The sequence below is a fragment of the Eulemur rufifrons genome, chromosome 4, assembly GCF_041146395.1.
Source record: "Eulemur rufifrons isolate Redbay chromosome 4, OSU_ERuf_1, whole genome shotgun sequence".
Classification (NCBI taxonomy): Eukaryota; Metazoa; Chordata; class Mammalia; order Primates; family Lemuridae; genus Eulemur; species Eulemur rufifrons.
Genome location: NC_090986.1, coordinates 11,648,051 through 11,720,139, shown reverse-complemented (window position 1 = coordinate 11,720,139; position 72,089 = coordinate 11,648,051). Strand labels below are relative to the sequence as shown.

The 72,089-nt window shown below is 42.3% G+C and overlaps 2 protein-coding genes across 2 annotated transcripts; both read right to left on the bottom strand.

Annotated features, from left to right (window-relative positions):
* Nucleotides 1–22,848: 22,848 nt before the first annotated feature.
* Nucleotides 22,849–44,105, bottom strand: LOC138382939 (ankyrin repeat domain-containing protein 10-like). The gene is made up of 4 exons (XM_069467572.1): nucleotides 44,019–44,105; nucleotides 37,182–37,417; nucleotides 28,288–28,383; nucleotides 22,849–24,327 (listed from the first exon to the last, which is right to left on the bottom strand). Exons 3-4 carry the CDS (start codon nucleotides 28,361–28,363, stop codon nucleotides 23,852–23,854), a joined length of 552 nt encoding a protein of 183 aa, XP_069323673.1. The 5' UTR covers nucleotides 28,364–28,383; nucleotides 37,182–37,417; nucleotides 44,019–44,105; the 3' UTR covers nucleotides 22,849–23,851.
* On the bottom strand, nucleotides 38,282–56,755 carry LOC138382938 (ankyrin repeat domain-containing protein 10-like). The gene is made up of 4 exons (XM_069467571.1): nucleotides 56,446–56,755; nucleotides 52,544–52,696; nucleotides 49,283–49,374; nucleotides 38,282–38,384 (listed from the first exon to the last, which is right to left on the bottom strand). The coding sequence occupies exons 1-4, from the start codon at nucleotides 56,653–56,655 to the stop codon at nucleotides 38,282–38,284; spliced, it is 558 nt and encodes a 185-aa protein (XP_069323672.1). The 5' UTR covers nucleotides 56,656–56,755.
* Between the last annotated feature and the right edge of the window lie 15,334 nt (nucleotides 56,756–72,089).

Sequence of the window (72,089 nt, the reverse complement as noted above, 5' to 3'; positions counted from 1 at the left end):
ACAGTTAAATTATTTTGACTCTTCTGGGTCTCTTGCATTTCCACACGAATTTTAGGTTCAGCTTATCAATTTGTGCAGAAAAGACAGTTGGGATTTTGATAGAGATTGTATTGAATCTGTAGATTAATTTGGAAAATATTGCCATGTTAACAATATTAAATTGTCTACTGCATGAGTATGTCATATCTATACATTTATTTAGGTCTTCTTTAATTTCTTTCACTGATGTTTTATAGTTTTCAGTGTACAAGTCTTGCAACTCTGTGGTTAAATTTATTCCAAAATATTGTATTCTTTTTGATGCTCTTGTGAATGGAATTGTTTTATTAATTTCATTTTCTAGGGTATAAAATAAAATTAAATTTTCTTAGCTTGATCTTCTATCCTGCAATCTCCCTAAACTTGTTTATTAGCTGTGATAGATATTTGGGGATTCATTAGGATTTTCTATACACAAAACCATGTGGTCAGCACATAGAGAGAGTTTTACTGTCTCCTTACAATCCAGATTGGACTTACTTTTTTTTTTTTTTTCCGCCTAACTGCCCCTAGCTAGCAAGGTCAACAAATTACTGAATAGAAGCAGCAAAAATGTTAGGTAAAAAACTGTTTTCTGGTGCTTTGTTTTTTTTTTTTTTTTTTGCAGATGCCTTTTCAGATTGAGGAATTTCCCTTCCAAATCAGTTTCCCAGGGTTGCCATAACAAAGACTCACAAAATGCATGACTTGAAACAACCAATATTTATTCTTTCATATTCTGGAGGCTATAAGTTCAAAATCAAGTTGTCTGCAGGGCCATGCCCCCTCTGAAGCTTCTGGGGGAGGATTCTTTCTTACCTCTTCAGCTTCTGGTGGCCCCAGACATTCCTTGGGATATCTAATTCCCCAGCTTTTCATTTTACACATTTTTTTGTTAGCTTATTGTTTGCCTGAGGCAGGCAGCTGCAAAGTTAAACAATTGTCTCTAATTCTTTCAACAAATTCCCCCAGAAAAAAGGCTTTTCACACTGGATGAGTTCTGAGACAGGTCAAATAAAGACCACTTTGCAAGTGAGGACTTCCAGGCAACCACTAAACAGATCAAATAATGATGATTCTTTGAGAATGAGGCTTTGAGTGTGTGCCAGTCCTGTTCTGCCGTCTCTGATGATGGCCAGACTGCTGTTTTCAACACAGCTGTGGGCTGTAGGTTTAAATGCTATGGCAGAATTGGAAAGTGGGAGATGGGAACAGGGAAAGTTAAAGCACCACGAAGATCACTGTTCTTACCGAGATTCAACTATTTTCTTGAAATATCCCCTCAATTGCTGCAATCATTTAGTTAATTTCCAGAGCTCTGAAAAAGTTGATTCTTACTATTTTGCCAGTTATTTTATTTCTTTTTATGAAAGAAATAATTTTCACATGTTCTTACTCCACCATGTTTTGCTGATGTCATCCCTCACTTCTATTCTTTTAAAAAAATTCTAGTAAAAAGTAGATAATATGAAATTTATCATTTTAGCCATTTTTAAGGTGTACAGTTCCATGACATTAAGCACATTCACATTGTTGTACAATCATCACCACCATCTATCTCCAGAACTTTTTCATCTTCCCCAACTGAAATTCTACTTACTTATTAAATACCAACTTCCCATTCTCCTCTCCCCCAGACTCTGGTAACCTATCTACTTTCTGTTCCTATGAATTTGATTATTCTTGGTACCACATATAAGTGGAATCATATGGTATTTATTTTTTTGTGACTGGCTTATTTCCCTCAGCATGATGTCTTCAAGATTCACCCATGTTGTGTCCTGTGTCAGAATTTTCTTCCTTTTGTAAAATATATTATCCCCATTATCATTAATGGGCCTTTTCACTGGATGTAAAATTTCAGGTTGGCGTTTAATTTTGAAAACATCCTTTCATTGTCTTCTGGCTTTCATTGCTTCTCTTGATGAGTCAGCTGTAATTCTAACTATTGATCTTTGAAAGTCATTAGTATTTTTTCTTTGATTGTTTGCTTGATTTTAAGTTATTCTCTTTGTGTTTAGCTTATTGCAGTTTTACTATTCTGTGTTTGACCCAAATTACTTGTTTTTCTTCCTGCTTGCAATTGTTTGGATGTCTTGAATCTGTGGATTTTAGAGTTTTGGAAAAATCTCAGCCCTATCTTTAAATATTTCTTTTTTCCCAATCTCTCTTTTCTTTTTCTGGGGCTCTAGTTATATTTTTTCTGCTGTATTCTCCATGGTTTTTATTCTCTTACCTGTTTATTTTTCCCCTAAACTTTTGTCCTTCATGCTTCATTTTGAATATTTTTCTTTTGATGTGTCCTCCACTTTGTTAATTCCTCTTTCTGCTGTGTTCAAACCACTTAAACCCAACTAACGGGATTTAAAATTTCATTTTGTTTATAAATTCTAGAATTTCTATTGTTTTTTTTCCAAATATACTATTTCATGTTTTATAAATTCTGGTTTTGTGATTATAATTTCAATCTTGCCTTTTGTCATCTTGAATATAGGAAGTTTATTTATCTTAATCTCTGTATTTAAGAAATCCATACTCTAGAGTCTCTGTGGGTTTTGTCTATTGTCTGTCATTTTTGTTATTGTTTGCTGTTTTTGTTCATCAAAAGGTGTTAATTCACTATTACTACAGCCAGACTTGTGTTTTAGAAAGAACTCTGCCCATGGTGTGGAAGTTGGATAGAAGTGTTCAAACTAAGGAGATAATTACAGTCCAAGAAATAATAAAAACCTGAATGAAGGCAGCATTAGTGGGGAAGGAATGGAGAAGAGATCCCAGAAACACTGAAAAGTTATAATCAGCATGATGTGGTGACTGGCTCTTAGCGGTGAGGAAGAGGGAGGAGTCAAGGACCACACGTGTCCTTCAGCTTGGCACTGGGTGGATGGGGTCACCATTGGCCAGGATAGAGAATATAGCAGAATTATTGGGTTTGAGGATGAAAATCCAAGTAGAGCCTTGTAGACAGCAGATGAATATTCAGAGTTGAGGCTCAGGAAGAGGGTTCAGGCTGGTTAACAGATTTCAGAATCCTAAGCATATAAGTATATTCACAGATGTGGGTAAAGGGGGTTAGAGGAAGGTGTCAGCTGAGATCCAATTTGTTACCTCTTCCCTCACCCAGCTGGCTGAGGAGTGAGCAACCACTGCAGAGAAGGAAAAGGTGACCTACTGTGAAGTCTGCAAGGGATGCCACCAGCATGTGAGGCTTTGGCTCTGAAAGCCAGTGGGGGTGCTCCTGATACATGGTGGTGTGGGCATCCTGCCTTTCCATTTAGAGAAGGGGCAGAGGCTTACATGCCCTGTGGGCTGACGGGAAGCACATGGGGTACAGTATGGTGATTACTGGATGCCTAGGAAGAGAGAATTTTTCTCCCACAGGAAGGCTGGGTGGCTCACCTCAAGATGCACAACCACGGGTACTCTCTCCTTACCTACACTGGCTCCTCTGCTCCTGGTTCATGCCCTTCCCCACACAGGCCCATTATAGTCTATCAGGCCGACATCTGCATCCCTCCCTTCAGGAAACTCCACCTTCCACAGCACTGGCACCTTCCTCGGCTCCTCCCTTGATTGGCCCAGCCACTTCGAGGAGCCCTCAAACTTCCCTTGGATGCCCCTTCATGTCCAGAATTCAATACATAGGAAAAGTGGCATTTTAAGAGTGTGACTAAAGAAGCCATTCAATAAATATTTGGGGGGCAATGCCTTTATATTTAGAATAAAATAAATTTAATGATTTTTTCATACCACATGCAAAAATAAATTGTAAAGGGATCAGGAACTAAGTACAAAAACAAGATCATAAATGAATAAAAGCATATGAAGCAGAATATTTTTGAAATCCTGTGGTTGGGAAAGCAATTTTATACAAGAAATTAAATTCAGAAACCATCAAAGAAGAGGACACATTGGACTACTTGAAGACAAATACCAGTAAGTTAAAGACACTAGAACAAAGTTAAAAAACAAGGACCAGAGAGGTGAGAATACATATAAGCAAGGATTGATAGCGTACAAAAGCTTCTGCAGACCAACAACAAAGATAATCTGGTAGAAATTGGACAGAGCACATAAGCAGGTCACAGAAAAACAATGTAGACGACCAATGATCATATAAAAAGATGGCATATGGAACTTTCCTATATGGAAACTGGCTTCAAATTATGTTCAGGCCCTTGTTTAAATTCTGTTGAAAATGTCTCTCTGTGTTACCTAATCTTTTAATTCTGATCAAGTCTGACAGCTTGTGTGGTTTTTCTAAATTTGCAAATCTTTATTCATAATGCAGAGTGGTCAGTTGAGTTGCCTTATCACTTTAAACACTTTCCTGATTTAGGCGGAAATACATTCTGTCACATGTCATGAATAAAATAAGTTTTAGGAAAACGTTTCTGCTCTTTAACACAGAAATTAAAAACTGGGTAACAGGACAGTAGCTGGTGATTTATTAATACTATGGGACAGCGCAGGCCACGTCAAGAAACCCAGTGGTGTGACTTAAACTGCATTTTAAATTCTCTTAACTTCTCTCTATGAGCTGCCTCTTTCAAGGTGAAGTGAATTACTCCCTCTGTGGCTTCAAAAATAGCCACTAATACTTACATATCACCATTCCAACTTTAAAAAGCCACACACATTCAATGAACCAACTTAATTAAAGTCGGCTTCCAGGATTGATATATATCTGAACTAATTTAAATAAAATAATGAAATTAAGGCTGGACTGGACTGTGGTGGGCATTTCAGGCAAGTCAGAGAGACCGTGGTTTCCCCGAGGCTTTCCGGGGAGCATCGTTGATCACGAGAGCGACACCCCTGCTAGCGGGTCTCGTCCTTGACTCTGTCCTCCTGGAACAAAATTACTCGTGGCTCCCACCTGGTCCCAGACTTCCTATGACATGCTAATTTTTCTGTCACCTTGTTCCCCGCTCTCTGTGTCAGTTTTTACCATCTCTTAAACGAGATTTCTTTTACGACTTAGCCAAATAGGTACCTTTTTATTACACAGATAAATGCTTCTGTGTTTGGGAGGAACTCGCAACCTCATTTTAGGACTTAAATATTTGCAATATGCACATTAGCTGCATCGCTCAATTTTCAATGACAAACACCAACCAGGCACATGGATATGTGTGCTGTTAGTACCTGAGGAAGGAAGAATTAGTTATCGCCCTTTCAGAGGGCTTACAAGCACAAAACTAGCTTTTACTTATCACAGCCTTCTACAGCCTCCACCCAAATTACTTCCCCTACATCTCTGCTCCCAACCCCTTCCCTGACATAAGCATTTCTTTAAAAAAAAAAAAAAAAAAAAAAAAGAGTGTGCCAGAATTCAAATGTCATCTTCCCTTTGGAGATTAAATCAGTCGTATATGTCAAGGGCCTTGGGACTATTCCTGCACTACGACCCAATCGTTTCACTTCTGGGTTCTATCTTAAGGAGCAGATACCAAATATGGAAAAAGCCATGCATTCAAAGATACAAATTATCGCATTACTTATGCGCTAAGATGGGATTATCTGCCCTCCCTTGCCTTCCCAGGCAGAGCACATATCCATCCCTCTGCTAGGGAGCTGGGTCATACCCAAATGTGCAATAAAACGGGGCCTTTTGTGAAAGAGAGAAAACAGCAGAGACAGCTAGCAAAGCAGCGCCCCAGGGATGGCTGAGTTTCACTGTTTCCTCAGACATCTCACTCTGGACGGGAAGAACGTTTTCCTCTGCCCCTTCCTACACGAGCTCTTGGAGAACTTGAAGTCCTCTTTCTCCAAGAAAGGAAACCGTTGGCCGAGTCTCAGTCCGAGAAGAACCACAGGGAAGACCTTGGGAGAGGGCAAGAAAGGAAAAACATCCAAGGGCATTGAGGGGCAGAGGTGCAGACCAGACGCCCCCTGGGGAAAGCAGCACACAGGTCTCCACCATCCTTTCTGCTCTTGGCAGTGCTCAGTGCTTGAGCAGAAACGCTTTCCTGGGGTGCTGAGCCTCTTACTTGGGTTCTCTGGAAAACTGAGGCAAAGAGTAAGGTGGTCACGCTGTGATGGGAGGCACAAACCCCCGGCAGCGAGGCTGAGGCTGAGGGGTTGCGCCCTGGGGAGCGATGCCCCAGCGCAGGGCTGCTTCACGCGGGGACAGAGAACCTCAGCAGGTCACATCCCCAGTGCACCGATTCGGTGCGGGGCTGCCAGGAGAAATCACCAAAAAGAGCGGGGAGAGGAGGAAGGTGTCCGCCAGCCTCCCCATGGTCTGTTTCCCACTGGCTGGTGTTTGCCCTGCCAGGCTGTGTCATTGCTGTGCTAGGAGGGTGCTCACACTGAGGGCCAGTTTCCCGCGGAGGAGGTGGCTGCTCCAGCCCCAGGACAGAGGAGGGTGGAGAGGTGGCAGTCTTAGCCTCTTTGTCACGAAGTGGCTGTTTGGAACTCAGGCCACGACCTGAGTGTGGTGTTGGTTCCCATTGAGCAGGGCGGGAAGAATGAAAAATGGAGTGTGGCAGGGCTCTCAGGCCACGAGAGGGAGCACAGCATCCCGGTGGCAGGAGTTGGGGGGGTCCCTGGGGACAGAGCAGTCTGGGTGGGCAGCTCAGAGGGAAAACTAGGAGGTGCAGACAACTTGGTCTGGTGTAGGCAAAATTGCACCAGCCTTTCAAAGGAAAACTGTAGGAAACGTATTATTTACAGTTATAAAAGCAAAAACTTGAAACTACCTATACGACTAAGAGTAGGGGAATGGTAAGCAAACAGTGCATCTACTGGATAAGAACATTATTCGGAAGGGATGGGTGTATACCTACTTGATGAGTGCGATGCGCACTGCCTGGGGAATGGACATGCTTGAAGTTCAGACTCGGGGGGATGGGGGGGCATGGGCAATATATATAACCTGAACTTTTGTACCCCCATAATGAGCTGAAATAAAAAAAGAGAGAACATTATTCAGTTATTAAAATAATTCTATGAAGGTTACACTATAACATGAGAAAATGTTTATAAAATAAGTTTTAAAAAATCAATCCATATTCAAAGTTGCTGGTATATGGTGATTACAGCTATCTTAAAGTTATCCATAAAATAAAAGTTGGGAGATCCACTTTCAAAATGACGGAATGAGGGTCAACAGATTCTTTCTCCAAAAAGCAACTATAAAACTGGACAAACTGTCAAAAACAACCCTTTCAATGCTCTGGGAACCATCAAAAGTCACACAATAAATCGTATAAAAAATGAAAGTACAACATATCAAAATTTGTGGGCGTAGCAGTGCTGAGAGAGAAATTTATATCACTAAATGTACATCTTAGGAAAGAGGGAAAGTCTTAACACAATAATCTAAGCTAAGCCTTCAAGAACCTAGACAAAGGAGAGCAAAATAAACTCAAAGCAAGTAGAAAGAAGAAAATAACGAAGAGAAGAGAAATCAATGAAATTGAAAACAGAAAAACAATAAATACAATCAACAAAAGAAAGAGCTTGTTCTTTGAAAAGATCAAAATAATTAATAAAATTCTAGCAAGACTGAAACAGGAAAAAAGAGAGAAGACACAAATGGCTGATATTGTGAATAAAACAGACAGCACTGCAGACGACGTGGGCTCCTGGAGGGGACCGGGGGATACGTCATCAGAGCTACACACGGAACCTGGACGGCTTGGAAGAGATGGTTCAATTCCTCAAAAGATACACACTATCACACTCACATCATATGAAATTTATATTTTGAACAGCCCCATAAATATTAAGAAGATTGAATTTTTAATTTATTCCTCCTCTACTCCCAACGCCAACCTCAGAGAAGCTTCCAGGCACAGATGGTTTCTCTGGGTAACTCTACCAAATCAACACGAATTCTACACAATCTCTTCCAGGAAATGGAAGGCGAGGGAACTTGTCCCAACTCATTTTGTGAGGCTAGTACCATCCTGATACCAAACCAGACAAAAATAGGCAAGAAAAGAAAACTATAGACTAAAATCCCTCCTAAACATAAATACAAAAATCCTTAACAAAATGTTAGCAAACTGAATCCAGAAAACATATAAAGAGGATTAACATGATCTAATGTGATTTATTCCAAGAATACAAGGTTGAATTAACATTCAAAAAATTAATTCTCCTTGTAAACCATATTAATAGAATAAAGCACAAACCACATTATCATCTCAATAGGTAGAGAAAAAGCATTTTTGAACAAAATCAAAAACTATTCATGATTAAACAAACAAACAAAAAAAAAAACCCTCTCAACAAACCAGGAGTAAAGGGAGCATCCTTAACCAAATAAACAGTTAAGGGACAGCTATGAAAAGCCGGCAGCTACCATCATCCTCAGCGGGTGAGGACTGAATGCTTCTCCCCAAGACCAGGAACAGGAGGGACATTTGCTCCTCACACCCCTCTTTAGCACTGCGTTGGAGACTCTCCCCAGGACAATGAGGCTGGGTAAAGAGGTAAATTCTACCCACATTGCAAGAGAAGAAGCAAAGTTATCCGTATTTTCAGATGACTCTATTCAATATGTAGAAAATTCCAAGAAATCCATGAAAAGCTAATAGAACTTGTGAGGTTAGCAAGATTGCAAAATACAAGATAAATATGCAAAACTCAGCTGTCTTTCTATAGAAACAAATAGGCAATGAACAATCTGAATATGAAAGTAAGAAAACAATATCATTCAGAAAGCACGCAATTCTTACAGTAGTGTGATCACACCAGTGACCAGGCTCTATTTAAGGGTAGCCATGGGGTAGCCTAGAGAAGGGATCCATGAGCCAGAGTCACAGCGGTGATGGGAGAAGATGGTAAGAAAAGAAGTCTTGTCTGATGTCCTGTCGCTGACGTGTGTGTGTGTGTGTGTGTGTGTGTGAGAGAGAGAGAGAGAGAGAGACAGGAGTGTGAGGCAGGGTGTCCCTGGGACTCAGCAGACCCAGCTGACTCCTAGAGAGGGCACTGGGACTGGGGAAACTGAGTTTACACCAGGCAGTGCACCAAGTGGGCTTGACAAATGGCAGCTAAAGAGCAAAGCACCCAAGAAGGCATCCGGGGTGTGCTTGTTTCCTGCGGCTGCTGTAGAATGTCACCACCAATTTAGTGGCTTAAAGAACCCAGATTTACTGCTTTACAGTTCTGGAGGTCAGAAGTCTAAGCTGGGTCCGCAGGTTTCTGTAGGCCCTAAGAGACAGCCTGTTCACCCCTTTCTCATTTCCCTGGAGACCACTGTAGCTCTCGTTCACAGCATCAGTCACTCTGTCCGAGGTACAAACACTCCCCTTGGGCCTGTCCGACCCTCCCTCCTGCCTCCACTGCCAGTGTGATCTCACAGAGGCCACACATCTTCCAGAACACCCCACCCCAAGATTCTCAGCTCACTTCTGTCTGCAGAGTCCTTTTTGCCGGGTCAGGTTCTGGAGATTGGAATGTGGACACCGGGGAGCATGACTCTGGCTACCACAGCACGGAAACTCAGAGAGAGGAACGGGAGGGTGAGTCGGCTGGCCTCAGATCCGTGGAGCCAGCCGCAGCAAGCAGAAGGTGGGCTTTGTAAAACATGCTCTTACTTACATTGTATTTCCATTTGCATTTGTTTTTATTATCGGAAGTAACCTCAGCTCTTGGTCCAAAATCAAATATAGAAAGCCGCTCTGTAAAAACGGAAAGTCCCTGCCCAGCCACCTGTTCCTCATCAGAGGTAATGCATGCTAAACCGTTGAGTGTGTGCTACACGTTTAAAAAATAATTTCTATACTTTGCCAAATATTCTTACGTGCTTGCTGTTCAAATGAGATGGGAAGGTTTGTGAAGTGCCTGCACGATGAACAAACTTTTCCATGAAATCCTTTTGTGCATCAGGTTGGTTGTGGTATAATTTACATATATTAAAATTCACCCTTTTAATGTGCAGTTCTGTGAGTACAGTGCTGACAAACACATCGAGTCGTGAAGCCCCAATTACAGTCGAGAGGGGAGAGTGCCAGCTCCCGGCCCTTCCCTCCCCACCCCTGGCTCCAGCTGGCCTGCTTCCAGCCCCTGTATTTTGCTTTTCCAGAATGTCATATAAAGGAAATCATGTGTATGCAGCCTTTTTATTTGGCTTCTTTCACATAGCATGATCTCTGTGTATTTTTAGTAGGAATCTCAGTCTATTATCTCTTTTGTGTCAGAAGTATTTTGGGAGATTTTCTATAAATTTGCTTCACTTTGACTCTGCCCTTGATCTCATCAGGTGGGAGAAAAATGCAGCGTCTGCCATTCCTAGGTTGTCCCCTACCCCTGTCACCCCCAACTGGAGGGTGTCACCGTCTCTGGGTCTCTCTTGGGTCCACACGGGGCACTGCTGAGATGCCCACAGCACACTGGCCCTGGGGGCCCTTCCGGTCTCCTCTGCTGCCCACCGGGCTCAGCGACCTCTGGCGAGCCGGAGACCATAGTCCAGATTCCCGCCTCCCTGGGCGCCTCCGCCTCGGGGACACAGGGGCACGCCTCTCTCCCCTACCCCGGCCCCTCCGGGAGCTCAGGCGATTGAAAACCAAAGCTTGGGGGTCTTGCCAGCATGTGCTTGAAGCGGGGAGGCCCTGAGCAGGCCACCCTGAACGGGGGAGAGAGAAAGGAGACTACGGGAAGGAAACGAGGTTAGCGTCTCGCGGAACCATGCCAACCCAGACATTCGCTGGCTGAACGGTTCGCTAACTGCACATCCGCAGCAGGGGCGCCGCTCCGCAAGGACACGCGACAACTGGGTTTCAAGGCCGTCAGGCTGGGCGAAGGTCACATGCCGTACGATTCCATTCACACGACATTCTTGAAATGACAAAATGGCAGGGATGGAGGGTAGACCAGTCGTTATGAGGGGGTCGGGTGCGGGTGGGGGTTGTGCTGTGCGGGAACGGGAGCCCCTGGTGACAGAACAGTGCTGTGCTCCAGTGCGGTGGGGGGGGGGGGGGTCACACAAAGCTACTTAAGGGATAAAACTTAGTAGAAATGTGCACACGAGTGCACACACTAGCGCACTTAACACTGTGAGTGTTAACCCGATGGGCTCCGAGGTGTGAACCAACGCCCAGTTCTTGGTTGCGATCCTGTACTCTGGTTATGCCAGATGCCGCCACTGGGGTTGGCCACGTGACGGCCAGCCTCCCGGCACGTTTGCTCTGCACCTTCCTGTGGATCTGTACTTATCTCAAACTAAAGAGTTAAAACATGTGTCCTGGCCTGGCATGGTGGCTCACGCCTGTAATCCTAGCACTCCGGGAGGCCGAGGAGGGTGGATCGTTTGAGCTCAGGAGTTTGAGACCAGTATGAGCAAAAGCGTAGACCCCGTCTCTACTAAAAATAGAAAGAAATTAGCTGAACAACTAAAAATATATAGAAAAAATTAGCCGGGCATGGTGGCGCATGCCTGCAGTCCCAGCTACTTGGGAGGCTGAGGCAGGAGGATTGCTTGAGCCCAGGAGTTTGAGGTTGCTGTGAGCAAGGCTGACGCCCCAGCACTCTAGCCAGGGCAACAGAGTGAGACTCTGTCTCAAAACAAACAAACAAACAAACAAACATACATGTGTCCTGTCACACATAGGCACATGTTTGTAGTTTTATTTTTACAAAATGGAATTATAATATCGATGTTATTCTTCTATTTTGGGGAAGTGACGATTTTTCACATATAGATTTACCCTTTCATTTAACAGCTGCGTATTTCTCACTCTAGGGATGTACCATAATTTATTCATCCAACATCCCTTGGGTGAAATGTTGTCCCCCCGTGAGGATTTCTGCTGTCACGGTTAGTGCCACACAGACTGCCTTCCACACGTGGTTTTGTGCAGTTGTGTGTGTGGCCTTCCGTTCGTTCCTTTTAGTCCACAGACGTTTACCGAGTGCCAAGTGCTATTTTAGGCACCGGAAACATAGTGGGGAACAAAAGCCTTTGCCCTTCGAGAGCTGACACTCTGGTGGGAATCGTGTCGTATAACGTAACATAAAATAACATATTGAAAGGCGTGGCATGAGCAGAATCGCTGGGGCCACAGTACGTGCCTGTCGAATTTCGAGGGCCATCTGGCCATCTTTTCAATGACGTGATGAAGTCACTGTGGACAAGTGGGCAAGAGCAGAGATCAAAAAGGAAAATTTATAACCATTCCCAAGTCGTTAGTAGATAAAGAGTTTTATATTCCTCATAAAACATTCCAAGAGGGACATCGGTAACTTAAGGAGAGACCAGAAATACAATTTTAGGTTCCATGAAGGCTGACAGAGGAAACACTTTGTAAAAGTAGCCGAAGGTAATTTATTCAGCCGATATTTGCAGGTCAGAGTGGAGCACCCTCGCTACCTGGATGCGTCCAGCAGGCTGCGTCAACACCCCCTTCCCCAAAGTCTGGGCGCTGTGGGGAATCCCAGGACACCCCTTTCTACTCTGAACACTGATTTGCCTCATAATTTGCGCCCTAAAGGGACCAAAGGATGCTACCTTCCTCTCTTCTCAAGGGAAGGGGAAAACCAAAATCAGTATGTAAATACATGATGGAAAGTCCCAACTTGCCCCAGCTATGACTCCACCCTTTGCCTTGCAAAGGGTCCGGCCGTGGGCAGGAGCTCCACGGTGAGTGGCTGGCATGTTCCACCAGGGAAGTCTGACTCCTTCAGGCCTGAGTGGATGGCACGATTGGCCAACAGCCCAATCCCTGGCCTCGCGGTGAGCAGAGCCACCGGCTCGGCCCTGGGGAAGCTGGGGCCTTCCTGCTGGCTCTGTAGAGACCCCCAGGTGCCCAGATCGCCCCTTGAGGCCTCTTGTCTCCCCTCATCACAGGTTCTCTCTCTGGAGTGGTCACCTCCCAGCGGTGCCTTCTGAGGAACCCAACTGTGTCGTGTCCTCCCACCTCCCAAAAATTCCCCTGGGAATTTCTTTTCTGTCATTCTCTCTTGTCTCTCCCCTTGCCCCTCATCTATTTAAAGTCCTATTTGGGAGGTTTTAAGAACTTCTCTTCAGTTATAGGTCTTGCCTGATAGGAAATAAATTCCCCGCAAGCACATCCATTTTCCAGCACGACTTCCTTTTGTGTCACTTTTTCTCTCAGCACTAACTCCATTTCCAATCTCCTTTCTCTCCATGACTGTGGGTCAAGGACTGGGGCACCACCCAGCTGTCTCTTACGCTGAGAGCGCGGGTTCACACGGTGGTGTTCATCACCCCCTAGCCCTCAGCCTGTGTCTGCACCCCGCACGGCGTGAGGAGAGCCGACGGACGTCGGGGGCCTCCCTGCCTCACTCCTCTCTCTGTTCTGGCAGCTCTTGCACTCAGCTGTGGAAAGAACGGGCAGGTCTGACTTTCAGGAGGTGTCTCCTGGAACAGGCTCCCAGGTCGTGATGACTGCACCATAGCCACGAGGACAATAATAAGGGCACCTTTGAGCCCGTGCATCTACGTGGCAATGCTCCAGGACACGTTTTAGCTCTTACATTTAGGTCTTTGATTAATATTGAGTAGCATTTATATATGGTGTAAGGTAAGATCCAACTTCATTCTTGTGTTTGTGGATATCCAGTTTTCCCAACACCACTTGGTGATAAGACTGTCTTTCCTCCATTGAGTGGTCTTGGTTCCCCTGTGAAAATCATTTGACTACATATGCAAGGGTTTATTTCTGGGCTGTCTGTTCTGTTCCATTGGTGTATATGTCTGGCTTTATGCCGGTACCGTACTGTTTTAATTGCTATAGACTTGTCATAAGTTTTGAAGTCAGGAAGCATGAGACCTCCAACTTTGATTTTTTTCAAGATTCCTGTGGCTATTCAAGGTCCCTTGAAATTCTATATGAATTTTAGGATGAATTTCTCTATTTCTGAAAAAATGCCATTTGGATTTTGGTAGGGTTTAGAAAGCCTACTCATTTTAAAGTATTCTCTCTATGTTGAAGGATATTAGCCCTTTGTCTGGCTTGTGACGTCTTTTTGTTCTTTTTTGGAGACAGAGTTTTGATCTGTCACCCAGGCTAGAGTGCCGTGACATCACCATAGCCACAGCCTCACACTGCTGGGCTCAAGCGATCCTCCTGCCTCAGCCTCCCAAGTAGCTGGGACTACAGGTGCATACCACCACACGTGGCAAATTTTTCTATTTTTTGTAGACATGGGGTCCTGCTGTGTTGCTCAGGCTGGTCTTGAACTCCTGAGCTCAAGCAATCCTCCCACCTCAGGCCTCCCAAAGTGCTAGGATTACAGGTGTGAGCCACTGTGCCCAGGCTGACATCATGTTTTTACTCCATGTGGCATAGACTTTGGGGTATGGTGTGAGGTGATGATTTAAATGACCTTTTAAAAACTTATTTTCCCCAATGCTAAGTCATGATATTTCATCTCTTCCCCACTGACTTTTTTTTTTTTTTTTTTTTTTTTTTGAGACAGAGTCTCACTCTGTTGCCTGGGCTACAGTGCCATGTTGTCAGTCTAGCTCACAGCAACCTCAAACTCCTGGGCTCAAGCAATCCTCCTGCCTCAGCCTCCCGAGTAGCTGGGACTATAGGCATGTGCCACCATGCCTGGCTAATTTCATATATATATATATATATATATATATTTTTTTTTTTTTTAGTTGTCCAGCTAATTTCTTTCTATTTTTAGTAGAGACGGGGTCTTGCCCTTGCTCAGGCTGGTTTCGAACTCCTGAGTTCAAACGAATCCACCCACCTAGGCCTCCCAGAGTGCTAGGATTACAGGCATGAGCCACCGAGTGGGCCCCCACTGACTTTTGATAACATTATATATTAATTTCCTGTATTTACTAGTCAGCTTCTGGTCTGTTTTCTTCTCGAAACTATTAATATCTGAAGTTCCTGCTCATCATGGCTGAAACTTCAGCGGGTGATCCCACAAGCAAGGATGCGCTCCTCCTCGGCCAGCCACCGCCACGGCGTCAGGCAGCCATGTGGGCCCAGGCTTTGTTCTGCTTTCCCCAGTTGTCCGATAGTGTCCTTTATGGCAAAGGATCCTGTTCACAAGCCCGAGCTGCACCTGCTGTGGGGTGGCTTCTGTTTCCTTCCGCTGGGGACGTTCCTCAGTCTCCCTTGACCTTCCTGACCTTGACACAGGCCAGCTCCTGTGTGGAAGGTCCTTGGTTTGGGTTTGCCTGGTGTTTGCTAGTGGTCGGGTCAGGCTCTGCCCCTCTGGCAGGAATGTTCCAGAAGCCATGCCCTGCTCACCCCATGGTGTCCCATTGTGTGTGTGTACATGCACACACTTTTACATCTAGATTCATTTTTGTATCTATTTATATAGAGGGAAAAACCCGAGCTCATGTCAGTGCCTCCAAATCCAATTCCACACCACAGGGTTCGTTCCAGTTTCCCTGTTCTGATCTGAGTTCTTAGCCACAGGGTCATCACAGGAGGGGAGTCGGTCTGCCTGGCTATTTTTTTTAATGTGGAGTACTACAAACAGCGATGGAAAGATAAAGTACTTTTGATAAAATGAATATTTTTAGTACATCTTTTATAGAAATCATCTGGATCAAATAAAGTTGTGAACAGTACTTGCTGCAGCCTGTTTCCTGCTTTCTTCAGCAGGTGGTGGTGTGGAGCGAGGATCCCCCTTGTTCAGCGGGGCCCTGTTAGGGGTGTGCTGACCAGGACACCCTCCCTGCCACAGCCCTCCCTGCCGCAGCCCTCCCTGCTGCAGCCCTCCCTCGGGCTGTTAGTGGTTCTCCCCTCACAGGCTGTTTCTATAAGGCATAAAGTCAGGTGGAAATTTAGCAATTTTCTGAGTTGCATTACTGAGTAATTCTGGTGTCTATTTATACATTAAAATAGAACCAGATAATGATTGGGAGTGTCAAATCTTTATTTTATTACTTTCTATGTAAGCTCACACTTAAAATTTTTTTTTCAGAAGGAATACAGGAATACGTGCTCGCTGTAAAATTGTAAATAATATAGAAGCATGTGGAGAAACAGCTTGCCAGTGCCGGCCTTCTTCCAATTATTTCACAAGAATTGGTTCATTTAATCCTCACTGCAATCCTATGACTGAGGAGCAGGCACTGTCATAGACTCTACTTCAGTGATGTGGAAATGAAGACACAGAGAGGTTTAGGTGTTTTGTCCAAGTTACACAGCACAAGTGGGAGCAGGATTTGAACCCAGGCAGTCCAGCCCAAAAGTGAAAGCCCTTCCTCACCCTCTGCCCACCCCAGCGACAGCTCCCTCAGCAGTGTGGTGTCGCCCATTAGACACATTCGTCCATGCCTAAATGCGGAACTTGGGGTTTGTTCTTTTTCTCTTTTTAAAACACAGATGGGACACGACTGTGGGCACTGTCTCATTTCCTCCCTCCCTGCAGTGGTCCCCAACCCCGTGGCACCATCACACAGTTAGCCACTCCTGATGATGGCATTTAAGTCGCTTCTCACATTTTGTCATAACAAACAATGTCACAACTATCACCATCGTTTGTAAGTTTTGTGTGTACTAGTGGATATTTCTGCAGAAAATTCCTCCTGGAGGTGGATTGCTGGGCAAGGGTTTGAACATTGTAATTGGTAACCGACATTAACAAACCCTTCTCAAAGTGGTCGCACTTTCCAGCACCCAGCCCTGCCTCAGAGTGTCATTGCCCACACCTCTCAATGCCACGTGCTACTTCTGAGCATGTATCTTTACCTTTGAATTCTCAACAGATTCACACATGCAACTGGAACCCAAGTAAAGAGCCCTAAGGGGCTGGGCGCGGTGGCTCACGCCTGTAATCCTAGCACTCTGGGAGGCTGAGGTGAGAGGATCGTGTGAGCTCAGGAGGTTGAGACCAGTCTGAACAAGAGCAAGACCCCGTCTCTACTGAAAATGGAAAACTTAGTGAGGCGTGGTGGTGAGCGCCTGTAGTTGCAGCTACTCGGGAGGCTGAGGCAGGAGGATTGCTTGAGCCCAGGAGTTTGAGGCTGCTGTGAGCTAGGCTGACACCACGCACTGTAGCCCAGGCTACAGAGGGAGACTCTGTCTCAAAAGAAAAAAAAAAAAAAAAGCCCTAAGGAGACTTCCCCGAAGTGCCACTTTTCGGAGATGTCTTACAATCATCTCCCGGTTTTAAATAATCCCATAAACCATCCCGCTGCTTCTCCCTGTCCTGCTCCTCCTCTGGCCCAGGCCTGGCAGGGAGGATGGTGCCCACATCCGTGGTCTCCACCAGGACAGCCTCCCGGAGCCGTCAGTCGCTGCAGGGTGGGCTGCTCACACAGACACAGCAGGGGCAGGTGTTGCCTGTACAAAGCTGTCGTGGTTCAAAGCTCTGCCACGAACACCGACATTCTACCCGGAGCTGCACATGGTTTGTTCTGGCTGACAGGTCAGATGGCTCCCGGGGGTCCGTGCTTCTGGAAGGCCAACATCCAAGGCGGGTGAGAACCAGCTCACTTGCTGTACCCGTCACGCCATGTTCGTCAGCTCTGTCGGGATGTAGACACCACGCCAGTGACTCTAACAGAAGAAAGGAAGGTGGCTCCCGAGTTGCGGCGCTGTGAACGAGAGGGACGTGTGGCACGCTAACTGTCGAAGGCTCTCAGTTTTCCTTCTGATAGTTACAGTCTAGTGTGTTTTTTCTTTCTGTTGTTGCTGGGAGAATTTCCTGTTGCTTGAGTAAGTGATGCTTATTTGCCTCCTAATCCAAGATGTGGTGGCTTGCTTTCTGCTCCCTTGGACGGACCCCCAGAGCTGGTCCCTAGGCTCTGTCCGCCAAGGGGAACTTTCCCTGCACGTGGAAAATGCCACATCACTTCCCTGTGCCGTGAGCTTATCTAATTACCTAGGCTGCCGGCAGGAGGGAGACCATGCAAATGGTGTTCATCACTGGAAAATATATTAACGCTTTTGTTCGTTTTATGCAACCCACTGAGGGTACTTCAATGGCTGTAATTTCACTCCTGTGTTCTCCCTGCCTCGGGCGGGGATCCCACGCTGCCGGGGATGAAAGTTGCCTTGTTCTCTTCGTTGCCTTCCACAGACCCCCTTCTCCTCCAGAGAGAATTTCAAAATCACTGAAATAGTATCATTGTTATGAACTGAAGCCTTAATGTGCCATTTCATGTAGTGGTTCATGTTATTTTGCTTGCAAGACTGGCTTCAATTATCTTGAATTATATGAACTGTCAGAAAAGCCGCAGCAGCAGATGAGGGTGATGGAAAGATATCCTTCAGCAGAGAGGGAACGGGACTGGCTCCATCGCTGAGGCATCTGACTTGCAATTTTGTAGCTGTTTCTAAACACATTGTAATTAAATTCACTGGTGAGAGCGCTGTGTGGCAGTCATCACGGCAGAACAGAAAAACCAAAGCTATCCTCAAAACCATCCTGCAACCTTAAAGTTCAGGGCGGTGCCTGGCAGAGGGGAGCTGCAGAAAGATGAGAGGGAGAGAGAGATTAAGGGGAAGCTGAGATAAACCAGGCAGAGCTGTTCTAGTTTGGGCTTTCTTATTTTGCTCTTTAAAAAATTCTTTAATGCATTTGGCTTCAGATCTTCCTTAAAAAAAAAAAAAAGGCAATAAAGTGAAAAATTGGATACCTCCTCCACAGGCTTCCCTTCCCCCCTCTTGGGCGCCCTCTGCAGGCGGTGTCCACCCTTCCCGCTCAGGTGCTCCATTCTTCAGCGACATCCGTGTCTGCATCCAGAAACATACATGGTAGCACATGGTGCAGGTGTATTTTCAAATTGGCCTCCCTGGGGCTGTGCTGAACATACCACTCTGCAACTTGTTCACTCAACATCGAGTCATATGTGAAGACCTCGTTGGTGTTTATTAACTGCTGTACAATATCACATTTCATAATTATACAGTAATTTATGGGCCCATCCCTGCCTTGTTGGGCATCTGTGCTGTTTCCAATTTTTCACTGTTACCATGAACATCCATGTCCACGGCTGCGGCAGGTAGTGTCTGAGACGTGTTCTCGCTCTGGTGTGCCCTGGGCTGACTTAGTGACCCAGCTCCAGTGGACAGAGGCAGCACACGAGATGAAGTGCTGCTGCCACGGCCACCAAAAGGCTGTGGCTTCAGTTTTGGAGCTCCTCTCATGCTCTGAGGGAAGCCAGCTGCCGTGGCGTGAGTTTCCCCGTGGAGAGGACCGTGCAGTGAGGAACTGGGGGTGGCCTCAGCCAACAAGCAGCAGAGAACTGAGGCCCTCAGCCCAGCAGCCCTGGAGGAGCTGCGTCCTGCCACAGCCGCGTGAGTGGGCTTAGAAGCAGAGCCTCGCAGAGCCCGCAGGCTTTCAGACAAGACTGCAGCCCCGGCTGGCAACTGCATCACAGCCCCCCGAGAAACCTCGAGCCGGAGGCAGCCAGCTGACTGTACCGGGATTCCTGATACACGCAAACTTCTAGGCAGTAAGTGTTTGTTGTTTTAAGTCTCTTAAGTTTTGGGGCAATTTGTTACACAACAATAGATAACTGACGCAATGCTGCTGTGCAAATTGCCAGAGTCTCCCCAGAGTATTACTGGAATTGGAATCACTGGGTCATGGTATGCCCGCCTTCAACTTTACTATACTTGTGAAAAAGTTGCATGGATTAGAAACGACACAAGTAGGTAGACTCAATTACAACTGTTTGGCCAGGGAAATTATCCTTTATTGGTGCTTGATGTAAATTGCTCTGACTATTCAGGCCCAGGCCCGGCTTTCTGCTGCACCCCTCACTGTCTTGTTATTTCACACGTGCTTGCTGGGCTCAAGCTCCACGCTTTGGCTGTGCAGTTGGTTCTATTTGAGGCAGTTATATTCTATAAGGTTGCTTTGAACACTGAATTAGAAACGTTGAACCATTGCTCCTGGGGAAATATGAAGGTAGGTTCCTGTGAGCCTTCGCTCATGACATTTTCATCAATTGATCAAGACATAGGCTTGTTTTACATGTGTTTGTTTAAAGACACCTTAATATATATTGTTGACTCATTAACATTGAACTCACAACCGGCTGCACCATAATTCATGCCTGAAGGAGGCTTCTAACATACGTGTTTTCTCCATAAGGCACATCAATCACAGCCTTGTGCTTAGGAACACCAGATAGCACTTCAGCACGAAGCATAGGGAACATTTTAAACAGTGAAGTCACCAAGAAGCACAAAAATGTGAAAAATGTGCCCTTAAACATCCCATGAAAAGGACACTCATTAACAGCATGAGAGCTGAAGCAAGAAGGCAGAGGACCCCACTGTTGAACCACAGCTGGGAACGTGCACAGCAGGTGACGCAAAGTTTGGCTGCTCTGAGCATGTCTGCAAATGACCGAAAAGTGCTACGAGGATTGATTTTGGGGTTACAAATAAACTTTAGCGAGCAGGTGAATTCACAAATACGGAATCTGCAAATAATGATGACTGGCTGTACAAATACATACGACTCTAGGTTCCCAGCTCAGCCTGTGCCTCAGCCGAGTCCTCCTGCAACCTGTGACCGAGCACCTCTTCTGTCTGGCACACGGTCCAGGGCAGATGCTGTGCCAGGCCTGTGGCACCCCGAGTTTGAGAATGTTCCTGCTCTGTGATCATGGCCTGCACACCAAGCATCTCTCCTTACAGGGGGCACAGGGGACACTGCGGGAGGCAGGGGGCTTCCTTCCTGGGTGGAATGTGCTGTCGCACATTTTCTTGCTCCTGCTGCAGTCGCTAGTGTGTGTGTGTGTGTGTGTGTGTGTGTGTGTGGTATCCAGTGGTGCTCTGGCCGGCTCTGACCTCAGGGACATTGCAACCCCAGCCAGAGCCTGGTGATGCCCTTGCTGCGGCCCTCTGGACACAGGTAGGGGCGCTCCAAGCTTCGTGCTGGTAGCAGGGCTCCGAGTCCCTGTGGGTGCCTGGCCACCAGCCCCAGCCAGCCTGCACTCCAGGGGTGTGTCCCCCACCCACCTGCTCTGAGGACTGCCAAGCCCAGGCTCCCGGAGCCCTTGATCACAGGGGGCTGTGAGCACACCTCCCTGAGGCCTGACAGCAGCCTGCATGGGGGACCCCTGTCCATGGCTGCACCTCCTTGTCCACCCCCTAAGCCCTGGCATTCCTTTCAGGCCTCTTCACACCTGTGTAATCACTCCCCTCTCGTGGGTTAGTTTTTTCTGCTGGACTTTCCTCTTTGAATTACTTCTGCGGTCTGCCCACGCCCAGAGCCACAGTGCCCACTGGTACCGTGTCCCCTCCCACCGCCAGCCTCTGCAGCCCAGGTGTTCCCAATCGCCTGTTGCCTCTGGGGTCCCCGCCTAGCCTGGAAATCCCAGTTTCAGGTTTATTTACCCCACAAAGCTTAGCCCCATTCACTTCCCCACTCTGCAAAATATTTGCACAAAACCAGAGGGGCTCGTGTATCATTCCTGCACTATTCGTAACAGAGAAAAATAAGGCACCATCAGCTTCTCCCCCAGCCCTCCCAGACAGGTCACTTGTTTGCATGGTCTTGTTTCTCCACAGGCTGGGAGTGTGGGTGTCATTCAGAGGAGGCCCCCGCAAAGTCTTGGCATCTTTAAGCACCTGCATTTTATCCAGCTCTTTCAGGTGACCAGCTGCCTGTGGGCTCCACGCCACCACCCCCAACCCCTGCCCCCGCCCCCTACAACCCCATGCCCCAGCCCAGGGCCCCAAGCCCCAGTGCGCCCTACCGGGTCCTCCCCATCTCCTCCCCCCACCCCTCCCACCGCGGTCATGGAGGCCGACTCACCCTCCTTCCTGCTCCAGGTCCTTGCCCCCCTTCACCCAGCACTCAGTCCCTCTGACCACACACACTCACTCACACACACCAACACCCGTATGCGTTCACATCCACACACAGACACTCGGACACCCGGATGCACTCACGTCCTCATACACGCGCTCACACACCCTCACCCACTCTGGCACACACCCGCCCGGCCACCAGAGGCCCCTGCCCCTCACCCCACGTAGTGACTGGCACCCCACCCTCTGCTGCCCAGTTCACTGATGAGCTTAGTACTATCCATACTGAGTACTTTTTACTTTTCCACAGTAAAAAGTATTTCTTGAAATAATGCAGTTTCAGTTAAAAGTCATGGAACTTCAGATACCTATTACAGCTCCGCTGAATGTTTCTCAGTAAATATTAACTCACTATAAGGTCTTTGAAATACCTTAAAAAATAGTCCAAGCAGTGGATGGCACTAAGTCGCATTTATCTCAACTCAGAGTGGTGTGAGCGGCGTCTTGAATCCGTCTGTTAAAATGGTCTTTGAGCCCCGCTGCCTGCCACGCACAGGAGGCGGCAGCGGCAGCCGTGACAGCGCTGTGCACCCTCTCCCTGCCCTCAGCGTCACTGCTGCAAAACTTCCAAAACTCAATCCTCCGTCGCTCCAATCTATTGTTTTACAAGAATATGCACAAAGGCATGAATGTTTTAAACAACATATGTAGGCACGCCAGAATGGCAATTTTGTTGCCATTGACTAAAATTTATATCCTTAAAAGGCTTATATTCATTAATATTTGCTAAATCCAAAGAAGTTTATAACATTATGGCTGTCTTTTATGAAAATGAGCACCCAGGGAGGATACTGGGATGGCTGACATGCAATTTATACTTCCTCCACGGAGATTCAGTAAGACAAAGTGCCCACGGAACCAGAGTATATTAACAAACCAGAAGTGGAAAAAATACTATATGAAGAGAATCAGAGTGAAGTAAAATTACAGGCAAAGTAAAACACGATATTAAACTTCTATCTCCCCTTCCATTCCTTCCACTGATACCTTCTCCCCCAACCCCACCCTAGAAAGAAACTGCACCCCAAGAACAAACTGTGAGAGTTTTTTATTAAATTTGTAAAGGACAGTTTTAAAACAAAATGTCAGTAACACTCTTAGAACATTGGTTTGTTCATTGGACACTTTCTCTATCTGCACCAATTTTTATTACAAAAATCAGAAAAGTAAAAATTCGTTACAATATTTGCACAGTGCAACCACTAGTTGCCTAAACAAAAGCTAATTTGTTTGTCTATAAAATCTTGAACTTAATGCAGTTTTATTAAGAGAGCCAAAATTCTCTCAGTTAATTGGATATATAGTGGTGTATATTTAAAGCAGAAAACCCCCAAAAAACAAGGAAAAAAGAAAATAGAAGACAAAAGAGTCAGTTAAATATTTTGACCTGACAGTTCCTACAAAGAGTAACTTCCACTACATATAAAGGAATCTGTTATCCATGGTAAAAGTTCTAGAGACCAAGTAGGAGATGTGGAATAAAAACACAACAAACAGAACCGGCCAGGCTGCAGCCCGAGGCAACAAGCCACATCGTTACAGGGGCTCACTGACCCCCAGCCACCGTGTCCATAAGGCAACTTGCCAAGCTTCAAGGACACACACTGGAAAAGACAAATGTTCTTTTCTTCATACAAATCATTGCCAAGAAGTCTTTGTACCTTGCATAGGGAAACAGCTGTGTTGTGTCACAGATTCTACAGAGAAGAGTGAAAGCAAACTTTGAAAATGACTCTGTGCAAGCAGAGATCAGGTACCAGGCACCTCCTTCACTGCCCCAGTTTTTATCTTGATTATGGGATTTAAGTTGACAAAAGGGAAAATGGCAGTATCTGGTGATAGTATTAAAAACAAAATATTCAGACTGGCACCAGAAAAAGTGCATTTTATAAAAGGACCAATACCCCACTGTAGAAACATCTATGCACTAGGTAAGCCCTACTCATGCACAAACGAGCACTCACTGGGAACTTGTCAAGTTTACTTTTTCAGAAAGTATAAAAAACAGTACAAGTCATGACATTACTTCAAGTTGATGCTACATCAGTGTTCTGAGTTGGCTACCAGGAAGAATGGCTGCGTCTCTGAGAGCCAGGCTGCTGTCCTTAAGAGCCGTGGTACAGGTGCATGGTACCCAGGACGGCACAGTCGTACCGCTCCTCCACCTTCACCGAGTTGGAATGCTCGATCACACTGTTCAGCTCAGGGATGCTTTCCGCAGTGTCCCCAAACCCATGGTAATGTCCATAGTGCAAACTGTCCCCCATGTCTTCTGCCCAGGAAGGTCTACTGGCTATGCAGCTGCTTGGACTCCCATTCAGGTGCAGAGAACCGCACATCTCAGGGTTAACGCTCATGGTCTTTTCTGGCTCCTCAGTCCCGTTAACAGAGAGAGAACCCTGGCTACTGGGAAACAGCTGTCCTGGGATGGATCCACTGCTAATGCCAGTAGATCCTGCCAAGCACTGGCCATTCCTGCTTTCCATCCCACTGAGCTGGCTCGTGGAGGAGAAGTCCAAATGTCCACTGATGACACATCCATTTGTCAATGTATTCGATACGGAGCTACTGTTTTTCATATCTGCATTAAGAAATACACCTGTCACCAAAATTCAGAACCAGTGGGAGAGGAGAAACTATAAAATGCTTCATTGTTGCTACAATTTTAAAGAATTTAGTTTCTTTTCTTTTTTCCTTTTAAACAAACCAGTTTCTTTTCCAAAGAAAAAACAATGTGCATAGGTAGACTTAAAAATAAAATATCATTTTCCTAGTAAGACAGGAAAAGTACATGCATTTTAGTAGTATTGAGTAGCTAAACTAAAAAATATAAGCCAACAAATATACTCCATGAAAAATACCAACACAGTACTAAAAAGCCGTCAAAAAATTGTTCTCATTTTAAGATTACTTTCACAGAGCTGTTTTATAAATCACCCCTGAAAAGGTCCATCAGAACTGAAGGTTTTCAACAAAGAGTTAATATTAATACAAAACACAAAAATTCTCTAGTTCTTAAGGGAAAAAGAGAGATAAATGAAGCAGGTGAATTAAGAAAGCTCTTCAAACTATGTAGGACAGCATCATATAATGTTTTTAAAATCTTCTCTCCTCAAAAGTCAGGGAAGCATGCACAGGAATATTAAAAGGAACAAAGTTTTTCTTAGTAACACTCAAACCTATGTAGTACTTCTGCAAAATGCCACATTAAAAGCATTGGCAGAATAGAGAAATCAGCAACTACAGCAAGGAACTATGAATATTAATGATTCTAATGCACACAGTCTTGGGCCAACAGCACAATTCTCAATAGTTTCTTCTGAGTCCAGCAATTAAAATGACTAGGATGGTCAAGGTTTCATTTTATTAGGTTATGCTAGAAAAAATGCTGATAGTTTACTTATTTAGTACTTTTTTTTTTTTTTTGAAGACAAGGTCTTGCTCCATTGCCCAGGCTGGAGTGCAGTGGCATCATCATAGCTCACTGCAACCTCAAACTCCTGGGCTCAAGTGATCCTCCTGCCTCAGCCTCCTGAGTAGCTAGGACTACAGGTGTTTGCCAACACACTAGGCTAGTTTTTCTATTTTTTTAATAGAGATGGGGTTTTGCTGTATTACCCAGGCTGCTCTCAAATTCCTGGCCTCAAGCAATCCTCCCACCTCAGCTTCCCAAGTGCTGGGATTACAGGCGTGAGCTACCATGCCCAGAAAAAATGCTGATAATTGAATCTGCATATACAGACATCCATTAGGAGGGAGATGTCTTATGGAAAAAAAGCCCACCACAAGATATTTGGGCATCCTGGGACAGGCAGTTACAAGTTATTTTTCTGTATATTGGAACTTTAGAATAATATTCATGTTCACAGGAAGTCACAGAGCAGTATAAAGAATAATATAAAATTATCACTTGCTGAGTAATGTTAAATTTTATCTCAATATTCTACATTATCAAAGCAAGGCACAATATTAAGTATAGAAGAGCTCAGTTCTAATAACTTTTAGAATAAGGACAGAGTTTAAACACGTCTGATTACCCTAACACCTCACACACCATGTGATTCTTCCCATGAAGGGCTTCCCTTCCATTTCACCACCTATATACCTCTGACAGAGGTTTCTGTTGTGTCCTGGAAGTCTGTCTGCCAACAAAAGATAACAGCTTGTTCAATGAACAAAAACATCTTCTAAACATTCCATTAATCATTCAATCTTTTGGCAATTTAAGCAACAATCATAAATTATAACTACTATAAATTCTTCAGAAAATGGAATTTTTTTCAATTTCAATGATAGCTTTTCTATTTAGTTAAAACTCAACACTAAAGAACAAGTGTTTCAAGGACTAAATATAAAATAAAAACAAAACGAAATGAAACAAGTTATTCCCAGGGGAAATTTAAACTAATTTTTTTCAAAACTAAAGTACAAACAACCATTCCTGGGTGATAAAACTCATATTTATATAATGGAAACCTAGATGGTTGTTATGGTTCGCTATGTGTGTGTGCAGTTTACTGAAAGAATAAAGTAGAATTTTTCTTTAATGCCTAGTAAAAGTAAATTAGTTCTATTACTTAATCTCAAAATCAAGGTTAGTTGATAACTTCCTACTTTTATGGAAAAATGTATAACAGCGAAAGCAGAGCAGACATTCCAGAGACCTGCTGACTGGGCCCACATCGCCCCTGGCTCTCACCAACGCTCTCTTCTGCTCTGAGCTGCCGGTCAAGACTTGCACTTCCTTCTCACCATCTGCCCAGCCATCCCGAGGTTCCACCAATACCCAAGGGACATAGTAAGGGCAGCCAGGATCAGCCTGGGATGAAGCTTCTGCCAACATCCTCCCTCACCTGCAGCCCCTCTGACAGAAGATCTGAATTGCTAAGAAAACATCTCCTAATGTGAGTCCTCCCTCTCTGGACATAAGGACCCTCTTCACGCCTACCCTGAGTCTCAAACTAGGGACACTTAAAAAATGAAGACATTCCTGCTGAATTGGGGGGAAAAAAAGACATTTGTGCATAGTTTTTCAGAAATGTATAATCTTTGAAAACAATCTCACCAGAACAAAAACCAAATGAGAAGTATTTGAAGAACACCCTGACTTTTGTGATGATTCTCAAGGAGAAGTGGCAGTTCCCTCAGCTTTTAGTGGATGTGGACTGCTATTTCCCATAAGGAAAACTGCGAACAACCGCCACTGATTCAAGACTTTTTGTTCATTCAGCCAGAGTGTTACAAATCAAACAATGGAGAGTGGGGAATGTGTAGGTGGCATCTGGCATGTGGGCTGGGAATAAAGCATGGCTTTTTCACCATGATGCTCAACCTCAGAGGAAGTTTACCAACGAATTAATGTTTGAGGAATAAAAAGGGATTGATTACTTCTGCCTGTTCAAAAGCATGCAATGCCATTTTTAAAAAAGCAGGCTTTGAGTGCTGTTATGTATCTTTAGCTACAATCAAATAGCTCCAACTACAGAAAACCTATTATTTTAAATGTACTATCCAATCAGAATTTCTTTTGGAAAATCCACCGGTTTCGTTTAGTTATTTGGCAAAAAGGCTACACTACCCCTAACAATTCTGTAGCTTCCAGAAAGAGGCATACATTTCCTTTTAATTTTAATGAACAGAAATAATTTTTTCATATGGGTCTGGTAAACAAAATAGGTAATCTTTTATCTCCAGTGAAGAATTCAGCATAAAGATGTAATAATATAACTTAAAAAAATATTAAATACCTACTTTTGTAACATGTTAAGAGAATGACTAAAAAGTAACTGCAGTCATTTAAATAAAAGAACAGTAGAAAAAAGCATTAGCTAAATGGACAAATCTTTTTTAGATATTCTAAATGCTACAAGAACTGAGCTTCTGCCTTTTACAAATTGGAAATAGGACTACTGTTTTAGTATACTAAAAATGTTAACATTTAAAATGTGTTTTGTGAAACACAGTGTTCAGCATTTTAACAGACTTAGAGTGAAGGCCACAGAAACCAAAACCAGCAAGAGTGTTGGGTAAAAGATTCTATATTGTCAAAACCACATCTACGAGTTCTCAATGTTTACTGCCAGTAGTCATCCTTGTGGTAGACTGCTTTGAAAATACTAGCCATAGCATGGTTCCGTATATTCACCCAAAGGTCATACGTCAGAAAATTAAAAATGAAATTTCATCAAAAATAAGCAAGGCACATTAAGCAACACCTTCAAATCAGAATAGGAAGATGGCACTTATGTTTCATATCCACAGAATGCACCCCAAACACTTATCCTTTTATCTACAAACTTGCCCAAGATATGCAAATTATAACATTTTGTAAAGACACTGGACAACAAAGTGCAAAAAAGTTTAAGGAAAACGTTATGTTAGAAATAATATGCATACTGATTCTTGCAACGACAAGGGGTTTGCATTGCTGAAACAGTATATATTTCTATTTCTTTTGGTCCAACAGAAGCACTCTCCTGTTGTTTGGTGTCTTCGACCACTGGATTGTTGTTGCAGCTAACAGGAAACTGTCCACTCCCACCTGTTACAACGGCAAACTCTCTATCAATGTGCATTTTGTCAGCCTCATCTTCTGTCTCGCCATTCACTAGTGGCATGGCATGATCCAAGCTTTGAGCTGCACAGAAAACAAAGACTACGTCAGATTCCTTTGTATGTAATAAGAAAACCTAAAGCACACGTTTTAATTCCTTTTGGGGATCACTAAATGCTTTAAACTGTTAAATAATTAAAATCTCTATAGACCACTAATGAGCTTAGTACACTATTGAGAAACTTACTTTTCCACAGTAAAAAATAACTCTCGAAATGTGCAGTTTCAGTTAAAAGTTATGGAATTTCACATACCTATTACAGATTTACTTGATGGCAAAAATCCTAATTTTCAGGCTATTTGGAGAACACAAAATAGTTATATAACCTAGAGACAATTCTAACTTTTTCAAATTCATCAAGTGTTTTTCAAAACAAATACTAAGACAATTCTTAATTGACAACATATAAACCATTAAAACAATCCTGATTTTCAAAAAATGTATACTAATTTCATTAGCAAAAGATAATGTAAAGTCTGAGACTCAAGACCAGTCTGTGACCATACTACCCCAGACTGGCATTTGATCTGAGCACCAAAATACAATAAAACTGAAAACATTACATTAAAAAGTCTTAGTTCCAAGAAACTTGGAGCTGAAGATACACACACACACTGTGCACAAGATTATCATCTCTGTATTTTGGAGATGCTCATGCACACGTCTAACCACTTTCCCCCAAGCAATGCATACTGGGCACAAATACGGTTCCCCCAGACGCTGGTAACCCTCGCTTCTCAGGAACAGCCCCTCCTGTCTCATAGATGGTGTCTAATCTTAACGTGAATGTGTTTTTCCCAAAAAGGATTCTAACAAATCACTGCTACACCTTGCTTTATCCATTTACCATGGCATGAATCCCATTATCAACTAATCTTTAATCTGCCATACGACTCTATTTATAATACACCTAACCAAATTCCCTGCAGCTCTCTGGGTTGCTTCACTTTTCTTCCCTATCACGAATATCATAATTAACATCCTCATAAACACAGCTTTGTACACGTTTCTGGCTCTTAACTCAAATACCTAGAATTATTTCTGGGGCAAAGAATATACTAACAAAAGCTCTCAGTGCTAAATATTTCTTTATTTGAAAGAATAGGGAAACTAAATATTGCAGCTTTAATTAGTTCTAATTTTAGAGGCACACGAGTCATTTCCAATTATCCTGTGTATATCAGTTCTAGATTATTCCCCAAGGATGCTAACGTACAGAATGAGAAACCCAATTCCTGAATGATTAGTATGTGAGAGACAGAAACAGAACAGCGTGATTTGTGTAGTCGGGAAAATAACAGAAGTCTGCAAAGGTATGAAGCCAAAAGCATTCTTCAAATGCAGGTGTGCTCTAAAACCAGAGGCATTAGACTGCAGCTTCCAGCAGGAGCTTTTCTCTAATCCTCCACGGGCCCCCATGTCTGCACTATGGCACAGGCTGTCAACTTTCCAGGAGTCGGTGGCAAACAGGGCACCTTAGGAAAAAAATCATGATGAGGGTACGGGGAGAGGCAGAGGCACAGGTCCCCCAAGGGTGCCAAGTGACAAAGTCCTCACAATCTCTAGGGAGTTCACAGCATTGAGAAATGAAGAACCAGCAGTCAGTAGTGGGTCAGGTTTGCTCCTTCCACACTCTGCAAAGCCGCTAAGCAGAACCATGAATATGCTTTGCAAAACAGACGTCACCAGGAATACAAAGCAGACAGCTTCAAGTATCCATACTTAACTTTAGAATTCATATGCCAATATTCCCTCGCTAAAGTGGCAACTAGAGGTGTATGTGCAATGTCACACCTCTGAAAAGCAGATTAAAAAAAAAAAAACCCCACAGATAAGAGGACAAAGAAAAAGCTTAATGAAAGCCGAGATGTTGACTTTTCACTAAGCCCCAGTGCCTAAAATAGTACCCACATCAACTGGGAAAGCCACTGGCTAACCAGAAAAAAAACAAAACACAGAAAATAAACAAACTATTAAGGATAACTGGCGCATCCAGTAATAAAATCAGAACCAGTCATCTCAGGTGAGACTGGTGACGTGCTGATGCCTGAAGTGCAGTGCAGCCCGAGGGCACAGAGGCCACTAGGGGTCAGAAGAGCTGTGGCCAGGGGAGTCGGGGACATCAAACCAACACTCCTGTACTAAGAGGGACCTCACTACCCAGTGAGTTTTCTGAAACTGCTCCATTTAGTAGATACATCTTTTCTTAATGCAGATAAAAATGAAATGCTTTCACATTGTAGCAATCAAACAATTGTGGGAAACAGATGCTAACACAGCATCCTAGAATTCTATTATCTTTCTCCACAGACAACCTTTTAGAGTATCATTCCCACAATCTGCCATCCCAGAGCCCCGGCTAATACTTTTATGAATGCTTTCTCCATTTCTTTATTCCAAGTATCTCTAAGTCAGTCGTTCTCAACTGGCTGGTGGAGGCATTATGGCTGCAGTTACTTACCTTACATTACAAGCCATGAAATTAAAATTGTCCTCTCAAAATTTTAAGAACAATGGATTTGGACTTGACTCTGCTTCCGCCCATGACCAAAGATCCTGCCAGCTGCAGCACTTTCTCCCACATGTACCTATTGCTATTGCGGGAGGAATCATTTGAACTTTACACATTCTGCATTTGAGAACGGTGGTCTGTATAGACATTTCAGAAAAATGTCTTCTTCCAGAGTTACCAATTTTTATTCCACTTAGCTTTGGAAAGAAAGCACCTTGTCTTCCCATCGTTGATTTTCACAGTTAAAAGTTACTGAATGTCTCTGAAAATGTTACTTAACATGATCACTTCTTATAGTGTCCTCGCCTTTTGACTGCCACAGCAGGCATCTGTTAAGAAGACAGGCTTCTAGTACAAGTTATTAGATACTGAACATTCAGGATTGAAAACTACACAGGATTGGCTCAAAACCTCCCAGCCTCCCTCCCGAGAGGCACGGCCACTGCCAGGTGTGAGAACTGAAGCAGCCACAGCATGCCTCTGGCCGGGCGGGGATGAGAAGATGTTCCTTTTGGGGCTGGCATCCAGGACAACTCAGCAGTCTGCATCTGTACTTACATCTTTCCTAAAGCCAGTTCTCAGCAAGACTCTAACTACCACAACTATTTATGATCGGGCAGTTGGAAAGTTGGAAAAGGTCTTACCCAGTTTTAAAAGCCAGGGAAGTTCTGCTGCATCACAGAAGTAAGGCAATCGGACACCAAGGTCCTGACGTACTTTAGTGCTGACTAGGTTGACTTAGGATGCACTCCGGTGCACCCCTCACCCTGACACACGCAACACACATATAAAAACAAGACTAACTGCTTGGCACACCTGCAGAAGATATCTAGGGCTTATGAAAAACGCCTAGTCATACTTATGCTAACATTATTCTCTTAAGAGGCCAAGGAAAAAAGCACTCTAGTCACATAAATATCTTAAGACACAGATGTAAGTGTTCTGACCTACCCCATACTGGTCAAGTGACAAGATCAAAGCAGGAGAGTGTTTACCAATGTAAAAACTGCCAAGTAGTTTCACACAATGAGTTTAAGATTATGGTAGATTGATAAACGACCTTCCACTGTGCAAGGGTCCCAGGTGCTCATAACCCTTACGTGGGCAGGTGACCAGAACACCTCATGCCCCTGCAGCCTTTTCACTGAACTGAGTGCACTCCGCTATTAAGAATGCTAATGACTGGGGAAGCCTCAATTTCCCCATTAAAGGAGCAAGGAAGCAATCTCTCCTTAAGCGGTTTCCCATCAGTCGTTACTAATTAGAACTATTGTTTGTTCTCCTATAGAGCACATTTTACACAAATAATTATTTTCATAAAGGTCTGTGTTAAAATCAAAATAGCACTGAAGACCAGAATGAAGGCTCCTTTACTACAAGGTGACCTTCTGTTGGACTTGGCCGAAATCCCAGCAGAGCAAAGGATGGCAAGGACTCAGAAAGCGGCAGTAGAAAGGGGAGCAACATAGGACAGAGACACAGTAGTGAGTGCTTTGGAAAGACTAATGAGGGATTTGAGGTTTTGTTCAAAGAACACAAAAGGGAAGCTGTATGTGGTAAGTCTTGGTAATTTCCCACCACAGTGTCCACCTGTGTGGAAAACAAGTCAGGTGCCTGGGGTTTGCTGAATTCGAGGCTTACAACAGTGGAAAACACAGAAACTGTTGGTCCCTAAATACAATTCAGACAGTATTTCCAGGATGTCACATCTTTAGGGATTCAAGACAAAACAATCACTTCATATTTGAACACAATTAGGCATGTTCTGTCATCCTGGCCCAATTTTTAAAAACAAATATACTGTACATATTTAACTAAGCTAGAAGAAACGAAATTAAAATTTTACTCCTGGCAAGAATTTTATTTCTTAAATCTCAAATTCCAAGCAATTAGCTAACATCTATCACTTAACAAACCTGCTAGTCACATCCACCCTCCACCAGCCCGTTTTTCAGTCTGCTCAACAAGAACAGTAAATGGCGGTCTTTTATCACGTCAAATTCATTCTGGGAACAAGTGTGCTGAGAAATTTTTCATTGTTAATTTTAAACTAATTCATGTTGTATTTTTCCTATGAAGTGTTTTTACATTAAATAACTACACATTATGAATGAGACTCTAAGATCAGTAATATACCTGTTTGATTAACAGGACCATGAAGTCAATTTACCACGTGAGAACCGTTATCACCACAGCCTACTTCTTGTGGCAATTGTTTTCCCGACTGTGAAACTGAAGGTTATTGGGTCAGTTTTTTAACTCACACTGCCTCCCCACAAGACTCTGGAGCTCCAAGCAAAACAATACTAACAAGGTGAAGTTTTCATTCATGGAAGGGACTGGCATTCTTTTCTAACCAGGATCACTGAAAAGTTTGACAATAGCTTTCAACAAATACACATATATTAATAAATCATCGCATTATTTCTGAAGATTAACCAGGAATGCCACCACCTAGTTTTACACAGCAGGTGCAGCTGGAGTCCTGAAGTCCATCTGTCTTACCATCTTTAGCATATGGTTGCTAAACAGAAAAAAACCAAAAATATTTATATACTGATGCTTCCTTAAAAGGGTACCATCTCAAATAAACAAAACCCCACACTGGGGAGACTACTACCCTAAAATGCTTTCCATCAAAACCAACCGCTCAAGTAACTGTGGATCTTACTTCACCCTCCAGAGTTCATGTTCAAGTTGTCTGTGTTCTGATCAAATTGCATTTTCATACTGACATGAATGATTTTATGGAAGTTTTTTTAATCCCTTTTCCAAAGATGGAAGTATGAATTCTTGTAGCATAACTTGCTTCCAAAGGACAGTTTATACTCAAGCAATAACAAAAGGCAAAGTCATTATTCTCCATTTAACATCTTTTACATCAACATTGTCTTCAAAGGTAAATTACTCCAATTTAAGATGCTTGAAAGTCATTTATTAAAAGCAGAGTCATTACTTTCTATGGGAAAGAGTGGACAACTTTCAGACTCATGATTCTAAAGCATAAAAAAATGTTCAAGAGTGAAATTTATGCTGGGCAAGGTGGCTCACACCTATAACCACAGCACTTTGAGAGGCTGAGGCAGGTCTGAGGCTAGGAGTTTGAAACCAGGCTGAGCAAGACCCTGTCTCTACCCAAAAATAAATAAATAAATAAAAGAAAAAAATTAACAAAAATTTAGGAACTCTGAGGAAAAAAAAAATAAAGCTATATTTGTTAAGGCAACTCAATTAAATCAGATAAACCATAATTAATAAATTTATTACAATAATACAAAAAAAATAAAATAATAAGAAGTAGCCGAGTGTGGTGTTGCACACCTGTAGTCCCAGCTACATCAGAGGCTGAAGCAGGAGACTCTCCTGAACTCAGGAGTATGAAGTTGTAGTGAGCTATGGTGATGCCACTGGCCTGGGAGAAAGAGGAAAAACCCTGTCTCAAAAAAAAAAAAAAAAAAAAAAAAAGGTAGTGAAATGTATAGAGAACTCTTTAAAAATTAGCTTACCCAGGAAATTTTCTGGAAGCAATTGTTTTTATAAATATAAACCCCACACTAAAAAATCTGTAGTTCTTGAATTCTAGAAGGCAGAATGGACTGTTTTATTAATAAGGTCCAAGTTATGTATCTATACAGTTATATTATCCCAGGCACTTGTAATTTTTGAAAAAGTCAAAAAAATGACAACTTTAATTCTTTATATGTTATTTTCAAAAGTATTTTATATGCGTGTGTTACATGAGCAAAATAAGTACTTATTTTTATTACGTCAAGAGAAACAAAAACTTACCTAATATAATTCAGATTAAGCAAAACTTAAGCTCACATTTAGACAGCAAATCAAAACAAGATGCGAGAAATTACAATGAAAACAAACTAAAGCAGTATCTTGAATTATTAACTAAAAAAACTGGTCAAAGAATGGAAATAATTTGAAGCAATTCTATTTAAACCAAGAACATCAGGTAGTTGGGGAAAACAAATCCTGTTGATGATTGATACTCACTCCCAATACCCCACATTTCACACCAAGTATGTAACAGTAAAAGGAAAAAAGATAAGCCAGCATTTTCCAGAGTGTGGCAGGTGGTGAGGGCTGAGATGCCCATCTATGTTTGCACAAATACAAAATTAAAGTCACACGCTTAGGTGACACATCGGGCAAATCTAAGGGCTGTCACCTACATAAAGGACTCAACTACTAGAAAGCTTTAGGAAATTAGTAGTTCAAGCTAAAGTAAACAATTTAGCAAATTAGTGATTGAAGTTACAGTGAGCAGACTGGGGAACTTGGGACAGCAGCTTTAATGTACATCTTGGCATAAAGATTTCTACTGTGATGTTCACAGAAACACTCATCACTCAGCGTGCCATGCGGACAGCTGTTCAACCCTTTAGGTCTACACAGCTGTTTATGTGCAACACAAGTGCCAGGCTCCAGCGCCATTTTCTTCCACACTGGCTCCCTCGGGCTGAGGACTGGGAACTGCAGTTTGGGGAGGCTGCAGGGAAGAGTTTAATGTGCAAGCATGAACCTCTGGCCACGGGTCAGCCACAAGGGATCCTCCGCTAGAGAAGGAAAACTAAATCCCCTGAAAATCAGAATGACTGAAGAAACTCAATTCATGTAGTAACAAAGTTTAGGAAACTTAAGGAATCCTTGGACATGCTTTTCAGGATATATTTAAGCAATGTGATACTAGCTGATTCAACTGACCTTAAAAACTAGTTTTAAAACCCCTCTAGGTACATTTTTGAACCCAATTAGAATGTTAACTTCTTTTTAAAAATACTGAACACAGAATTTAAGGTTTATCAGCAATTAGAGAAAACAGCACAGATCATTTTTAAAGGACATTTAAACTATAAACATACAGGGGTAGACATGTATAGCTCATGTATGAGGGCATAATGAGGATAACACCACCATTCCATTAAATTAACTGGGCACTACATGAAACTGCACAGAGTATTTTTAAAAAGTGGATGCTCTTAAAGGACTTTAAAAACATACCAGAAAAAATACATTGAAACATGATACAAATAAATGACAAGCCTGATTACATTAAAAAACACACCACCTTGAAATCTATATGCATGCCTTCAGGTCAGGTCATGCTTATGATCTTTGCAACATCTTTCGAAAAATTTTGTCTGTAACTTATAAAAATCCTGACTTTGATAAACTGTTAAGTTCATACATTCATTTCTACAAAAAAGTCACATAATCACAAGAGTTTCTACAGTGACAAGGTTTAAACAGTTGTGAAGTAGATAATATTGACATTTTATCAATTCTAAAGGAAAAAGTTTCACTTGGATATATTTCAGTTAAATGAGGTAGGAAAGATAATGTTGACTCACATGAAATTTAAAGTCAACTAAAACCTCTAAATCTTTAAGTGACTAATACTCGGGTTCTTCCCATGCTATAGAGTTTTTTTTTTTTTTTTTTTAAAAACCAAAGGGTACAACCGTGTGTTTACCCTCAGTAAATCTTATCTGAGGTCATTTTTTTTTTTTACTTTATACTCCCATACTCCTATGTTTATCAAATATTTCTGCCAAGCTATCAATCTGTTTTCTGATTAAGATATCTAATGTACAGATATAATTTTTTTCCTAGATGAAAGGGAAGTTTTTCAAATTTAAGACTAGCTGAGACTTGTGCTTATATACAAACTCTAAAACTATCTTTAACAAAAAAGGTGAAAGAACACTTAAAACTAAAACAACTTACCTTGGAGACTTAAACCCTCAATATTAAACTGACACACCAGATCTCACTGTGGTAAGTGAGCACACATTACTATGTGGGGTATGAAGACCAGCTGAGGGCAGATCACAGTGCAAATGTAATAGCACAGAAAATATTCACCTTCCCAAATGTGAAAATATGTTTTACTGCCAGACCACTGGCAATTTTAATAAGCTCAGGAACATTCACAAGAAGCAAATAAAAAAAAAATCAGGCATAATGGCAGATTCTTTTAATAGTTACATTGCAAACAGATACAACAAATGAAAAAAAATCTTTCTAATTCACGGTAGGTAAACATGGGTGCTCAGAAGTTATATTCACATTTACATTTGGGCTGTCAACATTCCCCTCTTACGTACACCCCCCTTTGGTTAAGTGGCCCATCTTCACACAGTGGCAATGTAGGAAAAAACCTCCGTCACTGCACAAGAATCCACCAGGCACATTACCACTTCTTAAGTGAAGGTCTCATCTTGAAGGCACGTTCAGCCATAAAAAGAAAACTATTACAGAAAACAAGTGTTTTTTCCCACCACAAAGCGGTCTCACCTGCAGTTCTAGCTTTCTTTACTCCAAAGGATTCTGAGTCTTCCAAGCTTCTCTTTCGATTTGTTCCCACACTAATATGATTAGGAAATATACTCTGATGACCCCCATTCAAGGTGCCGTTATTATAGAAACGGTTCAGATGACAATTCTGGAGGTTCAAGAGAAACTGGGCACACTCCTGGAAACCCTGGGTTTGTGCAATGTCTGCTGCCGTCAGGCCACTGGCATTTCTCAGGCTGTGCGACACAAAAACACTGAATTACACACCACCCGCATGCCAGCCCAGTCTCTGCTCCTGCTGAACTGACTAGCTATCTGAAGGTGACACGAAAGAGTAAACAAAATTTACAGCAAATCTTCATTAAAGAAGTAGGTAATCAACCTAGCTCTGTAACTAACTTCTCTTACACACATTTGATTTCTAAGCAAGATTTGGGAAATAGTAATTAAAAAAAATCAATATACTAAACTTTAAAAAAAGGCATCTTCCTATTTAACTTCTCAAAATCATGTTTTTTGTTAGTCTGAAGAAATCTAACTTTATGCTAACTTCAGACTTTACCTGAAACTGAATTCTATATTATCTGCACTTAATTTTAATAACTCATTCCTTTAGCTTGAGTAAAATCATAACAAACAAACATGTACTGAAATTGTCCATGGCATTCATAACAACTGGCTTCCTAAAAATAAAATAATGGCTTACCAACAAGCCAGATTTTATGCTAACATGTGACACTATAAGTGGAAGTTTAGAAGGACATCCTGACATTAAAGTAACGTATCAGACTTGAGATCTGAAAAGCTGAGTGTTTTTGTGTGATTTTTTTGGCCTTGCTTAGGAAAACTTGCAGGAGTGTTACATTTTGGCACTCGAGAGCATTTAAGTGGATGTTTCCTTTGAACAGCCTATCAATAGTGTCCTCAAAACTCATCCCCTAGATTAAGAGTCCTAACAACCAACATCTTGTAATACTTGGCTAATCACTAAAAAGTAAAGGTCTGTGTCTTCTACAGTAGCTAAGACTCAGATTAAAGCAGGAAGTGATGGCAGAATATAAGTGAAAGATCTGAATAAAATATAAAAGAGTAAATTGAACTTATAAACCTTTAGAACACTGAATTAAAATTGAGGGATCAAAAGCAACTCCATGTTGAAGTTCCCCTGGAAGACAAGAATATACACTGCTCTGTGAATTAAACCTGTAAAAAAGCAAACATTCTGTTAGCTTCAGGTTGATAAACTGAAACTGGAGAAGTACTAAACAGCAAAGAAAACTCCCGTAACCTGTTCAGCAAGCTACACTAGATACATAGTAAAGATGTGATAAAATAAAAGCCTTATTTTGTGTCAATAACCAATCCAGAACCCCGATGCTTGTATTCCTTGGGGTTACACAAACACACATATGCACACAAAAACCCAGAACATGAGAACGAAACCTTGAGAATCAGGGACAAATAATGTTTCTTTTTTAGTTTATAACAGTAACAATAGCCTTTATTCATATTTCCAGGCATCCATAAGCTCCAATCTCAGAAATAAGACATCTCTGTGGACACTCACTAAACATGTCTCTACTTTTTAAAGTATGATATAAATGTATTATACATTTTGAAGAAAGATCCAAACCCAATTTGATCAGATAGAAAAGATGAAGACTTGAGAATCACAGAAATCAACAAAATGTTCTCAAAAATAGAAGGCAGCTATGTGCAGGTCTATTAGGGACTAAAACCGACATTAATTGCCCTAAGATTTCACAGCTGTGAATTCTGATGATTATACTAGTATTTCATAATATTTTTGATAAAGATTTAAATGAAAAGGAAATGCCAAAGTGTGGGTAGATTAAATTACATTAAATTATAATGTAAATTGTATGTGTATAAAAATCAACTACTGGCCGGGCACGGTGGCTCATGCCTGTAATCCTAGCACTCTGGGAGGCCGAGGTGGGCGGATCGTTGGAGCTCAGGAGTTCGAGACCAGCCTGAGCAAGAGCGAGACCCCATCTCTACTAAAAATAGAAAGAAATTATATGGACAGCTAAAAAATATATATATAGAAAAAATTAGCCGGGCATGGTGGTGCATGCCTGTAGTCCCAGCTACTCGGGAGGCTGAGACAGGAGGATCGCTTGAGCTCAGGAGTTTGAGGTTGCTGTGAGCTAGGCTGACGCCACGGCACTCACTCTAGCCTGGGCAACAGAGTGAGACTCTGTCTCAAAAAAAAAAAAAAAAAAAAAATCAACTACTGAAATTTAACATACACAAATATTAAATGTATAGCTTAACTGTATAGCTAGATGATTTTTTAAAATGGTATTTCATTTTCACAAGATATCAGAAGTGAAGAAGGCCTATAAAGGTCTACTCTTGTCAAGAATGTGAATAGAAAAATAAGTTGCCATATGAAAATTTAAAAACTCTTCAAAATTTGAAAAGATGAAGACTGAGAACATAAAGTTGATAAAGTGATCACTTCTATAGAAAAGGACAGACTTGGTCTCCAAAATCAAAGAACAGAGAAGCCTTTGCTTAGCATTACGACAAATAAAAGTACCAACTTAATAAAAAGCTGACAGTACACATTACTCTTCGGTGGATCAGAGAAAAAAGAACAGCAAATAGATTTTTTAAAAGGCATTTATTAATACAAACACAAATGCCAGTTCACTGAGGAAAATTAAGATGCTTAAGGGGTATGCCAACATCTAAAGTTGTTAAAAAGAACATCTAAAACACAACTCCTTTACTCCACATTCAGAAGCTGAACACTAGACTGAATTTGGGTGAGAAGAGCAAGTTTACTGTTTTTCCAAGGAACTATAACCTTAAGAAAAGGCAACAAAATGTCAATATGTGGAAATTACTGGATATTTTAAGTGTCTGGGGATATCTGCCTGCTTCTGGCTAATACTGGCAAGGTCTCCCACCTTGCTTCCTCCCCTACCAAAAGCAGTTACATACCTGCACGGCACTGTACTTGCACTAGAGCCAACCAAACTTCCATTTGGTTTTAGGTTATTAATTCTAAAATTTACTTTAAAAGAGTTCAAAAGAGGAATTATAGTCAATTCATGCTATGTGCTCCTATGTATGGACCAAACAAGCAGGAAAGAATAATCGCAAATCAAACGACTTCTACTGGCTTCTCACATAATTCTGGGGGAATGAAAGTTAGACATGACAGGGAGATCAAAAAAACTCTAGAAAATGTATTGGACAGATATCAAAATCTGTGAATACAGTAATTGCGAAAGAATTAGAGATTATAACTTTGCTCAACATTTACGTGGCACTATCTGTGCAGTACTATCAGAAATATGAACATATAGTATGTGTTCTTTCTCTGCTTCTAGTGAGCTATTTCCTCTTTGGTATCTCTGCTACCAGGGACTGGATGTATACAACATACAGTTTAACTGAATGGCATTTATATTCTCAAGCAGAAGAATCTGCTAATGCCTGACTCTGGTGCACAACAAAACCAGCCACCACTCCCTCTCCCGGTTTCCTACATTCATTACCTCCACTCTCTATCCCTGTTTGAAATACCCTAATTCTTCTCTGCTCTCATTAAACTTGCAAGTAGTAGCTCAACTGTGTAGTGCGCATAACAGAAACTGGCTGGAAATGATCATTAGTGATCACCTAATCCAAGGGCAAGCACTTTTTCTATAAAGGACTAGACAGTAAATATTTTAGCCTTTACAAGTCATATACCCTCAGTCCCAACTACTCAATTCTTTCGTTGTAGCCTGAAAGCAGCCTCAGACGGTTGAGTGTGGCTATTTATGGACATTGAAATTTGTATTTTATATAATCTTATGTGTTAGGAAACATTTTTTGTTCAGCTATTTTAAAACGTAAAAACCATTCTTAGCTTATAGATCATACAGAAACAGGCAGCAGGCCAGATCTGGTGAGTTAACGTTTAACCAAACAGATGATACTGATAACTATTCTTTTATTAATATTTTAATTGACACACAATTGTACATATTTATGGGGTACATTCAAAGTTTCAGTATAATGCACAGTGATCAAATCAGGGTAATTAGTATCCATCACCTCAAACATTTATCATTTGTTTGTGTTGGGACCTCTTATAGCCATTTAAAAATGTTATCGTTGACAAGTCACCCTAGAGTGCTTCAGAACACTAGAACTTACTCCTCCTACCTGGCTGTAATTGTGCATCCTTTAACCAATCCCACTCTGTGCTCTCTCACTTTTCCCAGCCACTTCTATAAAATCAATTTTTAGCTTCCACATATGAATGAAAACGTAGTATTTATCTTTCTGGGTCTGGTTTATTTCACGTAACATAATGTCTTCTAAGCTCATACATGTTGCCGTGAATGATAGAACTTTCTGTTTTAATGGCTAAATAGTACTCCATTGTATATATATATATCACATTTTCTTTATCCATTCATCTGCTGGTGGACATTTGGGTTATTCCAAATCTTAAGCTATTGTGACTAGTGCTCAATAAACACAGGGTGTAGATATCTTTTTGATATACTGGTTTTCTTTCTTTTGGATATATACCCAGTAGTGAGATAGCTGAATCACATGGTAGTTCTATTTTTAGTTTTTTTCAGGAACCCCCATGTTGTTCTCCATAGTGGCTGTACGAGTCTACATTCCCACTAACAGTGTGTATAAAAGTTCCTTCTTTGCATTCTATCAGCATTTGTTATTTTTTGTCTTTGATAACCATTCTAACTAAGGTGACGTGACATCTCATCGTGGTTTTGATTCTTTTCAGAATGAAGAAATCTTTCACCTTTTACTATTCCTCTACTCTTAATAATGGATTTTCTGAAAAATGTCTGTTAATCTCATGCACTATTAAATTCAAAAGATAACTTTTTAAAAGTTGCCAAATCTGTCACAAAATGTTAAATAGCAAGAAAAATATCTAAAGGTAAACTTTAGAAAGACATAAAACAAAAGACTTGAGAGACCACAGAGAGGTAAAACAAGCCTTTCTACTCCAAGTGAGTCTTTTCCATTGAACACTGTAAGTGCCTGACAATGCAATCAGACAAGCTGCTTCATTTGGACAAAGTAAGATCTTCAGAAGTCTGAGTTCTTCAAACTATTTTTTACAGTTTAACTTCAAATGTATTACAGACGCTGAAAATCACGAGGGTTTCCAAGTAAAAGATTAGAATTATTAAATTATATAGTTCTCAAAACGCTTTCATTTAACAAAAGATCAGGTCTTTAAATTTTATTTTCATATATGCTTTCCTATTAGTTAAGCAATATTTCAATTTTGATGTTTTAACAGTAATCCTGGCTAAAATGTATCAAATTTAAACTCCATTTAGTGTTCCAAGTTAAAGCACATACTAAATCTAAGCTATGCTGCTTTATTTTCCCAAAATTCAAGAGGTGTTGGGCACATAAATGAAACACTTGATTTATAGGTTCTATGTTAATTTCACATTTGAATCTAGCACTTTGTTCTGTCACAGTACTTCTTAATCCATCCTTCACCCTTCAATCCATAGATATTTACTGAGTGTATTATGTGGACAGGGGTGCTTGCTACCTGCTGGCCGTTCCTTCAACCTCAGCGAGGCATTAGTAAAGACCACGTTCATCTATCTGCACTGCAATATTTGCACACAGTACTTCAAAGGGAAATTTACAGTATCTGGAAGAAATTGTTTAAAAAGATTCTCATAAACTGTATTTTGAATGAAAATGGTGGTAGTTATGAAAGCACATTATTTTTAGACTGAATCTTTAAAACACACAGACTTCTGAATTTAGCACCTTGTTTGATGCACACAGACTGTGCCTGACCTAGAATGTGTCTTTGTCCAGTAAGGGGAGTGTGCTGTGAGGTCATTCTAAAGCTCCAGCCCACCCTCTCTAGTCTTCCCTAATGTCTATTGTAAAAATCTTTGGAAATGGGCAAAGATTTAAAAAAATTAGACAACTGGCAACTTATGTTCAAACTGGTTCTAGTTTGAAGTTTTAAACATTAATTTTCTTTAAAAGAAAGTTGGCATGACCAGATTTTTAGGCTGAGAAGCCAAATTCATTGCAATTTATTATGGAAACTACAGTGACTACATAAATCTATAAATTCTAGCTTCTGTAACATTCACCAAGACTTTGACAAGCAATCACTGAGGAGGCCACTCATTTCTCCTGATAGTTCCTAGTATTCTTTCAAAATTGTAATATAAAAACATGAGATGACACAGAATAATCTTTACTATGAACTAAATGTTCTGCCAAATAACTGGCAAAGCCAAATCAAACTAGTATTAACCTTATTAAAGTTAAGACAAATGCTTATATGCCCTATTTTCTGTAATATCCTATACAGCATATTAAAATTTTTCATATATAATAAGTACCTCCACAAAAAAACTTTAAAAATCCAACTCCTTTCTGCCACCAGCCACTGCTGCTGGCCAGTGTTCTATCTAGTTTCCACTTATAGTGCCACAATCCTAGATTAAAGAAGCCATTCTGATAAGGACAGTTTTTGTTGGGTTTTTTTTTTTTTTTAATTTTGAAAAACCACAGATCAGGAAATACCTGAAATTCAATTTTAGAATCCAAGTTGTCACCATCATCTTCAGGATGTTTTCTTATTGTTAATGCCATGTGACAATAAAGGATAACCACAATTTTTATATAAATAATATTTCTGTTAAAATTCTGATCTCAACTTAGCTATTGTTAGTTTACAAATAAAAAGGTAGATATCATAAATTAGGGTAAGCAAAGCATGCAAATCTAAAGAATCTATATCTGAATTCCTAGATTAGCATTAAAACCAATCACCGCAACAAATACCTCAACAGTATGCCTTGTGTGCAGAAAGGAAGCGATACTGAACATTCAATGCCACAACTGTAAGGTTTTCGGAGAAGCACCTGTGGCAGTTTCAGCAGTTTCTATATGGAATGCTCCCCCTTTCTAGGATTACTTGAAAAAATCAAGTCAATTCGAATTACGTAGCTGTAAAACATTGACATGTGTAGTTTTTACAGATTCAGAATCTTCTGTGTGATTTAAAACGGGCAATGGTTCATAAAACAGGAAACTTAAATAATAAGGGATCACATATTTGCAGGCAACATTGGATTAAAGATACAAACACACAATGAGGTGCAGAAGCACATTTACTGAGCTTAAGCCACTGTCGTGTGACCACCTCAACCATGAGCGACTGCTCTAAAACACTGCCTTTTAAATTACCTTCAGTAATTTTTTAGCATGAAGCCAATTTAAATATGTCAATATTTCAACAAAAGTTTAACAGTATGGACTAAAAACCATCAACTCACGATTCTGGTTACTTTAAAATTTGGTATGCTGTATCTCAAATACATTAGTAACTATTCCTAGATGGAAATAAGCAAATACATGGAATCATTAAAAAAAGAAACATTACTAAATGTCCATTTGTACAGACAAAACATTAGCAAACATCTAAAATTTCTTCAGTAAAAGAAATTTTAACCCTTTGGTATCCAAACTCTTATATAATTATGAAGACTTTCTTAAATATATTCTTCAGTTAACAATAGGAAGAAACTTTTCTTTTAAAAGTTTCTACCTGAATAAATTTGGTGCCAAGTTTTCATTTCAAGTTCAATACTACTGAGGATAGTTTTACACTGTAACTGAACCATGACTATGTTTGCATACATTAAAATACAAGAGCATCATTCAAGGAGTTGGATGTAATATTTAACATGCTCACTATAATTTAGTAAGGATTTGGATTTAGAAATCATTGGTTTTACTTGAATGCACTATAAAAGCAGTGGTTACACTAATATCAAAGCCTATACAACATATGAGCTGTTATGAAATATAATCAGAATTTTAAACTTAAATTTGTCCAACAACTCTGGAATACCGTCAGTCCACCATCTGCTCCTGTCTGGCAGGCAAACTTTGATAGCTATCTTAGGAAATGATTCCTCCATTCTGAAACACTTTAAGAAGAACAACCAGGAAGCAGCAAGATCAGAGAAGTTTGCTACAGTGATGATTAGATAAAAGAGGCAAATACCAGGACATAAGGATGCCTAGAATTCGGAGACTCTAAAATCAGAAAATACTAATTCAGAGTCTTAATTCTGATAAATTTCATAACTAGACTATTATTCTGAAGGGCAAGTAAGTGAACAAATGAAGACATAAATTTCAAAAATGAGTGGCTAATAAAGTAAATCTGGGTTACATCTGCCAAGAGCCAAAAGTTGCAAATGAATTTCTGACCCTAATATTAAATATGCTCATCATCTGTATTTGCCATAATGAAAATCTGGCTTCTAGAAAGAGATCTATGGTAAGCAAATAAAGGCGGATCACAAATGCCACCAATTATATTAATAAACCAAACTAAATTGGTTTAGTTTGGCTTAAGAATTTCTAAAAGTTCAGCAGCATTCTTTATAACAATAAGTCTATTAACATCGCATTCTAAGCTTTTGTTATTATAGCCAACTGTGTCTGTTTTCTAAACTAGGCAAGAAAGACTTTTCTAGAGTGAGTCACTGAACTTGCTTATATAAGGCTATAGATGCTTCTCCAGCTAACTAATGATAGTTAAGTTTCTCTTGGGATCAAAATAATTAAGTTAAAATATATTACTATGTAGCCCACTGGAATATCTAGTTACCAAAGAATAAATGGCTGCTAAAGAAATCCTCTCCTACAGAAGAGTTATGAGACTTTGCCATTCAATACTAATATCTACATCTGTGTTCATCTGTGTATGCGGTATTAAGATGGACTAGCAAATTTGCCTGATATGCAAGTACTTCTGGTTTCACTCTAAATCCAGCTAAGTCCCTTTATTTCTATTCAGTGGCATAAAGCTATTTTAAAATCTCGTTGATATGGTAACATTCTCCACTTTATCTCTCAAGAAAATAAAGATAAAGAAGTAGGCAAAATTAACCGGTACCAAGTTATTAAAAGTAAAGCTAATCCAAGGCTCAAAATCTGCTATTTACAATGTTAGTAGTAAAAAGCTCTAAGTATCAGCAGATAGTCAGCAAGTTTTAAAGTCTTTTCCCAAAATCACATGAAGACTTAACAATATGCTGTCACTTATTCCATGATCCAAAGGAAAAATGAGGTGATGACTTTTTCATGTTAGTATATGCCCTTCTTCCCATCAAAACCCTGAGGGGGAAGCAAGCAGTGTTCAAATACTGGCCGTGATGCAAAAACTTAACTAAACCACCAAAGCAAGATGAAAGGTGAAGACAACTTAACACACTTACTGAAAACTCCAGGCTTAGACACAGAAGTTTAGATCCTTTAAAGTACACAAACATTTAGTCTGGTCACAGACCTGACATTTAATCCTGTGTATTTTAATTTTTAGAAGTAAATAATGGCAAATAATGACCATCCTATAAGCCAGAAATAGAACTTCACATAGAAAAGAAAACTTGGCACCAAAACTCAAAATTTAAAATAAGAAAAGAAAAAGAAAGTCCATTAACATACTCACGTGTGGTGCTAGAAAATTTAATACGATGCACAGCAGCTGAAATGCGTTATCTTACAGATGCAACCTACATTAACAAGTAAGTTATGTAACAAACCGTTCTAGCCACAGATAATTAAGTGTACTTGCCCTCCTCATCTACCTGATGTCCAAAAAAGCACAATTTAAGACTTTGGCCACTTTATGTCACAGAGATATAAAAAGCAAAGCAGGAACTAAGAGCAAAATTATTAATTAAAAAATACTGACATAAGGTAGCTTTTACTCTATTCACAGGAAAATGAAAAATTTATATTTTCTCCTGAATATTATAGCATGTAATATGAAGAATTCAGCCCATTCTGAACAGGGAAAAATACATAACTTTAAATAAACTGATCTTTTAAAAAAAAAAAAAAGGAGGGGGGTGTATTCTTTGCTAGGACTACACTTTACCGTATGAGTAGCATTATAGAGAACAAATAAAAAAAGACCTAAATACCATTATTTGGGGGATTCAAACTGCTATATGTTGGTAGACTACATGGGTAAATTATAAAATGTGCAGAACAGGTATCAAGAAGCAATTTACAACTTAAATTATGGCAAAACTGACATTTTATCTGTATGCTAAAACTAAGTAACCACAGATGCAATAGCGATAAATTACAATGACTTGTGCTTTATCCCCAGGCCAAAGACTTATAATTTTAAGAATTGCTTTTGGCTAGGTAGCTCAGGTTAAATATCTCTTCTAAAAAAATCTGAAAGCTCAGTCCAGGGAAGTCACCATAATGCAGGGTCTTGAGGGGTGGCTCTTATACTGAGAAGGAAAAACAGACTGGCACCTGAGGCCATCTCAGCCACACCTGGTAGAAAAGAGACACTTGAGGGCCCTGTAACCAAGGACAGAATTGTAAATAAAAATTCTCATTTTTAAAAAGACACCTACTAAAAAAGGACATTGTGATAGATATTTATTGGCTCAAAGGATTAAGCTATCCATTAAAATGAATGAAACTAACATCTTTGTAATGAAATGCTCAGGACCAATTAGAGTATTTAGAAAAATAAGTCGTTAAAAAATCAACTTCTAATTATTTCAATAAATGACAATTAAGCAATTTAATCAATTATGTTATATGACTCTGTATTTTATAATCAAAGCTTCTGTTATTAAAGATTTGCTTTTAATCTAAATATAGCTAAGAAAAATGCCTATGTAACTTTGCTTTAAAGCAACCCATTGAGAATTCTCTTAATATTCTCATAATATGTAATATGTGTTCATATTAACAGTTCTTTTTACATTACCTTACGTCATAGCTACATATGAAGTCACCAGGGTCCCTGTAATGTAGCAGCAGATAAAGGCCATATATATAATACTAGGTCACTATATAATTAAAGGATCCAAGCCCAATCTAATGATTGATCTTGACAATAAACTTAATGAAACAGAAGCTAAGATACTAAGAGACTAATGACAGCCTCTGGTACTTAGACATGCCTTGCATTAACCTCTATGGTTTTGCTGTCCAGGATCTATTTTCAATATTTATTATAATACAGAGTCAAAGCAATGAAATGGAAACCAAAGGGTTAAACTAAGTTAGTTTTGTGGGTTTTACTTCTCCCAAAGTCTAAATTTTCACATTTCCAATTAGAATAATGTGATTTATAATTAATCATTATGAATCATTCATAACACTTAAGGTAAAACAAAAAAGCTGGTATTATCAGTTATTTTGGTTATTACAGCTCTATAGCTTACACTCAACATTTAAGGGTGAAAACCGCATCCATTTTGTTAATGCTGTGAACTGCAGAAGAAAAATTTTTATAAAATAAATTTTTAAGAGAAAGTTAAAACACATGAATTTAACACCTAAAATAAACGTATGCCATGGCTAGCTAATGACTGCATACAAGATCACATTTCTAAATTAAAAGACTTAACAAGATTGTTCTATCAAATTATAATCTAGTTGATGTAAACTGGGCTAAAACAAAGACATTCTAGAACAACGCATCAGTATCAGAAACTCACAGCAAGTTTGAAGTCTTTAATGTACATAGTCCTATCTTCCTAGGAGCTATAAATCATTAAGTCATAATAGGCTTTAAAACATCATGTTCTCACATCTGCTAAGATGAGGAAATCAAAAGTAGAAAAGCTAACTGTCTTCAAGAATTTTTTGAGCCAAAGAGGCCTGAAAAGATATTTTAATCCAAGCCAAGCTTCTTGCTTTGAAATTAAAACTTGGCAAAGAAAAGTCTAAAGACTCGCCCATGGTGACACAACTAGTTAGTGGCAGAGTCAATGATGCCAAGTTCCAAATCTAATTAGTTAACTGTTTTTTCCATCCAAATACTCTCTCTCATGACAAGAATTTAGAGGCTGCTGTGAAATTAAGCCCCTTCTGCTAGTGGTCAACTTACGCCACACGACTGTCCTCACTAACACCAACTAGTCTAAAAGGCAATTTTATATTACTAATTTTAAAAACAAAGTTTTAGGACTTTTGCTTGCTCTAAGTACTGCCTTTAAACACAACATCCTTGACTATATCTTTACTTGGGAAGAATAAACGAAGACACTTACTCGATGTAAGCCCCATTCGCCACAAGGGCACTGACGCATTCCAGGCTCCCAGAGCGAGCCGCCTTGTGAATGGGAGTTTCACCCTCACAATCCTGAAACGACAAAAAGCAACACACACACCCTCAGACCTAACAAAACTTCTGCCATTTTAAAGTAAAATAATTAGCATTTAAGCCAAAGATGATCTCATCCATCTTTGAAATAAAACACTGTGGTAAGCAGGATTTGAAGCAGAGCACAGAAATCTCCACGTGGAGAGAGGATAAAGCCAGCCAGGGAATGTTTAGCTAAGGCCAATGACCAAGCACCTCGGGGCCCCTCCAGCAGCGAGGGTGTGAATGCTCTCAATGGTGACTCACAAACCATTTTATGGTAGATCTTAGCACAAATGTGTTGTACATTAACTCAAAATAATTGTAACAAATTAAAAAAAAAAAAGACACCTCACGTTAAAATAGTGATCGAGGCCAAGAGATAGCAGCACATAACAGCCACGGGATGGCCTGATCCACCCACGTTCCTCTGTGCCTACCACAACGCTAACCTGAGTCAATGGCACCAATGTCTTGCCTGAATTTTCTATTTTGAACTGGAATTGGGAACACATTTTAGACAAGATGGTTTGGCAAAGAGAAGGGAGAACAACACAAAGGTCAAACACAGCAAGCTCTGCACAAGAATTGGATTTATGCTTTAGAACTCCACGATGGCGGTGGCAGGAAAGACGTAACACAGGCAGAAGGAAGTGAGCAGACCCAGGGAAACTACTGGGGCAACTAAAGTCATCTAAAAAAAGCTTACACTGTCAGGTAAGTAAGAGACACACAGCAAATGTAATCAAAGGTACAAGCCATCAAAAGAAAATGATTTCTGTCAGAAAAATTAAGAATTTGTGGCTGGGAGTTCTGAGGGCTCAGCAGCAATCACACTTCAAAGCCCTGCAAGCTGGACTTGGCAGCAGGCGACCACCACATAATTAAGGGATAAAGATAAAAAGCAGGAGTGGGACAAATGGGGCTGGTGTGTGACACCAGAAAACAGTTCACTCAACATTCAATAAATATCTGGGCTCCTTCACCAATGCATTAACTCACTGGAGTTTTAAAGCTGGGGTGGGGGGCCACGCAAAGCTAAAACAAACAGTGGTAGATTCATTTACAGAAAAACAGAGTAGAAAAAGCTCCACTGCTTAGCAGAGGGAAAAGTTTGTCCATTTATTTAAACAGGGGTCTACACAGCTCTAAACAGAATACAAACAAAGATCTAAACAGAAAAATCTCATTTTTGAAGAAAGAGAAACACAGAAAACCATGCGGCTATACAGGAAACTATTTAGTGAACTCAGATTTTTAAAAAAGCAAAAACCTAGCCCTATCCTCCCAAAAATGAGAGGACAAAGAAGCAGTACAAAATAAGGACAAATAAAAATTACACTGATATTGCCAGGAAAACTAAACTGAGATTCAGATGAGGTTTTTGCAACACCCCCCACCAAAAAAGTTTTTTTAAAAGCTATCCTCAGAATAAGCTGAAATAAAGAAAGGGTTTGTTACCTTGGGATAGTTAACAGATAACAAAGAAAAATCAAAACTACCCAGCTCCTGTTTAGTGTTATACAAGGAGAACAATGTTTAAGGGCAGAACACACGAGACACCAGGAATGCATGCACACAGAGCAAAGACCATGTGAGGACACAATGAGGCGGCAGCCAACTACAAGCTTAGGAGAGATGCCTCAGAAGAATCAAACCTGCTGACACCTGGATCTTGAACTTTTAGCCTCCAGAATGGTGAGAAAATACATTTCCGTTGTTAAAAAAAAAAAAAGGGGGGGGGGGCGGGGGCAGAACACACCCTGTTTAAAGAAATTTGCCACCAAAAGCTTCCAAGAGTAACAGTCATGTGAAGGGTACCCAAGTCTCCAGCTCAAACCAGTCACCTCTAAACTATGGCAAACTCTGGTTGATAAAGGGATCGAGAGTGGTGCTAGAAATCTGAAAACAGGCCAGGCACCTTCATTTTTAATACAAGTGCCTAGCCTGTCTAATCTAGATACTACAAACTAAAGGCAACATCAAATGCCAGCTAAATTCTAGAAGGGGTATTAAAGAGAAGGCTTGCAAATACTTACCTAGGCTAGTCAATACAGACTCTAAAAACAAATCACATGAAAGTTGACTTCACTTCCTCCTGGGGAAACCCAGACACTGAGGCTGCAGAAAGCACATCTGCATTTCAGTAACCGCCTAGTCTGCATTTCAGTAACCGCCTAGGCTCGACTAAGAGATGGCCAGTCTGCAGTATTCACCTTGAGGAAAATGAACTTAGAACTGTTAGCAGCTAACATGCCAAAAGATTAACAGACTAGAAGATGAGCTTGCTATGTCAGGTTCAAAAAAATTAAATGTACACAAGCAATGAAGAATGAGAAAGAACTGGATCTGGCTTTGTAAGAGTTTATATAGAGAAATGACAAAAACTGATTACCTCAAGATGAGTCAATAGTGTGCTGGGCCAACTAACAAAAGGGCCATGGTGACTTCAACGGTCACAGGGTGCCCATCACAAGAGAGGTCTGGGGACTGCTCCAAAGCAGACTCTCTATGGATGCTTCTACACCCAGATGCCTGTCTTGTGCAACCAAGTCCCTAATAATCTGAACACTTGTGTGTACGTGTGTTTCATTTAGGTGAAAAGATACTGAAAACACACCATGAAAAAAGTGGCACAATTATGTTCATGTTTGTATACTTAATCTTAAATCCCAAGTCTGTGCACCACTTACTCTCCCCACTTAGTAAATAACCCTTAGCTACTTATCTGCATCCAGTCATCATCCCTAACTTGTATCTGAAGCAACTTTAACTTACTTCAGAGCTGACTTAATAGCCCTGTTTTTGCTAGCATGAATGTGTTTTTTAAATAATTATCTGTGGTAATGAAGCTACGGCAGCTGTGAGCAGGGAACCAGGAAACTTGGACTCCAGGCCTGGCTCCTTTAATTATCAGCCATAACCCTGGGCAAATCACCCTGGACACAGTTGATTACCTTGAGTCACATAATGGTCACCTATAAAGCACTCTATAAACAGAAAGCATTGCTATAGAAAGGGCCTATTGCCCACAATTAATCGAAGAAACAAATTCCAGTTTGCCCTCAGGTAAAGATATCAAACTCTAATTAAGGTCTCAATTTAAAACAGTACCATGTGCATAACTATAACTAGAAAAAGAAAAAAACAAAAGCAAACAGTCAATCACCTGTTTGTTAATGTTGGCTCCAGCTTGAATCAGCCAGACTAGGCACTGAGGATGTCCTCCAAAAGCAGCAATATGGGCTGGTGTCTGGGAGTACCGCGTGGTGGAGACATTGAGTGTGGCTCCAGCTCTCACCAACTGTATTAAACACTCCAACTTCAAAAATAGGAGGGGGATGAAAACATGCAGACATGTCAGTTTACTATTAAACATTATACAAACAGCCTAAATTTTATAATAGTGATAAATGGTATTTTTGTTATTAATTTTTTTCGTTTAAGAGAACAAATTAAGTCCTTCCTTCCCCAAACCATGCAAATTTTAAAAGGCATTTAAAAGAACATTTCTCCTTGTCCTTATAAAAAAGTTGGAGCATAGGAACAGAAAGAAATGCAAAAAGACTAACACCATACGGATTTAAATATTTTGGTTTCCCTACAATGAATAAACCCCCAATAAGAAAATATTAAAGTGCATTATTCAAAGCCTTCTACCAAAACTGGGTTTTCTGCACATACTATTCAACACAAAGAAAACGCTAAAGTAACTCATAGGTTACAAAACTTTCTGTAGCCACATTAAACTATAGTTAAAGACTGTTTTCTATACTGTGCACAACTGCACACTTTTATACAAGCCAGCACTGAATATTCATCCATTATCCAATACTCAGTTGAGGCCCCTTCTCCATATTATTTTCTTAGTCTTCTAAAACTGTATAGAAAAAAAAGCTATGCAAAAAAAGGCCTACAGCACAGCTGAGCTCTGCACCTTGCAGGCGACTAACAAGAAGACTGGCAAGACAAGATTTTGTAGCCAGGTATCAATACTATGCTGCCTCTGGCTAACAGAATTCATCACGTTCAACAGTGCCAGCGTCTACCATTTTGTCAAGCAATTGCTCAGCTCCACGTGTACTGATCCTGGCCTGCCTGTTTCCCCTCCTGGATCACAAAGCAGCTAGTGAAAAAGCATGAACTGTAAGCAATTCTCTTTCAAGAGGAGAGACCTCACATGAGAAAAGATATCTGACACTCCCATCCTTATCCATCTCTTTAGTAATTTAAGCTTTTCCTTGCAAAGAATAGGTCACTTCAATAAACACTTTTGTGAGATGAACTCACAGTTGGGACTACACAAATTTCAAACATGGTCTGTCTTCAACAAATTTGAACCTAGGAGTGAAGGCTGATGAGACAACTTTTGTGTATTTTGATTTACTGCCTTTATTAACTTACTGAGTGAAAAATGAACAGATTTTAAACTCAATAAAAATGAAACAAAGATGAAAATCACTGTGTGCCAAAGTGGTTAATCTTTAACATCAACTGAGAGCTCACCAGACTTAAATCTGTCTTACACATTGGTTTAATTTAGGAAACTGGTTTTGGAATTCTGAAAAGATACTGTCCAAGAGTGTATTTTACAACAGCAAGGTGTAATTAGAGGTTTTAAATAATGTTTAGTCCTCTGGGAACAAATAAGCCTCACAAACCCTTAGGTAACTTGTGCACCATTGGCACATTTCTCAGAACACAAGCCTGAACCTATATACAAAGAGGATAACTGCTGGCAAGGTGGGGCGAAAGCCTGGTCTGGAAAGCTGTACCCCTGAGTAATGGCCTAATTTCTGCTCTGCCAGCTTTTTCTCACAGATGGGCATGGACAGGAGAGACAGGGGTTTCTAAGACCCCTTCTGTAGCTGAGACTATACAGGCCTAATGATTAAAGACAGCTGAAAACAATAAAGGAATTGCCTCTAGTTTTTTACATTTGGTCTCCACGGCAAATCTACTACTCAAGTTCCTCAGAGATAGACTTTTTAAAAGTCATTTTAGTTGGTTTCTCTAACAAAATTCTGGTAAAATACACGTAACACAAAATTTACCATTTTAAAGTAGTTATGGCAATTTTTATCCTCAGAGATAATTGGAAGCATCCTTGGGTTGGTAAGTATTTTAAGTGACCCTTTGTAATGAGGCTTTAAGCAGTCTACAGATTGCACACTGATCATCGTGAGATACTGTGTTATCCTCGACCAGGGTAGAGAGAGGAAACCAACCATGGAGGGATTCTGCTCAAAAAATAAAAGCAGTCCTTGATTGTGAGAAGACTGTTTTCTCCCCCAAAACACAGGGACAGAAAGATGTTGAGGACCAATGCTTTCAGTTTCCTAAGGCTTAACGTAAAAATAAACCAGAGCAAGAGACACTCTGGAGGGAGAGAATCCTCAGATTACTGAGTGCCTTGGGAAATCTATTCAAGGCTAGAGGCAGAAAGGCAAGAAAGAGAGTGCTATAACTTTTGTTTGTTACAAAACTGATTTCCCATGGGCGCTTGTTTTCTGCGGCTGGTACTGGAATAGCACAACTTTAGACAGAGCTGGGGGATCCAACAGCCCTTGAGGGTTGATTAACTTGTTTGCCCCACCCCCACTGTCAAAACTCCATTTCTTAAGTCTCTGACTTTTCCATTTTACAAGGAGAATCAGGAACTGTTTCCCAAAAGATACAAGTGTACAGTGATGTAGCACTGGGGACAGCAAGGCACCTGAAGCTGCTTCAGCTGGTACAAGAATCTCCCATATATTTCAGCAAAAACATTTCTTTATTTCAACCTAACCTCATTTATGAGGGAAAACATTTATAAATGTTCCTGAATTTGGGAAAATTAAAAAAGGTTATTCATTTTTGAAATGCATGGTAAACTCAGTTTAAGACAACTGAGCAAATACCCCAATCGACTTCACAGATGAGGAAACTAGTTATCTAACCTTTTTGAAACTTAAAATAACACTATTTCCTCCAAATCTTTCAATTCAAAAAGCTGAAGGGAAATGTAAAGGCGCCAGAGGAATACGATGCTGCTTAATTTTTTTTGGTGACAGGGTCTCGCTGTCTCCCAGGCTGGAGTGCAGTGACATCATCATAGCTCACCGCAGCCTCCAACTCCGGGGCTCAAACGACCCTCCAGCCTCAGCCTCCCGAATAGCTCGGCCTACAGGCACAAGCCACCGCGCCCGGCTAACTTCTTTTTTGTAGAGACGGGGTCTTGCTGTGTTGCCCAGGCTGGCCTCAAGCGATCCTCCCACCTCGGCCTCCCAAAGTGGGATTACAGGCAAGAGCCCGAGCACCCGGCCAATGCTACTTCATCTAGCCACTTTCACAGTAATTCAGAGCCAACACAGATACAACTACTGATTTTACTACACCTGCGGAAGCTAAAAATTTTAAAAACAAATATGTGACTTTCTACGCCCTAAAAACATGGAACAGCGTCAGCATTCCACTTACACGACCACCTGGGGACTTCCCAATCTAATCAGGTCAGTTAGTCCACAACTGAAATCACCTCAAATACCACCTGCTGCTAAAAGCGAAGCTGCCACAAGGCAGAAGCGGAAAGGACAGTCGCCCGCGGCCCGGCTCACCCTTCGAGCCGCCCAGGGGGAAGGGGTAGCGGGAAGCCTCCGGGACACCTGGCTCTCTCGAGGGCTCAGCGCCTCCCCCAAGACTCCTGCCCAGGCCCGCGCCGCGCCCCACGGCCCTGCCCGAGCCCTCGCGCCAGGCAGGCGCCAGCCAGCCGGCCGGACTGCAGGGCCGAGTCTCCCGGGGCCCACCCCGCCGGAAACCTCCACAGCCCGGCAGTCATCGCACATGCGCCCTGGGCTCCGCCGGCCGCCCACCCCGCTTCCGTCCCGCGTTCCCGGCACGCCACGCGCCCACCCTATGCCAGGACCAGGACCAAGCGCCGCCGCACATGCGCCCTAGGCCTCTCCGGCGCAGGTGGCGCCGACCCTGCTTCCGTCCCGCGCTCCCGGCACGCCCCGCGCCCCCTAGCCCCCGCCTCCCCGACCCCCAACTGCAAAGCCGCGGAAAATGGCGCCTTAAAGCGCCGGCGCCCACCTTGCCGAAGTGCGCGGCCCAGTGCACGGGCGTCCAGCCATAGAAGGAGTCCTCGGCGGCCAGATGGGCGTGCGGCGTCTGCTGCAGCAGCGAGCAGAGGGTGACCAGATCCCCGTCGCGGCAGGCGCGGTGCAGCGGGAAGCGGAGCGAAAGCAGCTCCTCGCTGGAGAAGCCCGCCTCCACGCCCGCGCCCGCTCCCGCCGCCGACATGGTCCGTCACCGGAGAGCGCGAGGCTAGCGAGCCGAGAGAACGCGCGGGTGAGGAGCTGAGAGGCCGCAGCCACCCGAACACAAAGAAGCGAGAGCTGCAGCGCCGCCGCGTTCCACAGGCTGCCTAGCGGACCGCGTACGGAGGGGCGGGGCGGGGCCTGGAGCGCTGGGGCGGGGCCTGCGCCAGGGGCGGGGCCAGGAGCGGCCGGAACCGGGGGCGGGGCTTAGCTAGGGCCAACGCCGGAGGCGGCCAGGGCGGGGGCGGGGCGGCGGGGCATACGCCGGGGCTGGGACCTGACTGGGCCGACGCCCCGAGCGGCCAGCCAGGGGGCGGGGCCTGGCTAAGGCCGACGCCTGGGGTGGCCAGGACGGGGGGGGCGGGACCCGGCACAGCGGGGTGGGGCTTGGGCAGGAGGCGGGGCCTGCGCGGAGGCCGCCGGGGCGGGGTCTCGGCCGAAGCCCCGGGTGCAGATTCCTGCGCGGGCAATGGCCTGTTCAGCCGGATGAGGAAGGTCGCCTGCGGGAACCTTCCCAAGAGAGAAAGTCCTTGTCTTCAGCGAGAACAAGGCTTTCCGGAGTCGCACGTCGCGGGGGTTTTGTGCGACTCCCAGCCCCGCGAGCACGTGGGACTGCGGGGTCCCAGAGGTCCGCTCGGCAGCGCGCCTTGGATTCCTGCAATTAATATTTATTGGGCGCCTGCGGGCAGCAGGCCTTCTCATTAAAAACCTGAAAACCAACAAGCCCTAGTTTCTTTACGGAGCAAGACAAATTATTCGGCTTAATCTCTTAATTAGGAACACCTGCCTCGTAACCAAGCACAACTTTAAAAGCTTAGTCATAAGACCGGACAGCAAAAAATAAAAGGCTTTTTATTGAGAAATGTATGACTGTAAGGAAATATTAAATTCCTTGTTTCAAATGATAGAATGTCATGGTCTTTTTTAAATAGTTTGCTTCTGATTTTGAAAGGCATCAATCATTTCACTGTCAATAACTACTATTAATGTTTATCTGTATTTTCTTTCCATACAAATATATGGTCTTCTAATCACAGTTTGTTTTATTTGTATGAATTGTTTTTCCTTGTGTTTATCCCTTTTCCTTTTGCAAAATTCTACATCACAGACATTCAACTTTAAAGTAAATGAGATGTCTAGGGAAATACTGATGCATGAGAAAGCATATTGCAGCATTAGTTAAAACAAGAAATTAGAAGCTTAACAAAGGAAAATTGTTACCTAATAGTGTAAACATACAACACAGCCATCTATTCATACAAGAAGACATTTGTCAAATACAATGGAGAATGAAACATGCTGAGAAATGCTCTAGATATTGTCAGAAAAGCAGCAAATATTTCAATTGTGTGAGCAATGACTAATGGGAAACGTGAATGAGGCATAGAATCTATCTCCTCTTAAGGAATTTATAATCTATTAGATGTGTCAAGAAAAAACATTTTAATAGTTTAAGCAATACTTTTTGTTTGGACCAAAAGAGTAGTAATAGGCTATAAACTCATTTCAAGCTTTGTCCACTGTAGAATTTAATCATTTTTCTTTGCGCACGCCCAGTTTTAATCTAATTATCTCTTTAAGATACATCCCCTGGTAATGACCTCCACCCTTCTTAGAGAGGCGCACCATTTTGCAAAAGGAGATAAACATCCTTATGTCTTGTTATCAACAATAATGAGACGGAGATGACTCTTTAGGCTGCATTCTGGGAATGGTGAAACAGAGACACAGATGAGCTTGGGAGCTTGCCCAAGGACAAATTGCATGCCTGTGGTAGAGCTTAGAATAATATCCAGACCTAGTTTCCAACCCATTGTTAGATATATTTTTTTAACCTTGGATTTTATTTTACAAAAAGAGTCTTTAAGGCCTGGAAAATAAAATAGGTTATGGTGATACAATACTTAATGTCCATCTTTCCTCACTTAAGATGACTCTGGTTTTTTAGGATCGTTTGGACTATATACGTGTTATGTAGCCATACAGAAATAGGCCAACATACATATATATGGTGATGGATCCCCAAAATGCATCTTATGACAATTGTGGGCGTGAGAATTGTGAACAGGATGGTATCTACTCCCAAATGCCAATGTTCCAATTGGGTGATCTCTCAAGTTTTACCCAACTCTTATTATCAATCACAGATTTTCTTTAGGACTCTTGTTTCTAAAAAGCTCTAGGGAGAAGGAAAAAATGTAGATTCATAATTAACATCTTTTGTCTTTTATTTGATAAAGCAACCATAAAAAAGCAAACTTAGGTATTTGAAGATATGACTCAAATACATAAACAGGGTGTGGCGTGGTGATTCACACCTGTAATCCGAGCACATTGGGAAGTTGAGGTGGGAGGATTGCTTGAGGCCAGGAGTTTAAGACCAGCCTGGGCAACATAGCAAGACCCTGTCTCTACAAAAAGCTAAAAAAAAAAAATTAGCCAGGCGTGGTAGCACGTGCCAGTAGTCCCAGCTACTTGGGAGGCTGAGGTGGGAGGATCGGTTGAGCCCAGGAGTTTGAGGCTGCAGTGATCACACCACTACACCACTAGTCCACTAGACCGCACTAGACCGCACTAGACCACACCACTACACTCTAGTCCGGGTGACTGAGCAAGACTCAGTCTGTAACAAAAAAAAAAAAAAAAGAAAACAGAGAGAAAAGAGGAGGACTGGAAGATTCGACCCTCAAAATATTAAAAAATAAAAAAAAACCCAAACCAAAAAAAAAATCCTGCCTTTAGGATTGGAGTTGTATTTTTTCAAAGGATTGCATTGTGTGAGGAATTGCTCAAGAGGAGCTGGGCTCAGCTGCATGAATGGTGCAGTCACTGACGCTCGGTGTCCATACCTGCGACAGGCATTGGTGGAGTGTCTTTTGAGTGCTAGTATTATACTAGGAGCAGTGTAATACTCCTGGATTGGAGTGTGATACAGTGGGGTTGGAGAGGAAGGCAGGTCCCAGATTATTTCCCATAGTAAGTATATCATGTAAAGGAGCTGTTTTTTAATTTCCAAAAGTTTTGGGAACTAGTGAGGGGGTTTGTGGTGCCAATTAAGGGGGCAGTGAAGATGTGGGTGGAGGGCGGGTGCCTGGCTCAGACCTGGCTCTGCGGCTGGCATGGGGGAGCCAGCTCTGCTGACTTCTCAGCCTGGGCTCACCTGGGACCAGAGTCTCCCTTTCTCCCCTGCTCCTCGCTCCCCACACATGCCCCACCACACTGGCAGATCTATATTTTGAGAAGGCAAATGTGTTTTAAGTTTAAAATAAGAACAGTTTCCCAAACTTCAGCCATTCAGATACTACCGTTCAGTGGATTTTCACCCCCTCTGTGTGGATTTTTGTATCTACATAGACTCTACATAGGATTGATATTTTTCTTAAAACAGATTCACTTTTTGAAACTTACCGACTTCATTCCCATCCTCTTCATTAACCAAACATTAGTGAGTTTATAGTGCTAGTTACGTTTTTTTTTCCCTACCCACCTAAACAAGTACATAGCAAGATACAATTTGTTCCCAGGACTTCCCGATTGGCTGCTGTCATTTGTGGTGCTCGGACTGGCTTTCGAATCCCCACATCTGAACCGGCCTGGAGGTGTCTCCATAGCAGGGCCCCCACCTCCCTGTGGACTTCCTGCTACACTGCATGGCTGTCGGTTGGTGGGTTGGTTGGTGGGTCACATCCTTGAAACTGAGGCTGCTTCTGCCTGGAAATCTCCCTGCCCTGCCTCCCAGCATCCACTCCCTCTGTTCTGGGTTGAATTGTGTCCGCCAAATTCATGTGTTGAAGTCCTAACCCCCAGTTCCTCAGAGTGTGGCCTTATTTGGAAATAGGGTCATCACAGATGTAACTAGTTGAAATGCGGTCACACTGGAGTAGAGTAGGGCCCTAATCCAGTGCACCTGGTGTCCTTATAAAAAGGGAACATTTGAACACACACCTGCACACCATGTGAAGACGCAGGCAGAGCTGGGGGTGATGCTTCTACACACCAAGGACTGCCAAAGACTGTGGGCAAACTGCCAGAGCTGGGGAAGGCCTGGGACAGACCCTCCCTCGAAGTCCCAGAGGGGACCCACCTCCATCTTGGCCTCCCAGCCTCCAGAATGGCGAGACAACAAATCTCAATTGTTTAAGCCACCCAGTGTATAATATTTGTCACGGCAGCTCCAGCGAAGAACACACTGTCCCTGCCTGGGTCCACCCCTCTCACCTGAGACTGGGCCTGTCGTCCCCTGGAGCTCCCAGGGTGGCCCCACTCCCTGCACCTCCTTTCAGAAGCCCTTACCTCATCCGGGACAGGAGCTGTCCTCCCTCCAGGCAGGCCCCAGGGCTTTCCAGCTGTCTAGAATTTTAGTGTCCTGTCAACTCCAAATGAAAAAATTTAAAAACTAGATAAGTAAATGTTATTGATTTTTAATCATGAGAGAAATTGATTAAAAGAAATCCTGGCTGTGAAGAGGCATGCCTGAGACTGCACCCCCTGCTCTAGACTGACTGATTAGAAGCTGCCAGAGCTTTGCTTCTGGCTCAGAGCAGTAGGTGGTCGTCCTGGCCGCCTCCTCTCGGCCTGGAGGGGAGCTCTCCCCGAGCCCCTCAGACCAGTGGAAGAACTTACTCTGAGGCCAGGTGCGGTGGCTCACACCTGTAATCCTAGCACTCTGGGGGGCCGAGGTGGGAGGATCACTCGAGGTCAGGAGTTCGAGACCAGTCTGAGCAAGAGCAAGACCCTACCTCTACTAAGAATAGAAAGAAATTAGCTGGACAACTAAAAATATATATAGAAAAAATTAGCCGGACATGGTGGCACATGTCTGTAGTCCCAGCTACTCGGGAGGCTGAGGCAGAAGGATTGCTTGAGTCTAGGAGTTTGAGGTTGCTGTGAGCTAGGCTGATGCCACGGCACTCTAGCCTGGGCAACAAAGGGAGATTCTGTCTCAAAAAAAAAAAAAAAAAAGTGATTAGCAAAATCACTTTAAATGAGCAAAAGTGATTACCCTTTTTAAAAAAGAAGAAAAGATCCTGTTAGGCTCAAAGAATTCACCCTCCCCAAACTTCCATCCAAACCTCCTATAAAACCCACCCCTCTCCCCTTCCTAGGGGTGCATTAGTCAGGTAGCCTTTGCCAGACAACTAGGGATCCCTAAAGTAATGAAATGCAAAAAGGGAACTTACTTTCCTCATCCCTCAGGGTTGTTTGAAAAGAATTTATTTACTCCCTCCAGAAAAACCCTCTATAAAACCCAAGGCTCTCCCCTTTTTTCTTGTGGATGCCTTTTTCGGCTTCCACCCATCTGCACCCAGATGCTCAAAATAAACAGCATTTTGCTACACATGAGGCATCGTGTGTGTGTGTGTGTGTGTGTGTCTGTCTCTCTCTCTCTCTCTCTCTCTCTCTCGGCTCTGGACCTAACAGGTCCCACATTCTACTCTGAAGCAAGGAGGGCTCATCTGCTGTCAGACAAATGAGGGCAGAATGGAGAGGGACGGAGGGTGAGGGACAGAGGGAGAATAGGAAAGGACAGCTCGTTGCCTGCCACCTAAAGAGAGAGCCAGCCAGGGAGGGGCTGGTCCTGAGAGGGGCTCCTGGGATGAGGATGACCTCACAGTGGTTTCCTGACACCTTGGCCTTTAAATGGGCAACCGTGCTATCCTTTAAAATGTTTTCAACGGATTCCTGAATTTCCCCATGTTATTATCTTAGAGGACGTCTCTAGTGAGTCGAGTCATTGCTAGTATTAAAATGTGCTGCAGCTGATCCACCTGGAGGGGTGCTGGACCCGTCTGCAGAGTGGGCCGCAAGTCGCTAGTTACGGCCCCGAGCCTTCTCCCTCCAGGCCCAGCCACGCTCCCAGGCACTGGATGCTGGCCCCTCCTGGCTGGGCCAGACCCTGGGGCCTGGTGCAATTGAAGGGATTTATCTTGTTAATGGAAGAAAAACCACACTGTGTAAAATAGTTTTAAAGAAATTTATTCTGAGCCAAATTTGAGGACCATGACCCGGAGCCATGCCCCAGAGGCCTTGAGCAAGTGGACTTGGTGTGGCTGGGTTACAGTTTGGTTTTATACATTTCAGGGAGACAGGGGTTCAGGTAAAGTCATAAATCAATATGTGGGAGGCATTCATTGGTTTGACCCGAAAAGGTGGGCCATCTCCAGGGGCGGGGGCTTATAGGTTATAGGTGGGTTTAAAGATTCTTTGGCTTGTCCTTTGTTAAAGACAGGAAGCTTTGTCTAAAGGCTTGGAATGTTTTAACATAGTTGCTGTTTATCAGAGATAAGCCACCTGACATATATTTGTTATGTAAATTGAGGACCTGTAGGTTTGTCTTGCATCCCCTTAGGCCTGTTAATGGGTTACAAAGGATGTCCCCAAGAAGAAAGGGGGCCATGAAAGGCATGTCTGACCTCCTTCCTCCTGGCAGGCAATTTAGCTTTAGGATATTCCTCTGGCCATGAGGGGGTCCATTTAGTCCGCTGGTGGTCGGCAGGCGGTGGAGGCGGGCCGTGGGGGGGGGCGAGGGGGGGGCGGGGATGAGCCTTAAAATTTTATTTTAGTTCACAATATCTTCCTAACCCTTCAAATTGCCACTGTTGTATTTATTCCTTAAGAACATTCTAGAAACAAGCACTTTTAACCTGATAGGAATCTCGGTTACCTAGGACAAAATAATCTTAGCCATTTCATGTTATAACAGGAATTGGGTTGTTGCCTGTTATTACCTAACCACACAGCACTAAGTGAAGGCGGGAGAGCTGAGGCCACGTGGGATTGTCACGGTCCTGTTCACAGCTGAACTTTGAAGTGTTGCCCCAGTTCTTGGGCTCCTGGCTTGTAGGAATTGCAAGCCTTGGCCCACGAGAGAGAGAGAGAGAGAGAGAGAGAGAGAGAGACACCCAGAAGTGTGTGTGAAGAATTTATCGTAAGGAAAGTTTAAGGGTACAAAGCGAAAGTACATCTCCTAAGGGGAAATGTGTCTGTCTCCAAGAGTGGAGAAGACCCTGTCTACTTCTATGTTTTTCCTTTTATATGGTAGTAGTTTATGTAAATGTTAGTTATAATTATTCATAACTATACGTCACTGTTTCGGGGATTGGATTCTTTCTGTGTTTGGACATGACTTAAAGGTTATGTTCCAGTAATTCTTTCTAAAATATGTATGATGGGCAAAGTTCCATAACTGTTTATGGTGTTTTTCATTCCCTGGTGGTCAGTGTTCCAGGGCCTAATTGCCCCATTCTTTAAGACTGAAATAACCGTTCCCTCTTTATATTTTTCTGCAACCATTTCCTCCTTATTGTTTTTCTAGAACTACTTTCTCTTTCTGTTTTCTGATTTCCATTGCCTCTCACTTGTGTTTCTGTTCCTAACAGGAACACCAGGGCGTGGGTGGCAAAGAAGACACAAGTGCTTGAGTCACAATGTGATCTCTGCCTAGAGGACAAATGCTTAGTTGATTGTCTTCTTTGATCCCACCGCATCTAGAACCTTCTACTAACCTTCCTAGTCCTTCCACACTTAAGGGAAAGCAGCCAGAAATGGGAAGAGAAGCCAAAGAAAACAGCACAGCTCCGGCCATGGCAGAGGCCCCAGGGATCACTGCTGGGCCAGTTTCACTTCTCATTATGTCAATCTCTCTCTCCTTTCTCTGTCTCTGAAGGCTGTACTGATATACAAGGAAAGGATATTGTGCAGTTCTCCTTGCTGGACAAAGAGTTTCTTACCCTGTCTGGCTCAGTTTCCCCAATTACTAACAGAAGACAATATTGTCCTGTCTAGGTAAAAGGTCATGGTCAGGGTCAGATAAGATTATGGGTGTTAAAAAGGATTTTTAGATTATGAAGATGTTGGCTACTAACGGTTCTCCCGAGTGTCTTTATTAATTTACACTGCCACCAGCAAGTTATAGAAATCTCAGTTACCAATGCTTTCTGATATTAGGTATTGCTACTAGAGCTTTCGGTTTTTTGAAGGCTAAATTACAGTGGTAATGGCTTCCAGGGGTTTTGTTGTCAGAAACTGGCACCCCTCAGAATGCACACCAGCTCCTGAGAGTGTCCCGTGGTGTCCACTCGAGTTCCTCTTGCCCTGCTCCTTGGACTGGTGGCCCCTTGGGAGAGGGCCTCTCCTGGGCCCTGCCATCCGCAGAGGATGCTGCTGCTTCGTTCGGCATTCTGACCTCTGGCCTGGGATGCGGCTGTCCCCGGCCCCTTTAGCCAGAATGCAGGATGGATCCTTCCTCTTAATTCTCCAAAGTGCAGCAGAAAGTGGCGGGTGACTTGGCCCAACACTTACTGAAGATTGGGGCATCCTAGCAAGGACGTACTATTAGTACTTCACAGAGAATACCTAGGAACGGGCACGTGGGCCCAGAGACCCAGAGCTGCTCTCGTCTTTTACATGAAGGCTGCCCCGCTTCCCCCTGGCCTGCCCCGGTGTAGCGGTGGGCAGAAAAAGAGCCAAATTTAGAGCGCTACTTCCTACCACACTCAGAAGTCTGGTTCATGCGGATTAGACTTAAATGTGAAAGCAAAATTAAATAAGATTTAGAAGAAAATATAGCAGAACGGCTTTATGACATTAGAATAGCGAAAGATTTCTTAACCAGACACATAAAGCGCAGCCAGAAAAATAGACAAATTTGACTATATTATAATTAACAACTTCATTTTGACAAAAGGTACCAGGAGCAAATCAAAAGACAAATTGTTTTCAAGTCATTTAACAAATACGGTGACGTGTGGCTTGATGGTAGGGATGTGTTCTGGGGTGATTTTGTCATTGTGCAGACATCCTCTCGTGCGCTTAGACGGATGGTAGAGCCCACTGCACACCTAGGCTGTATGGCATTGCTCCTGGGCTGCACACCTGGACAGCAGGTTACCAGACTGAATACCGTAGGCAACTGTAACATAACGGAAAGTACTTGTGTATTTAATCATATCTAAACATAGAAAAGGTTCAATAAAAATACAATGTTATAATCTTATAGGACCACTGCAGTATAGGGGGTTCGTTGTGGACTGAAATGTCCTATGCAATGTATAACTGTAAAGGATTTGTATTCAGAATATAAAAAGAACTTCTACAAATCAACAAGAAAAAGATGAATAACAAAATGGGCAGAGGATATTGACAGGCAATTTACTGGAAGGAAACAAAAATGTCTGGTAAGCAAGATCCTCAATACTTGGTAACTTCTGCGCTACTGAATGGGTCAGTCCTGCCAGCAGGCAAATCTGCAGTGACCATCCACAGAGGGGCTCTGCCTCAAACAAGTGCAACGCTCTCCGCCACGCATAACTTGTCAGGACCGTCCATCTCTCTGCAGTCCAACTGCAGAGAATTGTCACAGTCATTGCCCGCAGGCCCCTCAGCCCCTTCCACTGGCACCAGTCCCAGCAGGGAGTAGCTCGGGTCAGAGACATCACAGACCTTCAAGTCTGCCAAACCCAGCGATCAATTCTCTATCCTGATCTTATTTTATCTTGTAGGAACATGCAACAAGGTGACCATTTGCTCCTCTTTGACACATTCTGCTCTGGCTTCTGTGACACACCAAATCTTGTTTGACCTCTAAATGTCCAAGGACCCCAGGGCTGGGCCCTACATGCTCAGTTCTGCTGTTTTTTCTTCCTAGGCAAAGTCATCTGATCCCACACTTTGGAGTGCTATTTATATGCTGACGATTCCTAAATTTAGGCGTCTAGCCCTGACCTCTGCTCTGAGTCCCAGACTTGCAAATCCAATGGCTTAGTTAGAGTCTGCACTTAGATCTCTTAGAGGCCTCTCCACTCATGCCCCAGATGAAATTCTCGACTCACCCTGCACACCTGTCACCCCATCCCACACATACACAGTGTTCTATCGCTCTGTAAATGACACCGCTGTCCCCGTCAGTGGCTGGAGTCCAGCACCTGGGGGGTCATTGCTTCCTGACTGCTCGGGCCAGGCTGTCTGCAAGCCCTGGTGGCTCTACCTCCGCATGTATCTCAAGTCCACGCTCTTCCTTCTCTTTCTACTCCTGGCACCACGATCCGTACTCTCGTGCTGAAACTAAGCCAATAACCTCTTAACGTTTCCTGTCCAACAGCCGGAGGATCTTTTTATAATGTAAACCTAATGGCGCCAGCTTGAAACCTTCCCATGCCTTTTCCTTGAACTTGGAACAAAATACAAACAGCTCAGAGACTTGGTGCCCCAATGGGCACTTGCTGATGCTCCAACCCGCCTGTCAGGTTCTGTCCTGCCTTCATGTGCTCTGGCCACTGGGGCCTCTGGCTTCCTGTTCCCGGAACAAGCCGTTGCCTGCTGGGAATGCTCCGCTGACTCTCACAGAACGCACGGCTTGTCTTTCTGGCCTGCGCTCAAACATTTCTGCAGAAATGTTTTCCCTGAACACCCTCCCCAGTTATCCTCTCTAATACCACCCCCACACCACCCTTACCTCCTTCTACCTCTTATCCCTGGGCGATCATATTTTTGATGCACTGTCCTGCCCGCCGCCGTCCCCCGCTCCCGCAATGGGAGCCCCACGTGCCAGAGACAGAACCTCACTCACAGCAGATGTTGAAAATGTGTTAACTAAATTTACAGGGGAGTCGCATCTTTAGGGGTCAGGCTACACATTTGAATAGTTTGCTGCTTGTTTCCTGGTCAAAACTACCCTTACAAATCTCCTTAAATTGTTCGGGAAGGACGATACAAAGCTGTGGGGTCCAATGGAGCAGCCACTGGCCACATGGGGCTTTTGAGCTCTTGAAATGTGGCTACTGAGACTGAGGAATTTAATTTTAAATTGTATTTAATTTTAATTTATTTAAATTTGAATTTAGAAATTGAAACCTGATTCAATTATTAGAAAAACTTTACGTATGTCTGGAACAATTTGGATGTGTGCACCTACTCTTTCAATTTTCACTGTTATGAAATCTACATACGAATAAACTATTTTCAATGAAAGTTTAACATTCCAATTGAAATGTGCTGTGAAGTATAAAATGCGCACTGAATTTCCAAGGCTTAGTGAGAATAAAAGAATATAAAATGTATCATTAATAATTTTTAATGTTGAATGCATGTTAAAATGGTAGTACTTTGGAATATATTAGATTACAGAGACTATATTACTCAAATTAATTTCACCTGTTTCTTTTTACTTTGTTTATATGTAGCTAGTGGAAAAGTTTAAATTATACATATATATTGCAAAGTTTATGTATTAGTCTCCACCCAGCATGTCAGAGACTAATACACGTATCATCCACCAATAGGTCAATACAACTAGTTGGTGTCTTTTCCCCTATGGAGAGAGAGTGTTTCTTGGGTTGAGTACCAGGCTTGATGTAGGACCTACTTTAAAGAAAAAAACAAATATCTTTAAAGAGTGGAATCATTCCCAGGGTAGGAAATGCTCATGAGAAACTTATGAAGACAGAGTAACTGAACCAATTGCAGGGCCAGGTCTTCAAACTCCCTGCCCAGCATACGCTCCCCGAGCAGAAGGGCATCCGGCCTCATCCTCTGCCACTTAAATTCTGTTCTATTTCTCTTCTCCCCTCCCTCTTTGCTGAGTGTGTACAGTTGAAATCATATCAACAACATACAGGCAAGCTAGTATGCATATGATATGATTCCATTTTAACAAATTTTTAGTTTAAAATAAGTATGATGCAGTCTTTTTTTTTTTTTTTTTAAGGCAGTCTTATATCTGTTTATACTTCTCTCTCCCCATAAATAGATACAGGAAATGATTTTCACCTGAGAGTTTCTGTGTGATGCAATGTGGGAATATTTGTTTTTTGAACATTTCTATATTGCTTGACATTTAAAATGAGCAATTTTTTGGCAAAAATAATGGTTCTGGTAACAAAGTCTAGACATTACAGAAATACATAAAGTAGAAAGTGAGATGAAAGCCCCTTGTGATTCTACTGCAGAGACAGTTGCATTTGTTGTATATATTTCCATGCACATACATAAATACAAGTACAGGTTGGGCATGCCAAATCTGAAAATCTGAAATCCAAAATGCTCCCAAATTCAAAACTTTGAGTGCTGACATGATGCTCAAAGGAAATAATCATTGGAGCATTTCAGATTTCAGATTTCCAGATTTGGGATGCTCAACTGGCAAGTATATGTAATGCAAATATTCCAAAATCCAAAAAAAAAAAAAAAAATCTGAAATACAAAACGCTTCTGGTCCGAAGCATTTCAGATAAAAGATACTCGACCTGTATATTTATATATTAGTATACCCATGATTTTTCAAGTAACAGAATCATATTACATATACTGTAACCAGAGTCATTTACTTAGTAAATTTTAGGCAGCTTTCCATGCTGATAATAGACATCTTTGCTATTCCTTTTTATAGTGCAATATTCCAATGTGTGCCTGTAGCATAATTTATTTACTCATCCTTTATTGATGAATGCATCTTTCTTTACAATTATAAGCAATGTTGCAATTAATATATTTATTTTAACATATAGTTCTTCACTTACTTGTCCAATTTTCTGAGGTAGAATCTCTGGGTCAGTTTTATGCATATTATAATAGCTTTTCCAGCTCTCATTTCCTAGAAACATTTCCAGGTTTCCTTCCAGAAAATTCTGAGTAATTTACACTCCTATCAACAAGGTTTGAGAGTACCTGTTTCTGCACACCCTGGCTAATATCAGATACTACCTGTATTTTTAAAGTTAGGAAATTTGTTATGCAAAAATAATTCATGCAACAAGTATTTATTAAGCACCTACCATATACCATTGTTAATTTGCACTTTTAAAATTATTAACAAGGTTGCTACTGAACATATTTCTATTTTTTAATGTTTTCATATATTGTGTATTTACTTCTGCTCTGAGTTGCCCATTGGTATGTTGGGATTATTTGTAAATGTTATTAATTTTTAAGAGCCTTTTTATAATTAAGGATACCAACTCTGTTGTGTTGCAGAGCTGTCTTACCTATTTCACAGCAAAACATCTGTATTTCAGGTAGTCAAGTCTGGCATTGTTTTCTCTTTCTAGTCTCTGTTCTTGGAGTCACACTAAGAAAAGTGCTCTGAGACTATAAAAATATTTCTGTGCGAGGTATCAACTTATTGCCTTTTAACTTCAGATGGGGTGTCTGCTCTGCCCTCATGGACTGGCATTTCTCCTTCCCAGTGAGTGCAGTGTTAAGCAGGAACACACGGGACGACAACAGGAGTGAGGAAGGGACTTTCCCCTCCGTTCCAGCCAGGTGTGCTGTTTGCTCTCTTCCTCTTTCCTACTCAAGGGTCTGTCAGTGGTGCAGGGAGGTGGGGACATCTGTGAGGATTTGTCACAGCCACTGCCCAGGGGTTGCAGCCCCTCAGCCTCTCATAGCCTGGCCAGGGGACCCCCTACCCAGGAGTCTCCCAACACAGACCTGTGTGCCCAGGCCCTGGGTCCTGGAGGCTGTGTCCTGCTATCCTGACCGGGGACCAGCTCTGGCCAGGCAGCTTCTCCACCACCCATAGTTTGCAGCCACACCTCCCCATCGGGTCTGGACCCCCGTCTTGCGGACAGGGCACCTTCCACATTTGTCTTTCCTTGGGCCCTCTCTCTCAGCCCTGGTGTACCTGTTAGAGTTCTTTTTCCATCTTTATCGTTACTCCTTTATCACATTTAATAATATTTTACAATAAAGTTCTCCTGTTTAAATTACTTACTGGATTTAGACTGGTACAATTCCCTTATATTTTCTTTTAGTCTTTCTAATGCTTTTATTCTTAATATTTGTTTAATTAACTTATCTCAATTTATTTCAGTATGTGCTGAAGTTCAAACGTAATGTTTTCCCAGTAGCTTACCCCCTGTCCCCAAACCTTCCCATGGGTCTGAGACGATCCTTCGTCATGTGCTAACCACCATGACTCTCAGACTTTCTGGCCACTTTGTTCCATTCTGTGGACGCTCTGTCTATTCCTGTCCCATACTGTTTTATGCTCTGCAGCTTCATAATACATTTTGAAATATGGTTTAGCAAGTTCCCTTGTATTGTTCTGTTCCAAAAAGGAAATCTCAATAATCACCACTAAATCCCTTCCCCCTAAATGTTAGACAATCTATACACATAATACAGTATTAAAAATGGCAATTAAAAAAATAACTAATCTCATGGAAAATTTAAAATTCTAAACTTTTTTCCAGAAGCAAAAGGAAATAACTGAAATTACATAATAGTTGGGGATTAATGACACTGCGAATATGATATATAAAAAGCTTGGAGGCATTGTACATCTTCTCCCTAAAAGTATGCCTCTTACACACAGAAGGCAACACAGAATGTATGTCATGCGTACGTATTTTAATTTGCAAAGCTAAAATACAGATGCAGCTTCAAACTAAAAACACCACTGAGACTGGTTTGGAGTTAAAGGAGCATCTTGCTCCATTCTGCAGGAAGAGGGGAAGGATGAAAGAGCAGAAGACGTCTGCCTACAGCCCCACACCAGGCTGCACGCTCTCCTTTGCCTCGATTCTCTTGCCCTCATTCTCTCCTCTGCTAACTATGCAGAAGACGAAGACTTCTCCTTGCCTAGACCAACCAGTCCTCCTTTGGCTTTTGATCTTGGGCCACCAGACTTGTTTGCTCAGATTATGCTGCACCAGATGAGAGCCCTGGGTGCCCTGGACTGGGCAAGCACTCGGTGTCCTGTACTGGATGAGAGCCCTGTGTGCTCTGCACTGGATGAGAGCCCTGGATGGTCTTGCACTGGATGAGAGCCCTGTGTGCTCTGCACTGGATGAGAGCCCTGGGTGGTCTTGCACTGGATGAGAGCCCTGTGTGCTCTGCACTAAATGAGAGCCCTGTGTGCTCTGCACTAAATGAGAGCCCTGTGTGCTCTGCGCTGGACAAGCCCTCTGTACTCTACACTGGATGAGAGCCCTGGGTGCTCTGCACTGGATGAGAGCCCTGGGTGGTCTTGCACTGGATGAGAGCCCTGGGTGGTCTGCACTGGATGAGAGCCCTGTGTGCTCTGCACTGGATGAGAGCCCTGGGTGGTCTGCATTGGATGAGAGCCCTGGGTGGTCTGCACTGGATGAGAGCTCTGGGTGCTCTGCACTGGATGAGAGCCCTGGGTGGTCTTGCACTGGATGAGAGCCCTGGGTGCTCTGCACTGGATGAGAGCCCTGGGTGGTCTGCATTGGATGAGAGCCCTGGGTGGTCTGCACTGGATGGAGAGCTCTGGGTGGTCTGCACTGGATGAGAGCCCTGGGTGGTCTTGCACTGGATGAAAGCCCTGTGTGCTCTGTGCTGGACGAGCCCTGTGTGCTCTGCACTGGATGAGAGCCCTGGGTGGTCTGCGCTGGACAAGCATTGGGTGCTCTGCGCTGGATGAGCACTGGGTAGCCACCAGGGGGAGGAATTCCTCGT

What these genes read in the sequence shown, in the direction of transcription:
- LOC138382939 (XM_069467572.1), bottom strand. Translation starts at nt 28,363, where the DNA reads ATGCCACTAGTGAATGGCGAGACAGAAGATGAGGCTGACAAAATGCAC. An exon ending in AGAGTTTGCCGTTGTAACAG is followed by an intron (nt 24,328 to 28,287) that starts GTGGGAGTGGAC and finishes TTCTTAATGCAG; the next exon opens with ATATGAAAAACAGTAGCTCC.
- LOC138382938 (XM_069467571.1), bottom strand. Translation starts at nt 56,655, where the DNA reads ATGTCGGCGGCGGGAGCGGGCGCGGGCGTGGAGGCGGGCTTCTCCAGC. An exon ending in GGGCCGCGCACTTCGGCAAG is followed by an intron (nt 52,697 to 56,445) that starts GTGGGCGCCGGC and finishes CTATTTTTGAAG; the next exon opens with TTGGAGTGTTTAATACAGTT. An exon ending in GCGAATGGGGCTTACATCGA is followed by an intron (nt 38,385 to 49,282) that starts GTAAGTGTCTTC and finishes GCTTTTTTACAG; the next exon opens with GTTTAATTCACAGAGCAGTG.